Source organism: Osmerus eperlanus, chromosome 22 (assembly GCF_963692335.1).
Source record: "Osmerus eperlanus chromosome 22, fOsmEpe2.1, whole genome shotgun sequence".
Taxonomy (NCBI): domain Eukaryota; kingdom Metazoa; phylum Chordata; class Actinopteri; order Osmeriformes; family Osmeridae; genus Osmerus; species Osmerus eperlanus.
Window position 1 is genome coordinate 4,081,671 of NC_085039.1, and position 72,089 is coordinate 4,153,759.

The 72,089-nt window shown below is 41.8% G+C and overlaps 1 protein-coding gene across 1 annotated transcript; it reads left to right on the plus strand.

Annotated features, from left to right (window-relative positions):
* Positions 1-31,116: 31,116 nt before the first annotated feature.
* srd5a2a (steroid-5-alpha-reductase, alpha polypeptide 2a) lies at positions 31,117-42,040 on the plus strand. The gene is made up of 5 exons (XM_062448319.1): positions 31,117-31,492; positions 35,624-35,787; positions 36,021-36,122; positions 39,688-39,838; positions 39,990-42,040. Exons 1-5 carry the CDS (start codon positions 31,215-31,217, stop codon positions 40,054-40,056), a joined length of 762 nt encoding a protein of 253 aa, XP_062304303.1. The 5' UTR covers positions 31,117-31,214; the 3' UTR covers positions 40,057-42,040.
* The last annotated feature ends 30,049 nt before the right edge of the window (positions 42,041-72,089 follow it).

The following is a 72,089-nucleotide window of genomic DNA, read 5'->3' on the forward strand; positions in this document are numbered from 1 at the left end:
TTTAAAAATCGGCCCTGGCATTTTTGGCCCAGGCGGCCCACACCCAGTGTCGACCCCCCCCCAATATGATTGATATTGTATTGCCATTATTGTTATTATTACTATTTTGCTTAATATTGGCTTAGCAACTTAACAGTTTACTGTTCATTTTAACTATTGTAACATTCATATTTTGTCGCTTTGGACAAAAGTGTCAATATACAATAACCACAACCCTTCCCAAAAGCTACAATAAAGCTGAGAGTAGTATATGCCCTGGAAAAGAGCACCAATACAAGAGCAACAGTGTACTCACTCACTTTTTATTGACGATTTGGAGGCCATATAGTACACAATGTCCATACTCAAGTGCAAATAACAGTGGAAAGCTGCATGGCCTTTTAACAACACAATTTTTTGGGCATTCAAAATGTTTTTTTGAGCTTTATGTAAAATAAACATAGCCGTTTTCCAATTGGTAAAACCTTGTCTAGTGAAGGTGATGTGTTTATCATTACTGGCTCCAAATTGTCGACAGGGGAAGCAGAAACTTGCTCAGCCAAGCATGTAGCTTGGCTGAGTTCTCTAACCAAGTTTGAGAGCGATGCCTAGGACCTAGGCTGAAAATGCGCATGGGGTATGTTTGCAAAACAGGCTGCATTGGATTGCTGTAATTCAAACCATGCTCGCCTTCACACACAGGTAATGTTGGTACCGAGAGACAGGGAAGTGCTTCCACTAGGACCAGCACACTCTGCCTGCTCTGGAGTATGAGTTTAATATCCCTTGTCGTTTGGGGATCAGAAATCGATGCATGATAAAAGGTTTTTCTTTGTAGGTACAAACACGCATGCAAAGAACAATCGATGGCTAACGAAGCTAAAAGACTACTGTTAACGTCTTTAACCCATGTATCTTCTATGAAAACAAATAAAGATTACAACTGAAACAGAAGTATGAAATTCCAGGGTCTAACATTAAACACCAATGCTACACTTTACTATTCGTCAAAAGCCCTCCACAAAAGACCGATATACAATAACTTCGAGAACAAGTGAGTGAGTGGCAAGAGATTCGAGGTTGATTTCACTTTTATCGGTAAACGTGGATGCGGAGCTCTAACCTACGTTGTCCATTATCAACCAGACAATCACTGGGGAATCTTTTAAAAAGATTGGTTGAAAAAAAAGCATATTACTGAAAGCACTAACAGACTTTTTCATAGCTTCAACATGTAACAATTTTCGCTTCATTTGGGGGGGGGGGGGGGGGCAGAAATCTGGGGGGGGGGGGGCGCAGCCCATCCCAGCCCCCCCCTGGATAAGGCCCTGCGTAGATGTGCTCTATTGTATTGTAAAAACGTTCCATCTCGGGAATGTTTTTCACAGCGTCATTAAGCACCAAGTTCAAAATGGACATAGGTCGCTAGCAGCTATCTCTCTTATTCTGGCTTGTACCCCTGAATAAAGACCACTCATGTTGGCTGCTCCGTCATAGCCCTGCCCACGGCATTTCAACAAGTCAAGTGAATGGCTGGTTATGCTGTCCAGCACCTTATTTGCTAATTCGCAAGCAGATGTATCCGCCGTCTCCACAAACCCCCAAAAAGACTCCATTACTTTTATGTCCACGGCTTTATCCATAGCATCTCTAACTATTGTCACATATCTGCACACTTGGCTGAGTTGGTCACGCTTTGCCAGATCCTGCGTAGTGTCCATAACTACAGAAAAGAATGGTGCTTTATTTATATCAGCTACGATGTCCTGTTGGACTCGCTGAGACAAAATGTAAATAAGTTTGTTCTGGATGGCGGGGCTAAGGTACATTAACAATGCGCTCCAGCACCTGTCTCCAAAAGAGTGCTGCATTTCTAACATCCCTCTCCAACTGCGCATCTATGGTGCCATTAAGTTTCCATTGCTCAAAGACAACACATGCTGTGATTCGTGACGTTCTATTTTTTCTGCTAAATGCCTCCAGTCTCTAACCCCCTTCACCCACGTGTTGTTATAATGAGGTGAACTGTGATCCCCAAACAGCCAGCACGGTTCACAGTAGGCACAATCCAATTTTGTTGAGTAGCAAAGCCAACCACGGGGCAGTTTGATACCGGCCTTTGTTGTGATGTGATAAAATGACTCTGAAAAGCAACGATTGAATTGATTCCCAGGGAAAGGACCTTTAGGTTTGCAAGAGCCAGTAGTAAGTATATATCTTTTTAATGAAGCGTCCAAGATATTTTCATCAAAACTCCCCCTGTCTGTGGGGTAACAAGACAGTCCTCCTGCTCTTGCTCTGGTCTGATCCTGTTCTGCACTGACTGGCATCTCCTCAACATGGTCCTACTGATCACTGGCAACTCCTGCTTCGGTTTGACGATCACTGACCACAACTGACTCACTGCAATCCTCTCTGTCCAACTCATTAGGCCTGCAACACGAAATTGCTAGTGAATACTGTGGAAGAAATTGCGATTTCCGGTGTGCTTACATTATTCACTAATCAATATAACTAGTCATTGGATACTAGTTACAGGGCTCCAGACTAACATTTTCCCTTGGTTGCACTGGTGCGCCTAACTTTTTTTATTTAGGTGCACCAGCACAAAATTTAGGTGCACCCAGATTTTTCTTTGCGTCGCCACAATTTCAAGGTCACCTTTTTATCACGCTCCATATACATTCATATATATTATGTAAATGACCTTAAACAAGAATAAGGTGTAGGTAAATATTGGTTTTATTTGACGCACAATTAAACTGTATATAAAAATATTTTAAGTGCTTCACTGAGCTGCCAAACTAAAACATTGCAAGCAAAATAAAACATTTTAAAATAGAAAGTGCTACTGTTTAAAAGTGCTTCCCTGAACTGAGACCTAACATTTCATGGCTCAAAGTCTTATAGCGGGTCCCCCCTTGCTGTCGCATGCCCTTCAGATGGCCAACACCTGATAACTTGAACTTAATTCTGCTCACTATTCATTTTCCCCCATTGTAAAAAGCAGTAAAGTATATATTTTGATTAGCTGCTACTGGTTATCAGAAGAATAAGGATATTCTGTAAATATTTATATAAATATTTTACATGTTTGTCAACTAGGAAAAGACTATCGAAGTAACAGTAAAAACTAAAATAATCATTACATCAGTGTTTCATTTTATTTGTAACTAGTTAATCTACACATACACTGAAAAGTTGTTTTGCAGTATGTTAAAGATACGCAATTGATCAACTTTATACAAAAAGCAATACTTTTTTGCAGTTCATTTTGTTATGTGAGAGGAATCCAGTGGGCTTGAACAAGTGCATCGAAATCTGGCTGAACGTCTGAGGTGGATATGCGAAGGACAGCTGACAGGTGATGATCCGAGTGTGCAATATAACTAGCAAACCATCAGCCCGCGCCCACTGAATCAGTCAAGTTCTTATTATGTCCGCGTTAGTTTTTTTCTTGAGTCCCTTAGTGCCGATTCAAATTGTAATCCTTCAACACAGCGACCTGTTCTCCAAAACTAAGAACACAGCTTTGACTTTGACCTCAGTAAACAGATACTTAGAAGTCCATGTCTTGTTAAAAACTCTACATTCTGTATCAACCTTTCGTTTTTCATTTTCGAGGGCTAACCACCAAACTCTCCTGTCGGTGAGGTTGCGCAAGCGCACATATGTAAATTGCCTGATCACTAGTGTTTCAGGACTACATATTTACAACCGCTCAACACATGTATTTATTTTTAATTTTTGATTTACCTCACGCGGGCCGGATTGGAACAGCCTGTGGGCCGGTTGTGGCCCGCGGGCCGTACAATGCCCAGGTCTGCCATAACTGATTCTCTGGTGCTCAGGTCGTAATTTCAATCACACAACACGGAGCAGTGTAGGCCTACAGGAATATCTGTACCACAGCCAATCAGAGGCAAAGACCCGCCCCATCTCTGTCTCTGATTAGTTTAGACCACGATATGATCCAACCATGAGTGCGAGTTCCGTCAAAGAAGAAACAAATGCTTCGTTCCTGGAGAGGCAGCGGATGCGAGGAGGTTAGGTGCACCGGTGCGACCTAGTAAACATTTTAGTCGCACCCGTACAAATTTTGGTCGCACTCTAGAGCCTTGAGTTAGTATGTTCTCATGTAAGCTTGCTATTAATAAGAGTAGATTGTGTCTATGTGTCAGGGTTAATAGATGTTCATGATCAGGAGAAAGTACTGGGTAAACGTCCTTTGTCATGACTACAAGGAGAGCGCCAACTATGATCTCTCTAGTCTGAGTGGTCATGTGTTGGGAGCTGTGAATCTCTTCCTCTGAGACTGTTGTAACGTCATTACTGCCTGACTGTCACTATCTATGTTTACATTCCTGTGCCCTATGAAAGATGGTCCTCTGGCTTTCAGAGCTGAGAGAGACATGATTGAGACCTAAGCCTGGTGTTGTGTGGTCATTTATTGTCAGAGGTCTGGTTTTCTCTCCCAATCTGCAGATTGATAATACTTATTAAAATCCAGAACTCAACTGAACTTAGTCACTCCGTTTATGAAGAGACGGACAAAACACTTTCTTCATCAATTGGCGTTGTCGAGCAGCAGGATTGCAGAACCAGATCCAGGAGAGACCCACGGCAGCACCAGTATAAATCAGAACCTGTGGTGCACAAAACTAAATGGTAAGGGGATCCTTTTCCAAAACCCCATTCACGGACTGCTTTATGCTTGGTGCGCCTGCTGTCCCTCTGCGATGCTGGTAACGTAAACAATTTAAGAACCTTTTATTGTGACGTTCAGTTGGGAGCCTGGTCTTAGCAGACCAGAGTCTGCTAGGCCTCAACAGGAGGAAGATAATATTAGAGTTTTGGTTTAGTAAATTTGGGTCATTAATTGACTTGCTATTTTTACTTTGTCTTGGTCAGAGTTGGCAAACTCTGATAGCGTACAAGAACTCTGGTCGTGTGAAGTATTGAAAAAGTATGTAAAACAATCTGTGTTCTTGATATGAGGCAAAGGATCTGTTAAGAGAATACGTCCCATACTCTTGATCTGGGGGAAAGGATCTGATAACAGAGAGTATGGTTTTACAGATGCAGACCAGGGGTGAACCAAACAAGGAAAGGTATGTGTTTTTTTTTTTTAAATGCACGTTTACAGCTGAAAACTTTAGTTGAACAGAGATCTTATGTTGGTTTGAATTGTATTAAGTTGAATTGTAACTGTATTAAGTTTTGTGTTGGGCTTTTCTCTTTTGAACAGAGATCTTAGTGGAACTTTAATTTTGGTTTGAATTGTAACTGTATTAAGTTTTGTGTTGGGCTTTTCTCTTTTGAACAGAGATCTTAGTGGAACTTTAATTTTGGTTTGAATTGTAACTGTATTAAGTTTTGTGTTGGGCTTTTCTCTTTTGAACAGAGATCTTATTGGGACTTTTATTTTGGTTTGAATTGTAACTGTATTAAGTTTTGTTTTGGGCTTTTCTTAAGACCAAGCACAGTAGGTGGGCGGTCATAATGTATCAGGGTCACAGGCTTTATGCGAGAGACCAACTTTTAAGGGTAAAGTGGTTTTAAACAAGTTAGGGATACTTTGACAATGTAAAGGGGCAGTTAGGCTTTTAACTGACAAGCTTGGCATTTAATTATCAGCGAGGGACACAATCAAATACTAAGGGAAAGATATAGACTGGCAGTTTATGAATTAACTCGTCCCTTTTAAGCACGAATTGTGGTTATTTTGTTACTTATGAGGTAACGGAGTTGAGGAAATTATTGTATGCGCGTTCCCAAAGAGTTGGGTCTTTGTAGACGCGTCCCATGATCGAGCGCCGGAGGGCGAGGATAGTTTGGCTTGAAAAAGGCCATATTTGTAGTTCACTACCACATGATATTGTAGTTCTTTTATTCAATATTGTGACCGTTTTACAGTGCTATGAGATTGTGAGACTGTTTTATAGTGCCATGTGATTTTGTGACTATATTCTAAAGTGCTGTGTGATTCTTGCTGCAGTAAATCATAAGAGTTGGCTACATAGCCTACCGTTATGAGATTTGTTACAGATACTTTGTATTCAGATACTTTGTAATTCAGTATGGGTAATCTAGCTTCCAGTACAGGAGCGATAGAGACGTTGTTAGTCCAGCCCGATATATGATTTGATTTACATGGAATTCAAGCAGTGTCAAGCATTGAGAGATGGCATGCGTGGATTAATCATGACCCGAGACATTGTTTTCCGCTGGAGTGAACGTTTGATGTAAAAAAAAAATATATATATATATAGGATAGTTTAAAAGCGTTTTTGAAAGACAAGGAAACAAGTCGGACGTGTAAACAATTTGTCAGCTGGCCAATGTTTATGATATGGTTAACTGAAGCTACGAGACGACGTGGCATTGTCTATCTTGAGAAAATACAATCAAATGAAGCTAATTCTGATAGAGAAGCAAGAAATGACCCGGAGCGTCTTGAGACAGAGAAAAGATGATCAGACTGAACAAAGTCATAAAGTGAGGGAACTCAAGACATTGCTCGAACATGTTAACATGAAGTTGCTTGAACAGACTAACAGTGCCAAAACTAATTGTGAGAAGTCAGTAGTTGTGAAACAGGCTGAAGGTAGCGCTAATTCTCAAGGGAAACGAGAGTCTACCAAAGATTTGTAGCCTATTTACCTACGATGAAGATGATGTTGTTGCTATAGCTGTGGCTATGCAGAGGAGAGCCAGAGACAGGGAAAATGCATTATTAGGGGAAGCAGCGGGTCAGGTGCAGCCAGAACAGAACCTACAAGAGAAGGTTTATATCACAGCAAAACATGATGGGTGAGGTTAATCAGGAAGGCCTGTCAGTTGAACCCCCAGGTATCAATGAAGCCTATGTGTGCATATCCAGGTCCTGATGTATGACAGCCTATGTACCTTTATCGCCCATGGTCAGTGACTGAGCTGAGGGAGCTAGGAAAGGGATTTCCTGACATGAGAGGACTCAGCAACATTTCTAAGAGATTTGCAAATAGCTATCAATGCCAACATACCTACTCTTATTGATTTGAATCAAGGCTTAGAGGGTGAACTCCAGACCGGTATGTTGAGAAAACTTAAAGCATAGGTTTCTGATGGTGTTTAATGGCAGTAATACTGGAGGGGTGTTGCTTGACTGGAGCAAAGTGTATGATCGCAAACAGAAAAGATGAGGATCCTACAGATGATCTGGAAAGACTTACTAGGATTTTTTTTTGTTGAAAAAAAAACATTCTGGTTTTACAGCAGCTGCATCCCCATGCCACTTTATCATGTGTTCATATGTGGATTGCTTCCTGAACTCCAGGTAGAAGTTAAGAAACAGGTTCTAAATTGGGAGAATAAAAACTGTTGATATGATTATGGATTATGTCAAACATAATTGTACATTGATGCAGGAGAATGCAGGAAAGAAAGTTGAGAAATTAATGACATTGCAAATGAATGTCTTACGGATAATAATATGTACATTTTTTTCTAAAAAAAAAATAGGTTCAAATCCTTGAGGTTAGAGTCCTCTAAAAATAATAATAATAATAATCAAGAATACGGGAGGCAGAGAGCTTCTCTTTTTCAAGTAAGACCCAGAGCTACTAGGTTAGCCAGTTCAACAGTATACAGTACCCAAATCAATGAGATGATAGTGGTAGTTTCTGGGGTTCCTCAACTGTCAGTTAGCTCTTATGGGTTCCACAACTGTCAGTTAGCTCTTATGGGTGGATAGATGGATCTTTGAAAGATGAACATGTATTTCTTTCAACTATGTAAAAGTAAGTAACAAGTAAATCTGTTGGAAAGGAATTTGTTGTGCAAACTGAACCGAAATGAAATGCACTACTGACTTTTTCTTATCTATTACTTAGGATAAAGAACACTTGGCCTAGCAATCCCATACACATCCCCCAGCAGTGGAATGCAGAGATTTTAGCGACCGCAGATGTGGCCTTGCTAGAAGCTGGGCCTGAGCTACTGTGGTCCACACACGCTTATCATATTGGGCGCATTAAGAATGCTACCCCAGTTGTTATCATTGTTTGTAGTACGACTCTTGAGAACCGTACCTCAGTATGCTAGTAATAGAGAAGTAGGGAAAGGTATTGTCCCAGTTATTGAGGAGTCATAGGTAGACTTAAGGTCAATTTGATCCTTTAAGGCTAATAAAATACTTGGAAGTTTATTATGGGTTTATAAGCAGGTAATGCCTGTGTTATACATCCTGTTGTGCCTAACCCTGTTACGATACTTAACAAGTAACCCTGTTACTTTCTAGCTCTGTGAATGACTATTGTTTGCTTTCTTTTCTGTTCCCATTGCAGAAGAGAGCCAGTATCTGTTTGCATTCACGTTTCGCCAGGTCCACTATACATTTCAGTTCTACCACAGGGGTACACCGAATCACCTACGTTGTTTAGTCAAGCATTACGAGAGGACTTCCAGGATGTCACCTTAGCAGCCGGCTCTACTCTGGTGCAGTATATTAATGACCTTTTTGATATGTTCTAAGAATCTTGCCTCCTGCCAACAGGACACGATTGCTGTGCTACAGGCACTGGCTGAGAAGGGCCACAAGGCCTCAAAGGCAAAACTGCAGTTATGGTCTTAGGAGGTCAAGTATCTGGGCCATACACTCAAAGGTACAGAGCATCTATTGACGCCTGATATAGTGGAGGCCATCCGATGGATACCGAAGCCTAGAACACCAAAACAACTCAAGTCTTTTTCTAGGTTCAGCCGGGTATTGTCGTTAGTAGATCCTTGATTATGCTGTGTTGGTTAGACCTCTCCTTGATTTAAGGAAGGAGACTGATACTAATTTGTTGTGGAAAACTGAAGCTGATAAATCATTTGTATCTCTCAAGCAGGCCTGGGCCCAGGCGCCAGCTCTCGGTCTGCCAGACTACACCAGGGTGTACTGACCCAGCAGTATGGTAATCTTAAGAGGCCTATTGCCTATGTGAGTTCTTCTTTAGATACTGTGGCAGCAGGTTTCCCCCCGTGCTTACGAGCAGTCTGTGCTGCGGCAACATGTGTGGAAGCAACTTCAGATATAGTGCTGGGGTCGCCCTTGGCAGTGATGGTTCCTCATGCAGTAAGTGCTTTTCTGTTACGCACCAAAACTCAACACCTGTCAGCCACTAGAGCTACAAAGTATGAACTGTAATTGTTGACTCAAAGTAACATTACAATCCATAGATGCTCCCCATTGAATCCAGCTTCATTGTTGCCCACCCCTGATGATGGAGAACCACATGACTGTGAGATGGTTGTCGATAAAGTGCTAACACCCAGACCTGATGTGTTTGACAAACCTATGGATAATGCTGAACTTGTGTTGTACGTAGATGGATCTTTGTCCCGAGCATGGGATGGCTCTCTAAACTCCGGATATGCGGTCTGCACGGACAGTGAGACATTCAAATCTGGTAAACTGTCTCCACAATGCACTGCACAGCAGGCAGAGTTTTGCTTTGACAAGGGCATGTTGTTTGTCAGAAGGCAAGGTCGTAAATATTCACACTGACTCAAGGTATGGATTTGGAGTTACTTACGATTTTGGTGCCATATGGCGAGAGAGAGGTTTCATTAACTCCTCAGGTGGAGCAATCAAGAATGGAAAGATGATTGATAATTTGTTGTCTGCAATACTACTACAGAGAAAGCTAGCTATTGTTACTAAGTGTGAGGCTCATACTAACAATACAGATGATGTTTCAAGAGGAAATGCTAGAGCTGATTTAGCAGCAAAGGCTGCGGCCAACTCCTCTGATGTGTCCCAGGTCTCTATTTGTTTGTGTCTCAGCAACCGGAAACACGCACTCCCTCTCTTCATGTTGTGGCGGACCTTCGAGCCGCTGCTGATAACACTGAGAGGGATGATTGGTTATCTGTTGGCTGTGTGAAAGATTCCATGTGCATTGTTCCCTTGGTTGGCTCGCATGGCGCACGGATGTGCCCATACGAGCAAGGGGGGTATGGTCTCAATAGTAAATACAGATTGGTTTGCACCTGTTTTTTTCCACAAAGGCTTAGCAACATTGTGCTCAGTGTCATATTTACCAGCAGCATAATCCCGAAAAGGGACCAAAGAGAAGAGACGCAGCCCACCCACCACCAAGTGGTCCTTTTATTAATTTACAAAATGATTTTATGCAGATGAACAAGTGTTGTAATTTTGAGTATGTACTTGTAATTGTTGACATGATCTCGAAATGGGTAGAAGCCTACCCATGTCGGAAAGTTGATGCTACCACAATAGCCAAGATTCTTATTATTAGAGATGTGATCTGTAGATATGGGATCCTCACAAGACTGTCCAGTGATAGAGGTTCACATTTCACGGGTCAAATTGTTCAGGAACTTTGTAAAGCGCTCCAGATCAACCAGCATTTTCACTGTCCCTACCACCCACAGTCTGCAGGGGCAGTGGAGAGGCAAAATGGAACTTTGAAAAACAAACTAGCCAATATATGTGAAGAGACTGGCCTAAAATGGCCTGATGCACTCCCACTAGCTCATATGGCCATGAGCCCAGAGGAGGAATGGACTTTCCCCACACAAGATAGTTTTAGGGAGACCAATGAAATTTCCTGTCTCTCCCCCACTATCATTGAAACAGATGGATATCCACCAGATGGATGATACAATGTTAAACTTTTGTTTTGTCCTAACTAGAGCAACCAGCGTTGTGCATTCACAGGTGAAAGCTGCCCGCTGGGGAGCTATGTCATCCCTATCAACCGGGAGACTATGTGAAAGTGCACAAACGGAGGACTGCCCTCTCACCGAGATGGACCGGTCCATACCTGGTTTTCTCTTGGTGACTCACACAGCTGTAAAAGTGGAAGGTCGTCCGACATGGATTCATGCAAAGGAGTGCAAAATGGCCCCTCCACCGAACAACACGGTGGAGGGTCCCAACGGAGAGCCAGGGGCCGGTGGAGGAGCAGGTGCACCTCCAAATGGTGCCTGCTCCAACTTGTCATTTGTCTCATCCCCACTGGGTTACTCCTCCAGGAGTACACCAAGGGGGGTGGAGACCCGTTTGCAGCGGCTGATCCGGGAGCAGGCTCCAGTCCAGCGGACCGATTTGAGCCAAAACCAGGATCCCGCCATCCAGCACTCCAATCCAGGGGCGCCGAGAAGGAGGTCCCAAAGAGCACCCACCCGGAGGTGTTGAAGACGTCGAAAGGTGAGTCACATGAGGAGAAAGCCAGAGGGGCTGCTGTTGCTACCATGCCTCTCTTCCCCATGTGTGATTCATGAAGCAGATGACAGCACCCAGATGGGAAACCAGAGAGAGGAGCCTGGAGAGGGGAAGACACTTTCAGTCTTCCTCCGGCCTCTACATGAAGCAGATGACAGCACCCAGAATGGGGACGAGAGGATACTGTGGTGGAGGCCCTCGGTTGTTTCAAGGAAACCGAGGCCGCTGCCGGAGCTACGATGAGAGATGAGATCCAGACATACTGACGCACACACCTGACAGACATTTACTGATACTGGACGCACAAGTCCACAGACATCGCGTACATGAGCCACACGAGAGTCACTATTGCACGCTCCCAATTATACTGATGTGAACATTGAGATTCATCATAAAGCACACATGAAGAACAATCTGTACAACAACACCTTACCGTGGACGGGAAAAAATGACTGGACGCAGCATTAGAGGGGACAGACCTTGCAGGGTTTGTGGTTAGAGTCCCAAGCATTCTGGAGGTTATCCAGGGATATCTGTCCCTCTGTCAATGGCTGATATGTGTAAGGTCAAGAAGTGGCCTTGTGTAGGGTTGGATGTAACAAATGTGACTGTTCTGTCGAACAAGTCAGTCATCTCTTGAATATGCCCCACCTGCATTGTTTTGTGTATGGCATAGTGGTACAGTGAGAGTGAAAAAATACATGCAAGGATACGGTTTCTATGTATGCTCACACTCTACTGGATGATTTGTAAGTTCAATTGTATCTGAGTTCAATGTTACTTGTCCTGTATACCATTTGGGCGGGTGACATAAATTCCTGATGTTGCTGACTATGCTATTCCTACACTTTTAGCATACTACAGAATATGTAGTATATGGTTTATTAAATGTTTAAATAATTATGGGAAGGTATTTGGGAAAATACATGTAACCACACTGTGGTATGTATGCTAACAGCCTGTTGCATGATTTGCCTGTTGCAGATGGACCTGTAAGTATAAGGGCATCACCATTTTGGGTTCCTCGTGCAGCTAACAATGGCACCATGTGGGTAAGAGTGCTTATTATTTCCTGCCGGCCGACTGGTCAGGAACGTGTTACCTTGGGTTTATTGTAGGAGCCCTCAGATCTGTAGATGGGTTTCCCCTGCACCCCTTTCCCAAACATTGGTGGCACTGCCACAAGAGAAGTATTATTAATGCAGATGCTAAGAAGCTGGGATCACATCACGTGGATTTACATTTCATTTACATTTATCATTTAGCAGACGCTTTTATCCAAAGCGACTTCCAAGAGAGAGCTTTACAAAGTGCATAGGTCACTGATCATAACAACAAGATAGCCACAAAAACATTGCGAGTAGCCATTCAATAGTACACAGTCACTTTTCAAGTTTTTCAGCTGCCATTCTCCCTGTGTATGGTGTTATCACTGCCTTTAGAGATATTAGGAGCTTAGCAGTAGGGTTGGAGTCCATTGGTAATGAGACAGCCGACGCCTTAACTGCAGTTGCTTCTGAGATGAAGGCCATGAGGCAGATGTGTTGAGCTCACGAGAGCATGACCAGTGGGTATGTCCAGCAGAGAAATATGCCTATGTTTCTAGAACTATTGATAAACTGTCATTATGCTGTTTGCTTAAGAAGTAAATAGCTAGAAGCTGGTTCTTTTGTGGGGTCTTAGGAAATGCCTTTGTTACTAGGATGAATCAGAGGTCACAATATCGCCAAAGTGTATAATGCCATGCAACTTTGAACAAGGAAAATAGAAGGAGCGTTAAGGTCATTTCTGGGAGCCCTATCTTGAGAACTAAGCAAAAAGCTATTCACTTCATTGACTTTGTACCTTTTCACCTGTGATTGGGTACTACCTAATATTTCTTCAAATCCTATAATCATGTATGCTGTGCTGAGTAGTTACAGATACTGTATTGTTTGATTGTTAAAGTTTTTAAATGGTATGAAACTTGTGAAATGTAAGGCACTACAGCAGGCCCCAGATAAACAGTTGATGAATTGTTGTTGTGTTGACGTTAAACGTCAAAAGGGGGGGACTGTGGAAGAAATTGCGATTTCCGGTGTGCTTACATTATTCACTAATCAATATAACTAGTCATTGGATACTAGTTAGTATGTTCTCATGTAAGCTTGCTATTAATAAGAGTAGATTGTGTCTATGTGTCAGGGTTAATAGATGTTCGTGATCAGGAGAAAGTACTGGATAAACGTCCTTTGTCATGACTACAAGGAGAGCGCCAACTATGATCTCTCTAGTCTGAGTGGTCATGTGTTGGGAGCTGTGAATCTCTTCCTCTGAGACTGTTGTAACGTCATTACTGCCTGACTGTCATTATCTATGTTTACATTCCTGTGCCCTATAAAAGATGGTCCTCCGGCTTTCAGAGCTGAGAGAGACATGATTGAGACCTAAGCCTGGTGTTGTGTGGTCATTTATTGTCAGAGGTCTGGTTTTCTCTCCCAATCTGCAGATTGATAATACTTATTAAAATCCAGAACTCAACTGAACTTAGTCACTCCGTTTATGAAGAGACGGACAAAACACTTTCTTCATCAATACCAAGATAGCAAACGTCTTGCCGATGTCGGCTAGATATGCTATCTTACGTTTAGTCTATCTAGCTTTAGCTATTTTCCGACTACATCGTCCTGCACATAGTTACAATATTACAATATCTAACCTGGCTGCTGCCTTAGCCTAGGCCTATATGTGCATTTTATGACGTTTAATAGCCATGTCTAAATGCATTCAATTAGGCTATACCAGACAGTAAACGTTATGTAATTAGTCTACCCTGGTGGCTGAGTTTCACACTCATTGCTGTTGCCGGACTGGGGGTCAGACGTAGCGTCCTCTTCAACACGCTTCGCCACAAATCCAAATGAGGATAGTTTTGACAGCTTTGCCACCCTTACATTTTGCTCTTTTCGTTCCTGCCGCTTTCTGGAGCCACTTTTACCCTTCCAAAAAATAAGTATATTAAAGTATACTATAAAATAAAATATGGATAGTACACTTTTAGTTCACTTTTGATATACTTTTAAGTATGCTTTGAAAATAGTTCATTTTTTATATACTTTTAAGGAGTATACTTAGAAAATAGTTCACTTTTGATATACTTTTAAGTATGCTTTGAAAATTGTTCACTTTTGATACTTTTAAGAAGTATGCTTAGAAACAGAAAATTGTATAAATTTCTTCTGGAGTAGGATGTACGTTTTCTATTATTATACAGCAAAAACAGTCAAAATAATTTTAAAGTACATTACAGGTTACATTTTTTAGATCCATCTCATTCTAATTATTCATGTCTATGAACATCTATTATGCATTGCACATTGAATCTTTTTTGGTACTGAAGCTGTAACCTTAATTACTGCCAAAACATTCTGAAGCCCTATTCTCTTATACTAATAATTATCAATTGGAGTATTAATGGAAAAAACGAAAAAGCTACTTGAGAAAGAAGCAGACAAAAGGGTTGCATTATGCATTTGAAGGTTATACTATCAAACTGACAGAAATAACGACGTGAAAAAATGAAGATAGCATGGCTCATTGCATCATGGTCAATTCCCATGATGCAAGGCGGTAAATAGTGTTAAAATTTGCTGATAAGTTTGACGTTTGTTCGAAATACAAATGTAACTTCGTGAATTTCGTTTTTAAAATGTGTCTGCTTAGAATGTAGTGTTTTGTTGCGTGGTAATTGTCATTGTTGTGCTGGTTTACCATTGTAACCATGAGTTAAATGACTGTTACGACTGTTATAAGCCCCTCCCTGAGTCCCCCCTCCCTGAGTCACCACCTTACCGCGGTGGAGGGGTTTGCGTGTCCTAATGATCCTGGAAGCTATGTTGTCGGGGGCTTTATGCCCCTGGTAGGATCACCCAAGGCAAACAGGTTCCAGGCGAAGGATCAGACAAAGCGTGGCTCAAAAACTACCATGAAGAAAACGAACAATGGTTCTCAGTTGCCCCTGCCCGGAAGCGGGTCACCGGGGCCCCCCCCTGGAGCCAGGCCCGGGGGTGGGGCTCGATGGCGAGCGCCTGGTGGCCGGGCCTTTTCCCATGGGGCCCGGTCGGGCACACCCCCTTCCAGTGGGCTCACCATCCGCAGGAGGGGTCATGGGGGTCGGGTGCAGTGCGAGACGGGCGGCGGCCGAAGGCGGGGGCCTTGGCGGTCCGATCCTCGGCTGCAGAAGCTAGCTCTAGGGACGTGGAACGTCACCTCGCTGGCGGGAAAGGAGCCGGAGCTGGTGCGCGAGGTAGAGAAGTTCCGGCTAGATATAGTCGGCCTCGCCTCGACGCACAGCATCGGCTCCGGAACCAGTCTCCTTGAGAGGGGCTGGACTCTCTTCCACTCTGGAGTTGCCCTCGGTGAGAGGCGTCGAGCTGGGGTGGGAATACTTGTTTCCCCTCGGTTCGGCGCCTGTACATTGGGGTTCACCCCGGTGGACGAGAGGGTAGCCTCCCTCCGCCTTCGGGTGGGGGGACGGGTCCTCACTGTTGTTTGTGCTTATGCACCAAATGGCAGTGCAGAGTACCCACCCTTTTTGGAGTCTCTGGGAGGGGTGCTGGAAAGCGCTCCTCCCGGAGATTCCCTCGTCCTCCTGGGGGACTTCAATGCTCATGTGGGCAATGACAGTGAGACCTGGAGGGGCGTGATTGGGAGGAACGGCCCCCCCAATCTGAACCCGAGCGGTGTTTTGTTGTTGGACTTCTGTGCTAGACACGGCTTGTCCATAACGAACACCATGTTCAAGCATAAGGGTGTTCATATGTGCACTTGGCACCAGGACACCCGAGGTCTCAGTTCGATGATAGACTTTGTAGTCGTGTCGTTGGATCTGAGGCCGAATGTCTTGGACACTCGGGTGAGGAGAGGGGCGGAGCTTTCAACTGATCACCACCTGGTGGTGAGTTGGCTACGATGGTGGGGGAAGACGCCGGTCAGGCCTGGCAGGCCCAAACGTAATGTGAGGGTCTGCTGGGAACGGCTGGCAGAATTCCCTGTCAGAAGGAGCTTCAACTCCCACCTCCGGGAGAGCTTCGACCATGTCTCGGGGGAGGCCGGGGACATTGAGTCTGAATGGGCCATGTTCCGGGCCTCCATTGTTGAGGCGGCTGACCGGAGCTGCGGACGCAAGGCGGTCGGTGCATGTCGCGGCGGTAACCCTCGGACTCGGTGGTGGACGCCGGAGGTGAGGGAAGCCGTCAAGCTGAAGAAGGAGGCCTATCGGACTTTGTTGGCTGGTAGGACTCCAGAGGCAGCTGATGTGTACCGGCAGGCCAAGCGGAATGCGGCTTTGGCGGTTGCGGAGGCAAAAACCCGGGCGTGGGAGGAGTTCGGCGAGGCCATGGAGAATGACTTCCGAACGGCTTCGAAAAGGTTCTGGACCACCATCCGGCGACTCAGGAGGGGGAAGCAGTGCACTGTCAACGCTGTATATGGTGGGGATGGTGCGCTGCTGACCTCGATGGGGGACGTCCTGGATCGGTGGAAGGAATACTTTGAAGACCTCCTTAATCCCACCAACACGTGTTCCGACGTGGAGGCAGAGTCTGGGGACATTGGGGGGGGCCCTTCTATGTCTGGGGCTGAGGTCGCCGAGGTGGTTGAAAAGCTCCGCGGTGGCAAGGCCCCTGGGGTGGATGAGGTCCGCCCGGAGTTCCTTAAGGCTCTGGATGTTGTAGGGCTGTCTTGGTTGGCACGACTCTGCAACATCGCGTGGACATCAGGGACAGTGCCTCTGGACTGGCAGACCGGGGTGGTGGTTCCCCTCTTTAAAAAGGGGGACCGGAGGGTGTGCTCCAACTTTAGGGGGATCACACTCCTCAGCCTCCCTGGGAAAGTCTATTCAGGGGTGCTGGAGAGGAGGGTCCGTCGGATTGTCGAACCTTGGATTCAGGAGGAGCAATGTGGTTTTCGTCCTGGCCGTGGAACTGTGGACCAGCTCTATACCCTCGGCAGGGTTCTGGAGGGTGCATGGGAGTTCGCCCAACCAGTCTACACATGTTTTGTGGATTTGGAAAAGGCGTTCGACCGTGTCCCTCGGGGGCTCATGTGGGGGGTGCTCCGGGAGTACGGGGTACCGGACTCCCTGATCGGGGCTGTTCGGTCCCTGTACGACCGGTGCCAGAGTTTGGTCCGCATTGCCGGTAGTAAGTCGAACTTGTTCCCGGTGAGGGTTGGACTCCGCCAGGGCTGCCCTTTGTCACCGATTCTGTTCATAACTTATATGGACAGAATTTCTAGGTGCAGCCAGGGCGTTGACGGGGTCCGGTTTGGGGACCTCAGGATCGGGTTGCTGCTTTTTGCGGATGATGTGGTCCTGTTGGCTTCATCCGGCCGTGACCTCCAGCTCTCACTGGAGCGGTTCGCAACCGAATGCGAAGCGGCTGGGATGGGAATCAGCACCTCCAAATCTGAGGCCATGGTTATCGACCGGAAAAAGGTGGAGTGCAATCTCCGGGTCGGGGAGGAGATCTTGTCCCAAGCGGAGGAGTTCAAGTATCTCGGGGTCTTGTTCACGAGTGAGGGAAGGATGGAGCGCGAGATCGACAGGCGGATCGGTGCGGCGTCCGCAGTGATGCGGGCTCTGCATCGGTCCGTTGTGGTGAAGAAGGAGCTGAGTCGAAAGGCGAAGCTCTCTATTTACCAGTCGATCTACGTTCCTACCCTCACCTATGGTCACGAACTGTGGGTAGTGACCGAAAGAACGAGATCGCGAATACAAGCGGCCGAAATGAGTTTTCTCCGCAGGGTGTCCGGGCTCTCCCTTAGAGATATGGTGAGAAGCTCGGTCATCCGGGAGGGGCTCAGAGTAGAACCGCTGCTCCTCCCTGCTTAGGTTGCTGCCCCCGCGACCCGACCCCCGGACAAGCGGAAGATGATGGATGGATGGATGGACGTTTTATGGATGGATTCGTGCAATGTTAATGCTTACGTAGTAGATAGCTTCTTTCAGCTAAGACTCTGCAGTGTAACTTTGCGAGGGCCCCTGTTATCGCCAAGTGACGCAAGATCTGAGGCGTTTGAGGGGCTCCTTAACATTTTAATATTTTAGTAAGTCATACTGAAATTACATTTATGAAGTTTACTTCTTGAAGTACTTAAATTAATTGAAGTGCACTTGAAAGTATTGCAAAGTATACTTTGAGGCTCTTTAGGAAGTATACTTCATGAACTGAAAGTGCACTACACAGGTTACTTTAGAGTATTCCAAGGTATACTTCTAAGTAATTTAGGAAGTATACTCTATGAACTGAAAGTGCACTACACAGGTTATTTTAGAGTATTCAAAAGTAAACCTTGAAATACACTATAAGTTTCCTTTAAAGTGTAACAAATGACCTAAAAAGTGGGCCAATTCAGTTTACTTAGTACAAAAATAGTATATAAATAAGTACACTGCTAGTATACTTTAAGTAACATGATAATAGTATACTTTTTATACTAAGTATACTTACAAAATAAACTTGAAGTGTACTTCTTTTTTGTAAGAGTTGTTTCATTCAGCAAAAGGCAAATGAGGAAAAATGAATTATTTGATGTTGTTAAGACTGACTGTTGTTAAAATGTTTATTGGGCAGGTGATAGCGCATAATTATGAATAACTGACACAATAATTGAGAAATGTTTGCGAATTGATGGGACTGGATCATATGTAGGCTACTACTTACGGTGTTTAGAGCGGAGCAAGGGGCCCGGTCAGGTTGTCTCACTTTTACGATGAGATCGAGGACGGGCCCCCTTTCGCCACGGGCCCGAGTGCAGCTGCACTCCCTATAGTACGCCACTGGTCAGAGACTTGTGTTCCCAGCTTAACGCACAGCTTCCTGTCAGACAAGAAGTCTGTGATCCACCTGCAGGTGGACTCGGGCACGTTCAGCTGGGAGAGCTTGTCCTGAAGCAGGGCGGGGATGATGGTGTTGAAGGCAGAGCTGAAATCCACAATTTCAGCAATCCGCAATTTCAGCTGGCTCTGTAGGCAAACTGCATGGGGTCCAGGAAAGGGTCTGTGATGGCTTTGAGGTGTGCCAGCATCAGGCACTCAAAAGACTTCATTACCACAGAGGTCAGGGCGACGGGTCTGTAGTCATTAAGTCCTGTTGGCCTTGGCTTTTTGGGCACAGGGATGATGGTGGAGGACTTGAGACAGGCTGGTACATGGCATGTCTCCAGGGAGGTGTTAAATATGTTGGTAAACACTGGAGACAGCTGGTCAGCGCATTGCTTGAGGGTGGCAGGAGAGACAGAGTCCGGCCCAGCTGCTTTGTGGGGGTTCTGCCTCTTGAAAAGTCTGTTAACTTCACCCTCCTGAATGGAGAGAGTCGTCACTGTGGGGGGGAGGGGGTAGGCCTAAGCCTCTTCAGTCATGTGTTTTCAAAACAAAATCCAGGCGGATTAGGAGGGTTAGGGTTACCAGGGTTGTTCAAGCTTCTATTACTCAACACCAGTAGGACTTACAGGGGTCCTGACAACAGGGGAAAGAACTTCAGAGTGTCCCCTTTCAAAGAGACCACAATCATGCATGTACTCCAAATGGTTCAAGAACAGCTTTCAATTTACTTTGGGTATGCTGTTCAGGCGTTTTCAGGCAAATTTAACAGAATTCTTAAGAGGTTATAAACATGTTGATAGCAACAGAGTACTATAGTCTTTTATGACTTTACAATACAGTCATCTCAATCAATGTTGATTCAGCAACAGCTAACAAAGCACAAAGCTTTGTCCCTGTTTGAAGCAAGAACATTTCCTACAGGGTATTTACCAAACATAAATAATGTGTATTAGAATGTAACAATCCACATTGGAGTGCATGTTGTTTTTTTTGTTTTTTTTCCATAACATGTAGGACACCCATCCAGAAAGTAAACAAGATAATAATAGTAACAATAACAACAATAATAATACTAAATATAGCTGCAAGCAGCAATGGCGGATTCCTCCAAACATTGCGAACCATTGAAAAATGTATATTCTTCACAAATTGTCACTGTATAGAAAAATCCATGCTGCAGACTTAGGTAGTTACTCTTGGCCTTTACTATCAATGGGCCTCATTCACCTTCCTAAGTTATTTCTTACATTTGTTCTTAAGAAAGTTCCTAAGAAAAGTCTACGTGTGATTCATGACGTGTTCCTAAACAGCAGAATTGTTCGCAAGTTTGATCTTAGAATGATGAATTGCTCCTATTTAGCATAGGTAAACGCCCCGTGGGCCGTGTGCACACTCAGAGAAATGTCAAAAAGACGTGGTAAAGACGGTCGAGGCCTCGACAAAAGACAGAAAAACTTTAGTAATTCTGAAGTGGAGGTACAGCTGAAAGAAGTTAGCGACAAACTATACATATTTAGTAGCGTCAGCGGCGGATACAAAGCAGTAAATAAAACCGATGCATGGAATACAATTACTCATGCAGTGAACGCTGTATCTGGAGAAGGGCACAGAACTGATGAAGTGAAAAATTAATGATTTAACTTTAATCTTAATTCTTAAGCAAAAAAGCCTAGAAATCAGATGACTGTTACAAATATCCATGAGGACTGCTCTTGGTAGCCTAAAGCGTTCCAACAGGTAGCCTACTCGTCGCTCTCTGCAAATAAATCAGTATGGTCAAGGAAGATGTGTTCCCTCCTCAGGGAAAGATCTGCAAAATTTTGCAGCAGCAATAAATACGCCATTGTGTGGTGTAGTCCTAGTGTGCGGAATAAGCCTACTTTGGGCCTATAAATACAGTGATAAGTCACTTATTATTGGATGGCAACGTTCCCTGTTAACATAATTGATTTGAATTGAAGGCAAAGCAAGACTAGTTTACAGTTTCTTTTACAATCACTATGACAATCTTTTCAATACATCTAACACGTTTCCTTAACTCTTAATGCACCAACACACCTACCACACACAATTGGCAAAACTCTTAATTTCACGCTCAAAATCACACATTGTAAACTAAACTCAAACACAAATTTTCATAACACAAAAATACACTAAACAATACACCATGTCTACCAAAACACTAACACACGTTCTCTTTCAACAGGAACATTTAATCAATCATAGCACATGTCATAAAAAAACACTAACATCAGATGCAGTTGCAACAGGACATTACTGCAAGAAAAATGCAATATAGCTGCCATTTACAATATTTCATCAGTTACCCTAGGCCCTTCTCTGAGCACCACCACACATTCTAACTCCTCTCCCTTGCCCTTGTCCCACTCCTCTCCCTTGTCCTGGTACTTGTCTTCCTCTCCCTCGTGCAGGCATTACATATTCTTTCTTTCTTCGTGTTTCTCTGTATTGTTCTTTTTCCACATAAGATCAGCCCAAAGAGGTCCTCTTACTGTATACAACTGAGTGTTTCCGAGTTGGGAATCAGCTGTGATTTACAGTATTTGCATAACTTCAACCAGCTGTTTCTCAGTAGCAATGGAATAAAATACAGGGGATATGTTTGTATTTCAATTTACAATATGAACAGCTGTTCACTTTGACTTTAGCCAATAAGTTGGGTTTTGAACATGATGTTATCTGTTCCGACATACAGTGTGAAAGCATTGGTAAATTTGGCAGTAAAAATCGATTGTTTTGGTCTTGGTTGAGCTCGTGTGTAAAAGAAGTTCAGGCATTTAACATTTGTGTTTATTCGATGCAATTTGTGTCAAAGCAACAAGAAATGTGTTAATGGTATAGCCAATACATACGGATGTTGTGCTAACTGTGTCAAGAGTTTAGGAAACTTGTTAAAAGTATTGAAAAAATGGTCATAGCGATTGTAAAATACTGTATTTATATAGGCCTAGCACAATTCATGCACAATGGAAATTCAAAGTGCTTTACAAATGAGCAGAAGTGTAAGTGTATTCATTAAAACAAACAAAAAGAATATGTAAAATAATGAAAAATATTAGTTGGAAAATTATAAAGGAGAGAAATATTCTATTTTAAATTAGAACGGACGAAAACGGTATAACTACTTATTTTACATGTCAGCTCTCAATTGTACGTAAGAGTGCTCTTGGGTATGCGTAAATTCTGTTCTTACCTAAGAACAAATCCCAAATAAAAAACATTGGTGAATGCCAGAAACTTCGTGAAAACTGTGTAAGTGGGGTTTGAGAACAAATTTGTTCATAATAACATTTGGTGAATGAGGCCCATTGTTTCAGGATTTTGAGAACTTTTTACCATTGCATACAAAATCGGAAATGCAATACCATCAAGATCCACAAGGGCCTTAGTTTCAAGCCAAGGAATGAGTGGGGGCTTGGTCAGCCCACAATCTCCTGAAATGTTGTGTGTGCGTCTCGCCAAGCTCGCGCGTGTCAAGGGAAAGGCTGAGTGTGTGAGAATGTGGAGCGCGCGCTGAGGAGCAGAGGGAGACATTACATTGGAAATCTCCCTAGCAATTAGCCAAGCATGCATGTTTCAAATATTCACTAAAAATCTACTTTTCATCTTACAGTCAACATTTTTTCAGATTTGTGTAATAAACATTCTCAAGTGTCTTCATATGAACTTGTGATTGTGATCAGAGTATCAGATTTTGACTGGCGGCTGTGTAAAGCATTATTTTAGCGTTAGCGATAAATTCGATTTGCTTTATATCAATCATTTTTGGATATATGAAGTTGCCTTTGCACATGGTAACATGTTGTAGTGTCTTCCTCGTGACATACCAAGTTTGGTGTTGATATCTCAAAGATTTGCTGAGATTTGCCCCAACTTCCTGTTTGGTTGCTTTGTTGCCGATTTTGATTGGCTGTAACGGACAAACGGTTTTGAAAATCAAATATATAAATAATACCTGAGTGAGGGTTGCTCTGACGATTATGTATGCCAATTCTGGGGAAGATTGGAAAACTTTGTAGGAGGAGTAGGCTTTCAAAGTTTTTTGGAGGATAAAACCGGAAATGGCAGAAAATCTATATAACCGGAAAATGACGTCATAGGGTGTGTTGAACTCGTCTTGATCCAGGGAATCCAATGGTACCTCATTTTTGAAAATCAGTCATACGGTTCAAAAGTTGCATGTGTAAACACAAGTCCAACTTTGACCCATTGGTGGCGCTAGAGTGGTCTAATGGGAGACATGAAACTTGGTGTAAGTATAGAAGGGACTGTCCTTAATGAGTGTGCCAAATTTCACAAAAAGCTATCGTATGGTTCTAGGGGCTGCCATTGACTCCCATGGGACTAGAATAATAATAATAAAACTAACAATAACAATAGGTTTCCTCCTCACGGAGGAATCCTAATAATTAAATTAATAAGGAAGAAAAACACACTAACACATTAACATAAGCTCATCATTGCTGAAGTCTTGTACTACACACTATAGTTCATATGGATGAACATCACAACTGTAAATGTTAGAGGGCTGCTGGGTGGTGCTAAGCGGGCACAGTCTTAAGTTTACCCAAATATGTCAGCACTGGATCCCAGACAGAGAATAATTTGAATAATTAATAACTGTATTTTATTTTCTCTAACTGTATTAACTGCATTAGGTCATTAAACCACAGGGACACAGGTGGATTTTTAGATTTCAAATGTAATAAAATTCTCCTGCCTGCAAGCAGTGTTGTAAAAGCAATGATGTTTTTATATCTTTTCCTTATTGTAGAATATCTTCTGTCTGTAGTATCAAATATGGCCATTACTGCGTTGGGTTGTAGGTCAATATTAAGAGCCTCTGACTGTTTTAAAGGGGCGATTGACTGTTTTTTTTTGTTGGTATTTCACACTGTTCCTTAAGGTCTCCGAATAGGGTATGTAACATTGGTTGAGCTGACAATGCCCCGGGTGCTGTTCTATGCCCCCTGATACATCCTCTGAAATTTTCCCGGGAAAAAACGCTAGGTTTTCTCCTTTTATGGTATGCTCATGAATATATAGATGAGCTGCGCGCTGATTGGTTGGTTTACAACGAGTGAAGCTGCGGAGCAAAGACGCAACACGGCCACAGCACTCACTGAAACAACGAAGGCGGAGACTTGAAATAAAAACGTACAAATAAATCTATTGTGTCTACACAACACTGTTTTCAACAGATTGAGTAGATATCATTTCAAATGATTATGTTAGTTGTTTCCACTTCTGTGGTCGAAGCAAACAGGATCGCCTTAGGTGGGTAACGTTAGCAGTACAGCTTAGCAAACAAACTATCGTGATTCAACTCAGCTTCAGTTAGCTCTAGCTCTTGCTGAAAAATAGATCTGGACAAACATGCTTGAATTGTAGATTTACATGACAACACAGGTTATTTATTTGAATGAAACACAGTCAGGAACATGAAATAACGTTAGCCCCATTGCCAATAGACTAGGCTAAATCATCACACATTCTACCTATGCTCTTGCGTCAGCAAGCTAAACTAGTTTACATGCCTACAGTCTATGTTTTCGCTATCTAGCATTCCTTGCAAATCAGCGTTAATAAAAAGCAGATGAGCTAGAGTCTAGCTAACATTGACTAGACAGGCATGGCTGATGTTTGTCTATACCGTAGCGTAGAAGATCCCTGTGCAGTTTGACCCTCGACACATTTGCGCGAACCATTTCACCAAGGACGGGTTTGAAAACCTGGGACAATGTAAAGCAGGATTTGCTATGAAGCTGTTGCTAAAAAGAGGTGCGTTCCGACCTTATGTTCATCACAACAGCAAGCTGTAGTATGATTTTGTCGGTAACAGTTATTAGCAATGCTAACGTATCCTGTATCTAGCACCTGCCTTTCTCCAGTTCTTCCAAATAGATAATCTAGACAGGCGTTAGCAATAGGCTAGACTGCTATTCGTTTTCTGGCTATTTTTCGGAAGCTTTCCTTCTAATGCAGACTACAGCTAGTCTAGCTAGAATCATTTGCTAAGTAAGGTATGTTGATGTGTTTAGAAACAGCATTCTACCTATGCTAGATACAGGAGACGTTAGCATTGCTAATAGGCTAACTGTTAGCGACAATATCATACTTACAGCTTGCGTTTGTGATGAGCATACGGTTGGAACAGCACCTCTTTTCAGCAACAGCGGCTTAGCAAATCTTTCTTTAAATTGTCCAAGGTTTTCATTCAAAACTGTCTTTGGTGAAATGGTTCGAGCAAATGAATAAATGAGTGTCGAACTTCACAGGGATCTTCTCATAGACAAACATCAGCCATGCCCGTCGAGTGTTTGGTTCCGTGGGAAGACTATGGCTGTGTCTACTACCGCGCACTTTACTAAGTGCACTGCAGTGCACTGCAATACAGTGCTGTCTCAAATGGAACACTTAACCCTCGTGCTGCCTTCGGGTCACATGACCCAAAGGTTCATAACGAACCATCGTTGTGTTTACCCAATTTTACCCAATACAAAAACAAATACAAATAATTTTCTTTTAACCATTCCAATGTGGGGGGTCTGAGACAGTCGCAATACGACGGTGGGTCACAATGACTGATGGGTCAGAATGACCCGAAGATAACACAAGGGTTAAGTTAACCACTTAGCGGGAAGTGACGGACGCAAGTTTGCAGTACGTCATCCGGGTACTTTCAGTGCACTGAATTCTGCTGGTTCTGTCAGTGTAAGCGCCCTAAGCACTGAAAGTCAGTGCTCGAAGTGCACAAGTGCGCGGTAGTAGACACAGCCCATGACTGTCAGCATTCTCTGTAGCGTCACTGTGTCCAATCCCGACCGGTTTTTAGCTAACATTCTGATAAAATGCCACTTCAAATATTGATAAAAATGTATCACGCTTTCAGCTGATTTACTGACTACACGTTAAGCTTTAACTTTTTACCTTTCAAGCTAAATATTGTACAAAAAATTAGAGTTAGCTTAGCCTTTACTAGAGCCGGTAAAATGACGCTGGCGCCGGTAAATTAGCCATGCGCTACCCTTGTCCAAACCCGACCACACTTCTAAACACTAGCCGCTGCTGTTTTTCCAGGGATATTAACTTGATCCAGAGTCACCAAACTGACCATCAATGCTGTCAACATATCCTGGGATGTAGTTATGTCCTCCACAATAAGAGATCACGCTTCAACATCTCCAAACTATGCGATAAAATCTCAATTTGACTGTATACCACCACCTGCTGGATGTTTTGTTGAACTCTTCTCAAAGTTTGCTAGCCCCACATTCCTTCCTCCCCTCGACTACAGATCACGTCACACATGATCGTGTATTTTCATTGGCAAGACAAAGTAGTGTTAAGCTAGCGTTGAAATACACTCATATGCTAACCCATAGTAGCAGTACGATGACAACACAGACACACTTGTCAGAGTAAAGATCGTCGCCCAAGCGTCGCCCGAGTGTCGTCGAGTGGTCTTTCGGCCAAAGTAACTTTCCTATATTATTTAGACATGTAAACGTCCATATATGTTCATGACATTTTACACGTAGATTGTTTGGTATGCCTTAAATAATACTACTTACACTTTGCTGGCGATAGCAAAAGAAAATGCTGGCAAAAAGACCGGAAACTGAGTGTCCAAACCCCGTTCGGGTTCCCCGTTCGGGAAAATCTCCCAGGCCAAGCGCTCCAGTGAGACTACAGTGAAACAATTGGAGAAAATGGAGTGCAGACTTGATGCCACATTTCCGCTGTGGCCTCCAAATGTTGAAAAGCTGATTGATAACCCAGAAGACCTAGCTTTCTTGGCCAGCATGAAGACTGACAGAGTGGCCACATTTGGTGTATTGGACAAAAAGCTGCAGCTCAAGGTGAAGCTGCGAGAGGAGCGTCAAGCTGCCGCAGCAGCCAGACAGTCCCGCTGTGAAAAGGAGCTGGAGGAGGTGACGGCAATGTCCAGCTTGGAGTCGGAGAGTGATGAGGAGTCAGAGGAGGATACTAACACAGTCTATCCACCATCTGAGGGCGAACCATCCCACAAGCATAAGAAGACTGGAACAAACGTCTTCATTCCACATGACATCCTTAGCCGACCAAGTGTCGTGTCACTGGCTACAAGGTTGAAGATGTCACCAATGCAACAGGCTGCCTTCACGCGTGGCCTTGTTGCAGAGTCAGGCGGTGAATGTACACATCCCTCTGCATCTTACGCAACAGCTGACCGAGCAAGACGCCAAGTGCTGGAGACAATCAGTGAGGAACAGCACAAGCAGTGGACACCACCTCAATTGTGCACCCTACACTGGGACAGCAAGTTAACACCGATGCTCAGCAATGTGCGCCAGTTGGAGGAGCGTCTTACAGTGGTGGTTGGAGATGCAGAGCGTCTGAAACTGCTTGGTGTCCCGGCGTATAAGAAGCAGACCAATGAGGCATGTGGAGTGATCATTGCCCGGTTGACATGCAAGTTGCTGCAGGACTGGTGCCGCGCTGACCAGGTTGTCAACATGGCATTTGACACCACTGCGTCAAACACCGGCCATCTCACAGCAGCCTGCATTGCCATACAGCTCTCACTGGGCCGACCACTGCTTTGGTCTGGGTGCCGGCACCACATTGGTGAGGTCCTCCTGAACCAGGTTTTCACAGACCTGAAGGTGGAGTCATCACGCTCGCCAGAGGTTACCTTGTTCACACATCTGAGAGAGAAATGGAACCTGTTACCACAAGAATCCAGCAGCTAATCGTCCCGATACATTCCTGGCAACACCGAGCAACCACTCCTGGGCAATTTATGTGCTGAACTTTTCAGGTGCGCAAAAGAAGTCACTGACCACAAGCGAGGTGACTACCATGAGTTTGTGCAGCTGTGTCTTGTGTTTCTGGATGCAGATGGTGAAGAGCAGACTTCAGTGACCTTCCAATGGCCGGGAGCGCTCCACAAGGCACGATGGATGGCCAAGCTGCTCTATACTCTCAAGCTGGCTTTGATGGAGCTGCACATCGCGTTGCTTCCCCAGGGCACAATCACCACACGGCAGCAGGTGCCGAAGATTCGGGCATTTGCCATTTTCATTACACACATCTATGCAAAGTGGTGGTTGACCTGCGAGAAAGCTGTAGATGCTGCCTGGAATGACCTGACACTCTACCACCACCTGCAGGCATACAAGGCTGTAGTTGAGGGCATTGCAGCATCAGCGATCAAGGCGCTGGAGAGGCATCGCTGGTACCTGACAGGTGAGATGCTACCCTTGGCTCTCTTCAGCAGCAAGGTGCCCAATGATGACAAGCGTGCACTTGCCAGAGCGATCTTGGAGCACAATCCCGCTGATCTCCCCATGCACATCCTTGAGCAGCGCTTTGGCACTGGCTTTGGCAAGCCAAAGTTCCACACCCTCTTGCCAACCACCAGCTTGGCTGAGCTCGCCAATAAGGATTGCTGGTTTGGGATGCACCAGCTGCACATTGATCCAGAATGTATGTCTCTCGATGTGAAGGAATGGGCGACCAACGCTGCGTAAAAAAAAAGTGAGGTCAATGAACGTGCAATGAACGTGGTCAATCACTGTGCCGAGCGTGGCGTCAAGCTCACATCCGACTTCGTCGCAGTGGCAAGGAAGGAGCAGCACCTGCAGAATGTTCTGCAGGCAGTTGAACATGACCGCAACCAACAGCCAAACCTTCGCCGCCGCAAACGCAAGCTAATCCCTGAATAGGACGGTTACTCTTGGGTGGGGAGACATATCTGGGGGGAGACGCACTGGCTAAGTTCAGAGTTCAAGTTCCATTTCCTCTCTCTTTCTTCCTGGTGATGTTGCTCAGTGGAGCAGACTGAGTAATTAAGTTTGAAGTTTAGTTAGTGTCAGCTCTTACCATTAGGCCCTGTTAGTTGCCAGTGAGTTAGCCACTAGAGAGGGTTTGTTCTTTTAAGTGTAATGTAATGTAAATGTAAGTGTGTCAGTATCGCCCCTTGTGCTTAACAATAAAGTCAATTAAACTTTATATGTGTGTCCGACATCCATCACTGCTGCACAAAATTCAGGGTAAGGCCATGTGAACATGTCCCATTGACCTCCATTCATTTTGTCTATAAGACAAATGAATGGAGAATCTGGAAAGTTGAATTCTGAGAAATGCCCAAGTTGCCCAAAGGGCAAACAAACAACTTTTACTTTGATAACCCTATAGAACATGTTACTGTATAAAAGTTCACTGTACTCAACATTTCCAGGTCAACCTTTTGGCAATTAGACAAAATATAGCAAATTTTTTGAAATTTCGCCAAGGTTCATGTGTTAGGTGGCACCCCTAAATCTCAATGGAATTCCTCAAAACTTTGCAAAAGGCATTTTTATGTTAATTGGAACAAAATGCAATGGCAGCCAAATTGATATTTTGAAATTAAAATTTCCCATTCAAATTTGATGCACTCTAGCGCGCAGATAAACTAGTGTCTGAGATCTACGCGACCTCCATTTATTTTCCTGGGCCAGAACACCGGTGGGCTGGTCTGTAGGTACATTACATTTACATTTAGTCATTTAGCAGACGCTCTTATCCAGAGCGACTGAGCAAAGTGCCTTGCCCAAGGACACTACGTCATTTGCCAGAGCCAGGAATCAAACCGGTAACCTTCTGATTACTAGCCCGACTCCCTAACCACTCAGCCACCTGACTCCCAGGAGGTAAATGTTGGGGCGTGACAAAGAGCCAAAAAAGGTGGAGCCCCTTTGGGACGTCACAGTGGCGGATTTTTTTTAAACCTATCGTTTCACAGCAGCAGTTACAAATTGTGAGATTTGCATAGGAAAGAGGCGTCAATGGACTTTGAGGTTCACCGTATGTCTATTTTACACACCAAACTGTCATTTTTCAACTATGACAAGGTAAAATCGGTTTTGCAATCAATCGCCCCTTTAAAGATTGTAGACCAATAGGATGCTAGGGCTGAGCACGACCAAAACATATGGGTTAAGTCAGCAGGAGTGTTTCGACACCTGTCGCAGCTTGCATCTGTGTTAGGGTATATTTTAGCAAGTCTGGCTTTGGAGTAGTGGATGCGATGTAAGATCTTAAACTGTATTATGCTTATTTTGGCACATGAAGTGCTGCCATTCACTCTTAGTAAAGCGCTGTCCCAAATGTCTGCTTCCAAGTCCTCTCCCAGCTCATCCACCCAGTCTGCCTTGATCTTTGCAAGAGTTGTATTTTTAAAAGAAGATATACAGGTATTGATTCTTGAAATAAGTCCTTTAAAGCTGAAGGTAGTTTCTAACATATCATCTAAACCAGAAGGTGAGGCTAAATAGGGAAAGTTAGGATCCTGATGCTGAAGGAAGTGGCGGACTTTAGAAGTATCGAAACAGGCTAGACCGAGGGAGGCCAAATTTATGTGATAAGTCATCAAAGCTAGCGAAAATATTGTTTATATACGTAACTTTAAATTTAGAAATGCCTTGCCTTTGCCAGAGAGTACATTTGGAGTCCATACATTTCACTTTTAATAAAATGGCCGAGGAAAATGGCCTGAATAATGTGTGCTTTGCTATGGGGCCAGTTTCAATTACTCAACTTGTACAGTCAGATTCAAAGTTTTGATAACTACTATGCACTGCTAAAAGCTAGTGGTGGTCAGATGGCTGAGTAGTTAGGGAGTCGGGCTATTAATCAGAAGGTTGTTGGTTTGATTCCCGGCTGTGCCAAATGATGTTGTGTCCTTGGGCAAGGCACTTCACTCTACTTGCCTTGGGGAGAATGTCCCTGTACTTACTGTAAGTCGCTCTGCATAAGAGTGTCTGCTAAATGACTAAATGTAAACAGCTGTATTTTTAAAATGTGAGTTTCCTTTTGGATGGTGCAATTTGAATATCTATCCTCTCTGACTTGGGTCAAAACAAATGATTTTGTGAAATTCACAGGTGGTGACCAGCTAGATAGCCTATGCTCCTTGAACATATTTAGCCAATAAGAAGACTTCTCAAATTTCAGTCCTGCCTATGACCGACATTTTGAGGAGAGGACCTCCCAACACATGTTTTTTTGAACACACTCTTCGATAACCCAGAAGGTGCTCTATCCTAAGCGAAAGCATTCTTCTTGACCTGAGTTTTTTTACTGAAAAAAGTGTAGTAAATAGGAGGGATGGAGTGTAGGGAGAGCTTTCTACAATTTCTCAGCTGGGGATTAATCTTTTGTGCACTGGCATATTTTGTCAGGCAGACCAAGACTCACACTCCTTATGGACGCTATGTGGGCTGTGATGGACCTCCAGGGAGAACATGTCCAGCCAAACTTGCCTGGTTCCTTCAGGAGCTACCTTCTTTCCTGGTGCCTGTGCTCCTAGTCGTAACCACCGACTCCCAGCACAGCCTGGGCAGAAACCTGCTTCTCTGGACCTTCTGTCTGCATTACTTTCAAAGGTACAGAACTTTGTGTTGAAACCATGATTCATCGCTTGAAACAGACATAAATTAGTTCCACATAAGAGAACTCAGTGGGGTTGAAGAGTTATGTAAGTTTTCCTAACTGAAATCTAATATGAAATTCTTAACATGCACAGTTTGCTCAGTTTTTTTTGCAGCTGTTTTTAGTTTCATAACTGTTATCAGAGCATTGTGTGGAACTAAACTAGGCACTGCTTTTTACTAACACTACTGTAAATGAGATGCCATTGTAAGAATGTAGTTAAGGAATTTATCATTGCTCTGTTCCGTTTATTTTTGATCACCATACTATCACATGCAATCAGAGCTTGTGGACCCAATTGTATGACATGGTAGCAGGGGCGGTTTTAGGCACGGGCGGACCGGGCAGCGGCCCGGGGCGGCATTTTTTCATGTCACGTGGGGGGCGCACGAGCATAAAATAAATAAATAAAAATCTCTGCCCGCGAAGCGGTTTTCTCTTTTCTATCATTTCACTGTGTGGGGAATTGGCAAATTGGCGCCCCCTTCAGGCAGCTGCAGGCACCCCTGCTTGCTGAGAAGGTGCCGTGTACAGAAGCAGTGTGAAAAAAGGGGAGAGGGACAGACAGCTCATCTGACTGGGTCTCCCAAATGGAACGGACAATTCATAATATTATAAATATAGGCTTAAAGTTCCTGGACATTTTTGTTTTTTTTAATTGAGTGAAATAGCGAATTGAAAAAAAAATGGGTATAGGCTAACTCTTACGTTTGTTAGCCTTTTTGCTATGATGCTTGCTATGAAACAACAATATTTCGGTTTTAACTCAACAAACACGAGATAAAATGTCACCATAATAGTGTGCTTTGCAACAAAACTGTTACAAGTTCAGTTATTATTTATTTTCATTATTTAGGTTAGGCCCTGTAATTAGCCAACGGAATTTTCAAATCTGTAGGTAGTTTCAAAGACGAACATTTGCTATTTGCTTCAACTATATTTCGTGACAAAGTAAGTAAGTAAGACTTTATTTATATAGCACATTTCATACAAGAATTGTAGCTCAAGGTGCTTTACATAAAATCAATACAAACAATAATACAAGTGATAAACAATTCAAACAAAAATAAAAATCCCAATAAGATCTCTGGTATAAGTATAGCTTAACGTCATAAGTAAAAGTGTTTCTCCCTAAAAGTTATATTAATATAGCATGTAATAACAGACATTTAGCGTGTAAGGGCATGTTTATGTAACCCTCCTATTATGTTTGGTGTCAATTTGACCCCAGGCTGTTTTAGCTGTATAGAACATAATCGGTCTTACCATAACAGCCTTTTGATTTCAATGGGGGGGGGGGGGGGGGGGGGGGGGGGGGCGCGAAGGGCGTCTCGCCCTGGGTGTAATTCAATGTAGAACCGCCACTGCATAGGCAGAAATAACTTAAATAATTCAAACTAGAGAGGGTACAATTTCTGGGGAAATTGTAGGGTGTGCTTGCTTGCGTCGTTTGCAGGTGGGTCCGTCCCCTTAAGTTTTTCTCTTCTAGTGACATTTTTCAAGCATTTAGCCTACTCATTTTGCGTAGCGTTAATTCATTAAGAACCCCCTTTGAAACTACTGTAAAAACGTTGTCACCGGCAGTATTTCAGATGGAATCGCGATTCAAACAGTACCATCTGCTAAGTGAAAATATGCCCCCAAAAACGTAAATAAGCTTGACATCTATTTAGGGAGAATTGGCTAATTCAAAAGAGGTTTGCTACGAGCAAGCTAGTTGCGGTGGCTAGCCAAACTTCACTGAGTGAGGGGATTGTTTGAAAGCGCCGGAAATGAGAACGTTTCTTTTGACATAAAGTTTAGGCTGTGGCACTGAAGCCAGCGACGCACCACACAAGCTTGAGTTTAAATACATTATTTAATGTTACATTACTTACTGTAAATGCAAGTCTTGATTTGCTTAAATGTACATGTATGATGCCGCTAGTACACCACGGCACGATACTCGCTGTGCAAGCACATCTATGCACGTTGTATCCATGCGTCGTTGCTAACGTGTGCTGACGTTGTGACGTAGGCTAGCACTGAGTACCCTTTGTTGACACAAGGCACCTTTTGCCACAAAAACTTAAGTTCAGCCTAAACCGTGCAACGGAACGTAAATCCCAATAAAAGCAACGCAATCGTGACCAAGACGAACATTTTGACACCGATGTTGTCTATGTAGTCCAAATATTGACTGATCCTTAGGGGTGGGAAAATAATAATAATAAGATTCACGAGTTCAGTAATCACACCATCGATTGAATAGATAGCTTTTATTGAAGCTGGGCTGGTAGCAAAGCCAAGCCTAATGCATTGTGGTACAGGCTGGTAGCAGAGCCAAGCCTGAGGCTGGTAGCAGAGCCAAGCCTAATGCAGGGTGTCGCAGGCTGGTAGCAGAGCCGAGCCTTGAGTGGTTGGTGTAGGCTGGTAGCAGAGCCGAGCCTGAGGCGGTTGGTGTAGGCTGGTAGCAGGGCCGAGCCTGGTGCTGATGGAGGCCAGTAGCAGAGCCGGGCCTGGGAGGATGAGAGTGTGATTAGGGGATGCAAGACTGACAAGGGGACCCAGGGGAAGGTGGTCAAAATAGTGTGTGGAAACCAGAGGAAATATTTACTGACGGTGGGTTTTAATGTGCAATGGTCTGTGAAGCCATGTTGTTGTGCCAGCTGTAAATAAAAAGCATTAACTGAACAAACGTGTGATATGTTTAAGAGCTTGCTCTCGTGGCACAAAGCCATAGCAGCGGGGAAAGGCCGGTCACAAAGAATACCTGAGCAGGGATTTAAAGGTGTAACAAAAAGGCATGTGAAGCCCTTTCACAATGTCCTATTGCATCCTGTTACATTTTGCAGTATGCCAGCCAGAATGCTTTTCTGGCTATTCTGACCCACAATCCTTTGCGCAGTGGGTCAATTCTCTACACATAGCCGAGCAGGGTAGGGGGGAGTGGCCCAAATTGCTATCTCTTCATGGGGCTAAAAAATTCTTAGCAGTATGTGTATAGTGCATGGGTGGGGAAACTTGTTCTCATCAAGGGCCATTTCAGTCTTCATAACAACCTTCAAGGGCCACACTGAAGTATTGAAGGGGGGGATGTAGGCGCTCAACTAGCAATATTGATAAATATACAGCTTGACTATGCAGAGGATATGTTGCAATCAACCTGACTGTGACCTGAGGCCTGTTCCATAAAGCAAGTTTACCGAATAAATCAGGCTTATGTCAGTTTGTCTGACTAATTTCGAGTCGATTCGTTTCCATAAAGCCAGTTATGGCTTTATGGAACTTATGGCTATATGGTACTTTGTGATATCAAATGGTTAGGCTGATGCTACATATATCCTCAATCTAAATCATTCCACTATAATTATCATAGCTACATATTAGTGAATAGTAGCCTACAATTACGAAACAAACCGAAATCCATACATCTATCTTCCATTTTCCCGACATAAAAACAATGTTAAAAAGTTAGTCTACTGGATAATGTATTGGTTAATAGTATTTATTTAAAGAAATGTAAAAAAAAAGTCAATTTAGATGTGTTCAAAGGGTGTATGTTTTTTTGTTAAATGAAGTAAAGGTCTATAAAAAAGGACCTCGACCTACGTATCCTATCGTTCATGTCAATTACGGCATGTAATTTTATTTTGATGAGTGGTGTCATAGTACGGGGCTTAAAGAGAACGTTCTTTCGAGAAGAAGTCATGTAGCCGTGAAGATTGCATTTTGCCGTGGTGGATCAATATCATCCATGACTTGTTCCTCCTCTACCTCACTCTAGTGAGTAGTGAGTTTTACTATCATCGATAACGATGTGTACAAAATCCCCAATGATCGTTTTCGTCTTTTAAGCCAGGAGGGTTAGTTAAAATTGTGATTTGGAGCAATCCCCTGATCAACGGCCCAATACTATGAACCGTTGACATTCGCTGATACAGTGTCACTTATAGACGACTTGAAGACGCAGGTTCCCACATGTGGTCCTAGTTTGGAAACTGCTGCTGTCGACTCATTCAAAGATGAATAGTATGGGCATGGGAGTGGAGGGACACTCATTAACTTTTTCTTCATACTGAAAATTGTATTCCTCTCTTTTTAAGGACATTTATCTACTCCTTGCTTAACAAAGGCCGGCCTTCTCCTCTCTACATTGTTGTCTCTGCAATGGTCTTTTGTACAGTTAACGGTTTTCTCCAGGCCCACTACTTGCTCCACTGTGCCACCTATGATGGTGCCTGGTTGACAGACATTCGTATGGGTTTTGGTGAGTGAGAGAAGAATTAGTAAATACAAGAGTACCAGTGTTTGTCTAATCAATTTACTGTGACACAGTAACTTACATTTTACATTACATTTGTTTTTTTCAGTGTGAAGTTAACAACATCGATTTTTTGAAGCATGCATTTCATGGTTTTGACATAACTAGAGTTGAGCTCTGTACTACTGCATTGTTTGGTTTGGAACAACCACTTATTTATATTCTCCCTTTTTCTTCAGGTTTACTTCTTTTTTTCGTAGGTATGGCTATAAACATTCACAGTGACCACATTCTGCGAAACTTGAGAAAGCCAGGAGAAGTTGTTTACAAGATTCCTAAAGGTACCATGAGACTTCTGGAGAAAGAAACTGTTTGCTGGCAGCTGCACACATTACAGGCATTCCGGGTTGCTGGCCAGTCCTAAGAGTTATGGACAGGGGGGTCACTATTGGGCCCGGGGGGGCGGGTTCAATTTAACTTATGAAAGGGGGCAGGGGGTGAGGGCGAGTTACTTATTACCGTGGAGGGGGGAGGGGGTAATGGGTAATGGGCCCTGGGTCATCTGTACAGTTTCACCCCCCCCCTGACGGCAGGCCTGCCAGGTTGGACACTGAATGGGGAAAACATATATCTTGCTGTAGGCAAAGAGCTGTAGGTTTTTTCAGGGACATATGTTTCATTATGCATGAACACTTTTTTTAAACGACAAATCGGTCCCCGCCACTTTTCATTACCTTTTTTCTCAATTGCTTTGGTACAATTCTTAAATGATAATGAATATTTTCAGAACAACATGTGCAAACCTCCAAACCCCTGGGCACTTGTTCACAAAATATTTGAATATCTCATTCTTTTAAACAAATTGCTAATGTTTTATCACATCTATCCTAATGAGTAAGTACAATTGTTTACAATGAGCAATTGTACCCATTAAATATATCTTGCTATATTAATTAAAACTGATTGTTGTTTCTCAATTGAATAGTTGTACTCTCCAAAACATTTACATGTATGCATTTAGCAGACGCTTTTATCCAAAGCGACTTCCAAGAGAGAGCTTTACAAAAGAGCATAGGTCACTGATCATAACAACGAGATAGCCCCAAACATTGCGAGCAGCCAAAACATAAAGCATACATTGTGAAAAACCAAATAAGTGCCAAAGGGAAGAACCATAAGAGCATGCAGTTAAACAAGTTACAATTAAACAACATGAAACTCAAAAAGTGCAAGAGTGTACCTGTAGAAAAACAATCAACAGTAAAATATTTCACAGCGAGTACAAGAATTTAAAACCGTTACAACTAACCAACAAGAGCAACAAGTCTCTCAATACAAGTCATTGTGATCCTGGAGGAAACTAACATCAGGTCCAGCCAAGCATTCCTAAGTTCTGTTGTACTCCCGGAACAAGTGCGTCTTGATCCTTTTCTTGAAGGTGGGGAGACAGTCAGTGTCCCTGATGGAGGTGGGGAGTTGATTCCACCATTGGGGGCCAGACAGGAGAAGAGCTTGTGTTGGGACCATGTCTGAATTATTTCATTGTGTTTAGTCATCACATGCACAACATTATGCAATAGTCCATTCTGTTGGCTAAATCTGCCAAGCATATATACCATGAACATCATTACAGTCATTTAGATTTTTTGGGGATGTTCGCAGAAATTGGTAAATCACCTGTCAGGTGAAACTTGAACAAATAGGGAAGGAAAATATCAGGCGTGATGAAAATCTGTGGTCAGACAGACAGGAGCCACAAGTCATCCAGTGAGGTGAAGTATTTAGTGTATTTTGCTTTACTGTGTTACAGTGTGTTACTGGACATACAGTTCAGTATTTTCCTTGTTTATTTATGCATTACATTGCGTTTTGTCCATTATTACTGTAACTGGTGTAAGAGTTAATTTACGTAAATAAAAATACAATAACAATTTCCGTGGAAATGTGAGTGAAATGTGTAATGTACTGTCAAACCTTGTACTGTTGAAATAAGCATTGAGTTTGATGCAAAATAGATTCAGATAGCTAGACAAAAATAACATTCTAGTACAGTTAAACATCCAGTGTCAATGAAACATAAATAGGACAAAACTGAAATGTGGATATAAGGAACATTACAATGGTCCATTACCATACTGATAAAACATCTAAACATTGTAGCCACCATTGTTTACACAATACCAAAGAAACTTCATTTTCAGGGCTTTCACTTTTTATGAGACACTTTTTATGAGTTACTGAGTTTGTTTTGAAGCATGAGTCAAATGTTTTGGGTGAGTTATGACCTTTAGCAAGTGAGCTTTCGTGTTGAGCTGTACCATAGAAGCTATTATAACAATAACCTAGAGCTTTGAGAATGTTATTACTGTTTCAAGAAATGAACCAAAGCAATTGAGAAAAACTGTATGCTGACATGATTTCCTATTTCATATATGTTCATGTATTGCAAAGACTGGTCAGGAAACTTTGTTTAATTTTGTAACAATTAGTCATTAGTTTCAATAAAGTATTAACCCAAAACATTTATCAATGGTAAAAGATGCAAGGAAATCAATCATCACTTTCAGCACCTTTTCTCTCTAATTAGGGGGCAACTATTGGAATTGTTCGTTTTTTTATTATTATGCTTAGGACTAGGAGTCTATGGCAGCCCATAGAACCGATTGGTGAGAAGTTTTGAAATTTGGCACACTGATTGGGAACGGCCTCCTGATTATTGTCACCAAGTTTCATGTCGACCACTGAAGCACTATAGCGCCACCAGGAGGTCAAAGTTGGATTTGTGTTTACGCCCATAACTTTTGAACTGTAAGACCGTTTTTCTTAAGTCATTAGATTCCTTAGATGTAGGCGATTCGACTGAACCCTATGGCGTCATTGTCGTCATGAAGGTTTTCCCGTCAATTGTATTTTCTGAAAAGCCAACTTTTTCGAACTCCTCCTAGGCCGTTGCTATGATTTTCATGAAAATTGTAACAGATCATCTTCAGACCATGCCGACAAAAAATCTTTAGAATTTTATCGATAAGTCAAACTGTTCACGAATAACGCGCAAACATTTTTGACAAAGAGCACGCCAAAGCGGACGTGAGGCCTTGTCTCTGCGACGGTTTAACGTACAGAGACGAAACTTTGGAAATGTCATCACGAGCATATCATCTAATCATTTTCCTACCACAATCACTGTAATATGTCAAAATATGACTGAATTACAGCTGTGTATACTTGCTCGCCACGGGAGAAACGGCTTGCTTTTTTTTATAAAGTAACCGAACACAGAATAGCTCACTGGGATAAGACAGGCTCCTTTGAAACGCAAGGTGGTAGGATCGAATCCAGCCAGTCATCAAGCATGTCGTGATACCGGATTATCTGCTTAGCGAAGCCAGGTACGCCACAGTAGCTGTCTAGCTACTGTGGCGTCCAGTGTAATCATAATGATAACGATAACGTTTAATTCTCAGGGGATTTATACTCAAGAAGAGTCTGATTTATTGTGCTTTGTAGATATACGCTGCTACATGTAGCCAGCGCATCGGATTTCTTGCATCATAAATTCTGAACGGTTTGACCCCAAATCACAAGATCGGACTCTTTTGATTCTTTGCGTCACGCAAAGTTGTAAAATATTACGCTTTCCCACGTTGGCCATTTTGGACGTCGGCCATTTCGAATGTTGTCTTAAAATGAAATATTTACAGAACGCATCAGCTTATCGCCGTGAAGGTAATCAAAAGTTTCCCGGTAGCGCCACCACGTTGCCAAAAAGTATAATGCAATTTCAAAAAAGCGAATATTTTATAAAAAGTTTTGCTTTGCTTGTTTAGCTACTGAATTTCCATATCGAATGCTGCTTGGCCCCTTCATTGCTGCTTGCAGCTATATTTATCCTTGTTTTTCTCCTAGGTGGAATGTTTGAGTATGTATCTGGTGCAAACTTCTTTGGAGAGATAGTGGAGTGGGTTGGGTACGCCATTGCGACATGGTCCATATCTACATTCTCATTTGCCCTTTTCACTCTATGCGCCATTGGACCGCGAGCTTATCATCATCACAGGTAGTTCTCTCAGAATCCATAGATATCTGTGTAGGTCTTATAATTAATTTTAACATTATATATATGTGAATAACTCAGTTTAATGCAGTAGTTTGGGTGCATGTCTGCTGATGTATGTCATTAAGCAGTGGTATTCTTTACTCCATTACAGGTATTACAAAGAAAAGTTTGATGAGTATCCCAAGACAAGGAGAGCAGTGATACCTTTCTTACTATGAAGAGGAAAAACTGCCTTCAAAAGCAAAGCTGAGAGCACTGATGCAGCCTCATATTTTTGCAAAATATTTTTTTCGAGTCCCCTTATCTTGTTATTGTAGGAAATTGAAACCTGTTGCATGTGACCTTTGCACTCTGCTTTGGTTTGGTTTTTATAGTAAACATGGAATTCTATACCACAATCCACTTCACCATCGTAAGGTTTCATGGTTGTTTAATGAAATAGTGAATAATAGATGTGGGGTATATAATTATGGAAGCAAATCGTGACCAAAATTTTAATTAAAATGCATTTGCAGAAATGCTTTTTCATTTTCAGAATGTGGCAGCATCATTTGACTCATGGCGCTCCCTCAAATTGTGCAAACACTGTTAGAATTAGCTGAGCAGGTAGAATCTAATAATATATCTGAGTCTGATGCCTGTGACCGAGTAGAACAAGTCATAGAGAGCTTGGTTGCATACTCTGCCGTCACAGATTTACACATTAATGAGGTTGCCAAAGTAAACCTCTGTTCAGTCCTGGAATGGCTGGATGCTGTGGAGCCTCAAATGGGACGAGGACGACCAACCATCAACATCCCGTTTTTTTCAATTTGAGGGAGCGCCATGATCTGTGATGCGTCCTCTAAAGACCCTGCAATTCAATCAATTTCCCGGCACATTTGAAATGTAATGCAATGCAGATGTGCACACCGCCCCCTACCGAACAAGATGGGTAGCTCGGTCAGCAGGGAGCTGAAGATGAGCAGCTACTGACGTCACTCCGCTGCGCCGCTCAGATTGCTTTTTCGTTTTCGAATTATGGGCAGTACTTTGCGGGCAGACTGTTTTCTTTTTGATTATGGCATAAAATGTGCAGTCTTGAAGAAGAAAATGCAAATAGAATGATTGATTACTAATTTTATTTATGAGTCCAATAATGCTAGCCTGGCTCTGCCCTCCTACGTACTTCCGCTCAATTTTATTTTTGCTTCTGTACATAGGTCTGGCCATGAGGTACGTAAGTCAGATTTTTCCGATTGATTTTCTACCGGCGAATCAGCGAACAGAGGGAGTGGCTGAGAACGATGACGTTGATGTCGTGCTCTAGTTTGTGTTGTAGTTCCGTAATGGCGGCGGAGAAAGAATGCCTTGCAAAGCCATTCGGTCCGTTGTGGCAACGCTGCCGAATATCCAACAGCTAAAGCCGGAGCAAGAACAAGTTTTGCTGAGTTTTGTTGGTGGCTATAATGTTGTGGCCCTCCTCCCCATGGGGTTCGGGAAAAGTTTGATTTTCCAGCTACGGCAGCCAGCTCTGTTACAGTAGTGGTGAAGGAATTGGCTAAGGCGAACGCTAGCGATTGGTTATGGCAGATCAGAGTGGCTCTGGGAAGATCCAATAGTTTTAAACTTCAACAGAGTACCCGCCTACAAGGAAGTCAACGCTTCAATCAATGGAGCGAGGCCAGACTCTCTGTACAAATGCAATGTACGAGAGTCTGGTTAGGACCAGGCTACAATAATGCAGCCACATTCTTAAAATGAAAAAGCATTTCTGCAAATGCATTTTAATTTTCAAATTTTACATTTCAAATTGAATTTTGGTATCTATTTGTTGGGGCATATTCTGAAAATTAAATCTCAAATGTCTATTTCTTTTTTATTTTAATTAAGTGAAAGATTGAGCACTCTTGAAGAAAATTTAAATGCAAATAGGATGATTGATTACTAATTTCATTTATGAGTCAAATAATGCAGCCACATTCTTAAAATGAAAAAGCATTTCTGCAAATGCATTTTAATTAAAATTTTGGTCACGATTTGCTTCCATATATAATAGATAGGGTGTGGTAGACAGCGCTTGACATAAAACATTTTGCTCACCAGCCACTGTGGCTAGTGGTTTTCCAAAGTTACTAGCCACTCAGTAATTTCATTAGCCACAATTTTGTTGTTGGGAAACGTTTTATTTGATTAAAGTTGACTACGGTTTGCTACAATTTACTTGAATAACTAGTTTTACAATCCTGTAGTTTTAGATTACATAAAATGTAGTAGGCCTACAAAATATATGAACTAAACTAAACTGAATATATGAACTAAACTAAACTGAAAAAAACCCCAAAAAACTCCTTTGTCAACTTAAATATTTATAAACAACATCATTAATCAATTCCGATTCCCAAATGTCCAACAAACAAATGTTTATCTTATATTGTATGTTTGTGTATATGTGAAAGTGAGAATGAACGTTGAAATGCGTGTGTCTCACGGTCAATGCGTGAGGCTTGAAAACCCTGCAATGAGTTTATTATTTTAGATGTGTTTTGAGAAGACTAGCAACAGGGTTGCAAACTTTTCAAAAAACCTTGGAGTGAGATTTGGTGGGGCTGTCACAGTTTTACAGTGAACCCGGCTCCACCCGTGCAGGGTTTAGATCTCGGCACAAGGCAACACAGAAGACTAGTAGAGGCTGACGTCCAAAAATATATTTTATTATTTAGTAAAAACAAGTATCTCCAGCCCCCCTCAGCCTGATTAGCAACCGGTGCGTCGAAACCCTCCCTCTCCCGTTCCACCCCGCGACAGGGCCAACCAAAATGTTGCTGCGCAACCCAACCCAGCCCCGAAACAAGATTTCACGGGTGTTCCGTGTTCGCACGTCGTTTCACTCTGTGTATTTGCGCCTCGTCCATTACTCGTTACAACGTTAGCAGAACTACTTGGTCGTTTCCTTCTCGGCGTGAGGAATACAATGTGTGGCGTGGGAGCGTGTGAATTGGTTGAAATGCGTGAGAGTTGGCAGCCCTGCTACATAAAAAAATATATATATTGAGATATATAGATGTCCACCCGCCAAAGTGGCTAGTAAGACTGACTGCTTTACCCGCCACAGCCGAATTCTACCCGCATTTGGCGGGTGGGCGGGTGCTAATGTCATGCCCTGGTGGTATATATTACACATATAACATGGTTTGAGCTGCAGTTCCATTTGACATTGGAAATCCCGACTCTGAACATCACACCTGAGTTGTCCAAGTTGATTGCTTTCCAAAAGTCCCAGTCGAATACCTGTCATAAAATAAAAGACGAGAGTCAAGAGCTAGCCGGAGGCTACACGCTACTGCAAGCAATTGTTAGCGACACCAGTTGATAAAAATGCATTACGCTGTACTTCATGCATACTTACACCATAGCAACATTTCCACAAACACAAGTGGCTTAAAGTTCAATACCGCCGATGTTTGCCAGGGGCTGGCTCTAAAAAAACTCTGGCTCCGATGACTCCCCTTCAAAAATCGCCAACTTCTCTCATGAAATAGTAAGTCAAAATAAATTGTTCACAATTCATCATGGTGCCATAAGCTAGATTCCCTTCTACTTATCAGTGTCCTGGTGGTACATCTGAAAATAATTTGATAATTAAGTAGATATTAGGCCTCAAAGATCGGTATATTTGGGGGCGTGGCTGAATTGATTGACATGTCCAGTCTGGAGTGATTGACAGCCCGTTTGGACAACGGGGGTCTTCTCGATGGAAGCTAACAATGTTTGCAGCGACTTTGCGCAGTCTACTAGCCAGGGGCATAGAGGCAAGTAGAGGAGAAAGGCTGTTAGCGAGGTGGCTTCTCAATGGGCCTCATTCACCAAATGTTCTTAAGAACAAATTTGCTCTTAAACCCCACTTACGCATTTTTCACGAAGATTCTGCCATTCACCAATGTTTTCTTATTTGGGATTTGTTCTTAGGTACGCACAATTGAGAGCTGACATGTTTGCGCAAAATGTTATACGGTTTTCGTCCGTTCTAATTTAAAATTGAATATGTTGTCTCCTTTATAATCTTTCAGCTAATATTTTTATTATTTTACACATAATTAAATGTCTGTTTGTTTTAATAAATACACACTACATTTACACTTCTGCTCATTTGTAAAGCACTTTGAATTGCCATGGTGTATGAATTGTGCTAGGCCTATTTAAATTAACTAGCCTTGCTTTGCCTTCAATTCACATCAACTATGTTCACTTATTATTGCCATCCAATAATAAGTGACTTATCATGGTATTTATAGGCCCAAAGTAGTCTTATTCCGCACACTAAGACAACATCACACAATGGCGTGTTTATTTCTGATGCAAAATTTTGCAGATCGTCCCCTGAGGAGGGAACGCATCTTCCGTGACCATACCGATTTATTTATTTGGGACGCTTTAGGCTACCAAGATCAGTCCTCATGGATATTTTGTAACAGTCAACTGTCTTTTAGGCTATGTTTTGAAATATGTTTTTTTGCTTCAGAATTCAGATTAAAGTTAAACCATTTCATTTCACTTCATCAGTTCTGCGCACTTCTCCAGGTACAGCGTTCACTGCATGAGTAATTGCATTCCATGCATTGGTTTTATTTACTGCTTTGTATCCACAGCTGACGCTATTAAATATGATGTGTTGTTTGTCGCTAACTTCTTGCAGCTGTACCTCCACTTCAGAATTATTAAAGTTTTTCTGTCTTTTGTCGAGGCCTCCACCGTCTTTACCACGTTGTTTTGACATTTCTCTTAGTGTGCACACGACCCTGCCATATCATGCCCTTTTATGGGAATTAACGGGGCGTTTACCTATGCTAAATAGGAGCAACGGGGCACGAGCTTTCAACTTACGAAATATTGGGATTCATCATTCTAAGAACACACCTGCGAACAATTCTGCTGTTTAAGAACACGTCATGAATCACACGTAGATTTATCTTAGGAACTTTCTTAAGAACAAATATAAGAAATAACTTAGGAAGATATTGGTGAATGAGGCCAAATGGCGTTCCATTTGACACTTCTGACTAGCTCCCAGCCCTACAAGACACCTACACTGTAAAAAAAAAAAAGCTTGCGAAAACGTAAAATTCACTGGCAACCTTATGCATAAAAATTTTAGTGTTTTCCCAACGAGGTTTTATGCATTGGCCAAACTACAAAAATGCTGTTGTCTTTACGAACAATTGTTCGTTCTACCAATGTGCACAACTTAAAATTCATCATTCTGCCAATGTAAGATTGTTTGTTGTTAGTTATGCCACTGCATACTTCTCTTCTATTTAAAAAAAAAAATAACATAATTATTCATAAGTATGCAGTGGCATAACTACATCTCTGACGTTGATAACAAACCCAATGTTTAAAAATCGGTTAAATTGACCAAGTTATGGTTATTTAAAAAGTACATGTAGCACCAACACAATGTTATGGGTGAGCGAGTTGACTGTAGCAAGATGGCCGCCATGTGCGGACGTTCGACTCCGTTGGCCGGCAACGCGGACGAGACATCTAGCCTTTATATATATATATATCTATGGTCAGAGCTGACTCGAGTTTCTTCATTTCTGAAGACAAAGCTTTTTCTTCAGAGACAAGACACGGTTTGAGCATTTGGGGCCAATCTCCATGAAAATCTTTTGCAGTGTTTCCAAGGTGTACTTAACCCTTGTGTTATCTTCGGGTCATTCTGACCCATCAGTCATTGTGACCCACCGTCGTATTACGACAACTTTACCGCATACAAAAACAAAGTGAAGCATTTTCTTTTAACCGTTGGGCTGTCTCAGACCCCCCACATTGCGAAGGTTAAAAGAAAATTATTTTTATTTGTTTTTGTATTGGGTAAAATTGTCTAAATACAACGATGGTTCGTTATGAACCTTTGGGTCATGTGACCCGAAGGCAGCACAAGGGTTAAGGCCCTCCGGATAAGAAATGTTAAGTGCATAAAGGAGGCCGAGAAGGTAGGCCAAAGCAGAGGGAGTATCCGGAAGGTCCTTAACGACGATAGATTCCTCTAGTATTAGTGCAATATTTTGGATCTTGGGGGATGAGGCTTCAGCCACACAGTCCTCAAGGACATACAGGACTCCCACGGTGACTCCCTTGGCAGCCATGTCACCTGGATCAGTTTCCTGTTTGAGGACATAAAGAAATATGATTTTCAATTCAAACTCATGTCATATCACACAAACACACACTACATGTCTTGTAGGGAGCCAGGCATCCCCTCTACATCTCAAATTGGATTGTCATGTCCAATATGAAGTCGTCTGTCATTTTATCTTTGTTCTTGAAGGACAATTCCGGTGTATACTGATCCATAGCCCCGTAGTTCAAGCCTATATGGTGCTGTCCATGGGAAAAATAATGAGAGAATTTGGCACAACCTAAAGCGAGTTACGAAGAGGGAGGTAAAGCTGACTGAATGGGGTAAAGAACCTTCCCTTTCTGTGCCCCATTTGGTCAGCTTTACTTCTCTGTCCATAACTTTATCCATGTTGTGTCAAATTTTCCAATTCTTTTTCTTATGGACAGTATGCAATTACTTCAGACAACAGGGATATGAATGACGTTGGCTCCTCACTCTAGTCACAAAGAACAAGGCTCTGGGATTCAACATCTCACTATACAATTGGAGCTTCCTAAACAAACGATCACAGGTTAGAGTAGGAAATGTGACATCCACTATCCCTCAGCACAAGTGCTCCCCAGGGCTATGTGATGAACCCCCTGCAGAGCAACAATCACACCTCCATCATCAAATTTGCTGCTGCATTTGCTAATATCTGCCGACAACAACCTGTATATCAAAGCAGCATCTTCCACATGGTATTATCTGAAACCCCTGTCAAAAGCTTTTATATAAGACAGGCGATTAACTCAAGCAGTCCAAGGGCGAAACAGAAATAAACTGTCCGATTTTTTTACTTTTCAATTATCAAATGTTTAACTTCAATTACAGTATCTACATTTTACAATTGTATCTCTATGCTTGTAAAATCAAAGTTCTATTAATGACCATTAATACTTACAAGACACTGCTTGAAAAGTAGATTAGGATATTCACGTAGGAACACAGGAAGTCCTTTCATGGCTGCTTCCTTGCGGTGTCTGACGATGTCGGTGGTCTCAAAGAAAAAAAATAGAAAGATAGCTCTAATAACAGCAAGACTAGTTGTAATTAAACAGATTAAATGTCATCATACTGGGCAATAGTATTATTTGGTACTGTAGTGTACTGTGCATCCACCTCATCATCAAGCTTTCTCAGTATCTCCTTCAGGTCCTTGCCAAACTCAGTTTTTCAGGTGCGGTACAAACTCAGCAGTAGGGGCGCATACTTTTCTACTGCAGGTCTGAATGTTCCAAGTAAATCTTTATTTGTAATACGGAAAAACTCCTCACAAATCTGTAAAATGCAGGAAAAAACAAATATGTACAGAGGAATAGTAAGTAAATTGGGAGAATTTGTAACCTGTAAAAAAAATTCTATAGCCATTATATTGCATGTACAGCCACTCCTACCTGGTCTTTAAAGAACAAAGTGGGCCATCTATCTTTCAACTCTGCCACCATGGGCTGTTTGTCGACAACCTCCTTTCGCCTCATTGAGAAGGTCACATCCATTTTTGCTTTGATAAGAGACTCATCTACTCTTGCCTTCTTGGATGCCTCCACTAGAAGCTGTCTCTGTTCCTCCAGTGAGGCTTCATCTTGGTCATTTGCACGGTCTGGACAATGGTTGATTTCACCACGTTTAGGCCTCTTCAAGACAAACTGGGTTGTCTCTCCATCTCCCCTTCGTTTGCTATTCAGAAGAACCTCAGTGCAACCAGCATCCCGCAGCTTTGCTCTGTAATTGTTGAACTTGTTCCTGATGGAGACAAGCCATCCGCCATAACCCTTCCCATCATTCCCATCACCTCCTTCAGGCAAGGGTACTTTGAAATCAATGCAACAGCAATTGATTCAACCTCATGAGGCTCAGGATAAGCCCTTATACTAAAACTTGCTTGAGTAATTTTGTTCAGAATATCACTTGACATGTCCCTGGGCACCTCACCTATGCCTTTTTTGGTTTTTGCATATTCCTCATTGGCCTTTTTCAACCTCAGTTCAACGTCATGAGACAGAGGAGGAATAGGAAATGGAGATGGCCACACTGAAGCACTGCGCATGTTCCCAGAAGTTGAGGGTGATTGGCTAGGTGAAGGGTTGGTAGAAGGGCTAGGTGAAGGGCAAGGTGAAAAGACAGGTGACAAGCCAGATGAAGGCCCCCCGGAGATCCTAAACTTGCCGTTTAGGATCAGAGTCAACCAGTGCATCTGGGTCATTCTACAGATTCTGTGCCTTTTGTGATTGAGGAGGATGAAACAATGAACATTAAAATCTTAAGCTTTTTTTTAATTTGATGTGACAAAGTAATGTGTGTACTTGATAGAAAATACCTTTTCCCATCTCAATGTAGAGTATTAAGTTATTATTCTGTATTATTTTCTCAAACAAGTCCCAATTTAACCCTTGTGTTATCTTCGGGTCATTCTGACCCATCAGTCATTGTGACCCACCGTCGTATTGCGACAACTTTACTGCATACAAAAACAAAGTGAAGCATTTTCTTTTAACTGTCGGGCTGTCTCAGACCCCCCACATTGGAATGGTTAAAAGAAAATTATTTTTATTTGTTTTTGTATTGGGTAAAATTGGGTAAACACAACAATGGTTCGTTATGAACCTTTGGGTCATGTGACCCGAAGGCAGCACGAGGGTTAATTCAACCCCGTCACAGTCATTTTGTTATTCAACTATTCATTTTTCCAATAAGCTTGAGATCATCTTCTGGCATAATCTCACAGTTTAGTGAGATTATGCCACATGATAGTGAGACCCTTGTAAATAATGGCATATTGTAATTTAAGAGAAAATCAAGAAAAACTGACCAGCACCATCCTTTCCAGTTTACGATGAAGACATTTCTAATCTAACTCCACATTTTCGCAAGAAATGTGCAAGAATGCTGCGTAATTCCTGACAAAATTGAAATAGCCTTATTTACCCTGATTTAATACACACAATAAAAACACTATTGATGTTATATTTTGTGTATTTAATAAAAAAATGTAAAAAAATAATCTCGTAACAGGAATGAATGCACCGCAACAGGGTTGAAAATCATGTAACAGGGTTGAGTGAAAAGCATCACGTGTCATATGTTTTATCTTTTGAGATCACTAACATGTTGCAATTTTTTTTAACATTTTTAAACATACTGTCAACATAGCTTTTAAAATCTAAAGAATCTAGATGAAAGCTAGACAGAGTAAAACACATTAATGAACTAAAAACAGTAACAACATTTCATTGATTTCATAAAAATATCCATCTGATAATGGCAGGAGTCTGTTTGAACATTGAGCAAACATCTTAACATTGATAACCTATATAGGTCACATGTTGCCATTTTTTTACATTTTAAACTACTGTCAACATAGCTTTTAAAGTTTAAACAATCAAGATGAAATCTAGACAGATTAAAACACATTAATAAACTAACAACAGTTACAACATTTCATTGATTTCATAGAAATATCCAGAGTAATGGCAGGAATGTCTGTGTTGTTTGAATTTTTGAACATTAAGCAAACATCTTAACATTAATGACCTATAGGTAAGCCTACAGTTTGTTCACCATTTTTACTGAGAGAGCCTAGCCCACACTTCCTTCTCTATTTCCATGTGCCTAGAAGTCACCGGTTTAGGGGGATCAATGTGTTCCAAGATGTCCTCAAATGGATACCACAGGATATCTTCAAGAAGTGGCCAGAAGTACCTATTTGGTCCAGCACAGCACATGCATTTGACCTGCACATGGGATTCATCTGTGGCTAGAATTATTCCGGGATAGAAATCGTCATCATATTTGGCCACGCACCATTTCCCGCATATGTCTGGATTTGACCAATCAACCTCCCTCTGTGACACGACTGATGTAACTTCAGGGGTAAATGTAAAATGTTGTGTATTGGAACACTGGCATTCCAGTTTCTTGTTGTGGACTGTGCACATACAGCTTACATCACGGTAGGCAATTTGCCTTGCAGCCACACAAACAACTTGGTGGATCCGCATTGTGGATGGAACTACTGGCAAATTGGCTGGCATACCTTGGACGGCTTTCTCGATGGCCTCGTCTTCAATGAAGTAAAGCTTGATGGCAGTGTTGTTCTCCTCTAAGACCCTGTTCAGAGTATGAGCATTTGGGATGTCACATCCTTGACTTATCAGCCTGTCTGCGGTTCTTTTTAGGGTTGCACCAACACCATCTGGTGCTCCCTTCCCATGCCCTGCTTCAAAGAAATTCCAAGACCCTGCCCTCAAGCCCCTCTTGGCCAGTTCTGTGCTGAACAGAAAGAAATTGCCTTTTTGCCTGTACTGGGTACAAGGGCCATCGCTGAAGAAGTGTACTGTTGATATGTTGGGGTGGGTATGTTGCAGGTCATCAAGCACAGGACTGAGGTGTGCCCAGATAGCAGGAGGAGCCTTATTCCTTGATGGAGAAATGGTGGTGAAGCAAGTTGGTTGCTGATTCTGTCCAACGTAGAGGACACCTGTGTGGAGGACGGCCTGTTCATGAGATGAACCAAAGTGAACAGACTGTATCTCTGTCCCATATCTGCAGGTGAAGTTTTCTGAAAAATCAATATGGATAAGGCACTCATCTGCAGACATGTTTTTCTTGAGTTCGCGACAGTAAGCATACTGCTGTTTAATGTTGAAAATATGTTTCCGAAACCTGAAGAGGAGCGTATGAAACAACTGTACTAGTTGTTCCTGCGTCATGTTTACCTCATCCTTCACAGTGACTTTTACTGTTTGACCTTCCTCATTTTTTCTTTGCTTTTCTTTGACCATCCACTGGAGAAATACAACATTTTCATCAGCAGCATACAAGCTTGACATTGGAACTGTTTGGTTCTTGCATTGTTCACATTCACCGTACATGCACTGCTTATTCAAGGAACTACAACACACACTTTCAACTAAATCTTCAAGCACTGACAATTCAATAAGCTTAATTTGTTTGAGCTTCTCTGCGACAAAGGTCAGGTTTTCGTGAAGCTTACACATACAAGTGTCCCGATCAGCAAGGAAAGGGTAAACCACCCAGAAAGGCCGGAGGCGGCTGAACATGGAGTATGACATTTTTTCTGTGTTCTCTGCAAGAAACTTCCTATGCAGATTTTTCAACGTGTCAAGGAGGAACCTCTTCTGCATCTTCTGTTTGTTCTTTGTTTTAGTTTGCTTTTTGCCAGTGGTCATTCTACTGATATCATCACGTGTGAAGAAATCCCTCACCCTCTTCTTGATGTCCACAAAGTTTGAGATTTTCTTTCTTTGAAATGTAGATACACTGCCTGTGAGCTTCCAGCGTTTCTTTGAAAAACCCAAAGCAGACTCTGAAAATGATTGCAGTCTATACTTCTTAATAATGTTACCTGCCACTACTCTGGATATAATTTGCTTCTCTCGTTCAGTTTTTGCATTTTTATAATGCTCCTTTATTTGAGCAACGAGTGCTGTGTGATGCAGTGCAGATCTTCTGACATCACTTGGTACAGCTGTGGATTTTGACAAAGTCTTCTTTTCTAAACGCTGGAGCCTTTTTTTGTACTTTTCTTTGGCCCTCCTTTCTTCATCAAGACATTTCTGTAAATCAGCTACCTGCTTTCTCAATTAGTCTTTTGTCTTTCTTGATTTTTTCTTCCCCTTCACAGTCTAAAACAAACAAATAGACAATTCAATTTTATTTATTGTATCAAATCATAACAAGGTAAGTTCATAAGCAGTATAAATAAATGTTAAGGCAGTTTTGAAGAAATAGTGTACAAAGTTACCAGAAATCATATTTGTTTGCACTCCTAGTCTCTCTCTCTCTCTCTCAATCTTTTTCCTAACCTTGTGGGCTCATGTGACATCACCACGTCTCTATCAGGACTTTGTGGAGGGGTGGCAATAGTATTAACAGCCATTTCCCTTTGCTTTTGCCGCTCCTTCGCTTTTCTCCATCCCTTTCTCCTCATCTTTTGACCTCTCTTATCTAGATCTCCTATTCCTTTCTTCTTTCCTGCTAAAACATCTTTTGTCCATCTCATGCGTTCACTCCTGAGGTACTTTTCCCTTCGTTCTGGATCAGCATTTCTTCTTGCCCTGTACTCTCTTTGCCTTTCTGCTGCTGTTTTTGCCATTGTTGAATCTGAAATTGTAGGTCAAGGTCAAGTCAATGACCAGTTTACTCTCCAAAACTAATTACTGTATCCTTTTAATCACTATGTTGTAAAATGAACGTGAACTTGCAGATAATACTCCTAAATATGTCAATGTATATAGGAGAGAGAACAAATTAATTGTCACTTTTTTTAAGTTATTATTTTCAAATATTCCTCGTACTTTTAGTTGATACTGTAAAACCGTAAACAACAAACATTCAACAAGAAAATATGATTGGTATTAAGCAATATACATTAAATATTGCTAAGATTTAACAGCTATTCAACCCTGTAACAGCCATTCAACCCCGTAACATTGAAAAATGTGATGGGGTTGAATGTGACAAGGTTGAAGATTTTGTGCTAATCTGTTGCTAATTCGGGATGCTAGCAGCTAGCAGTGTGCCACATGGCCTTATTCAACAAACTACATTGTTATACTTCATAGCTATAAAAACAATTCTTGGTAAAATCTTAACTATGAATTCCCCCCCCCCCCAACAGAGTTGAATACCTGAGATTGACAAAGCCCATATGTGCTTAAAAACATGAAATATTTATAAAAAGTGAGAGAGCAGCTTACCACTTGTCACACCAGGCTTCTCTGAAGACTTGTATGATGTCACTTCCTCATAAATGATGTCCACAGATCAAACCATTATTTAATTGTGAGTGGGGGTATTGTTGCGTTACGGGGTTGAAAGAAATACAAGGACAGGGGTAAAAGCCTGAATTTCTCAGAAAATAAAATGTCTTATGCTGAGAAAATGGATTATGCATAATAAGGGGGCATATACAATTAATTTAACAACAAAAAAAACATTATTATTTAACACTGTGTACTCAAAATGAGTCACGCCATTTGCATGATGGTCAATAGGGACAGGCGAAATTCTTAATACTCCTAAGAAAAGCAAACATATAAGTATTGAAATTCATCTCTGTTTAAAATCATATTCTCTACTCCATATTAAAAACATGTAAAACTTTGAAATGTTGTAATTTAAGAGTAGTTTGATAAATGTTCTGACAAGTTATAACACTAGTACATCTTGGGACACTGACAATACTGAAATGTCACCGAATCTGTAGAATGACCCATCTACAGACTGTGGCTCTTCGGTAAGTTTGACACGTCGTGCCTCATTAGCAGATATAATAACACGAAGTAGCAATGCCTGCGGAAAAGAGCTGCTCAGGTTAGTAAAGAAAGTTATCATAATATCTTTAACTTTTAACATTCAAGCAATGTAAATATCACTTACCATTTTCTCTTAACTTAAGTGTGTCCTAGGGGTCACCCAGAGCTTTCCTCCGACGGAACAGACTGCCAAGGGATAGTAATGATTCAGGTCATCGATTTCAACAATAACCACTTCACTATAGTCACTGTACTCAACTTGAAAAGACCTATAATGTTCAAAGTACCATGCTGTGAGCTTTTTTGACAAGAATGATATCTTGTCAGCATTGGCTATAATGCTCACAATCATGAAAAACTCTGGTTGGCCATAGCACTGCCCTGCTGAGACAACCATACCTTCAGCATATTCCGTTCCAAACAGCTGTGAGCTAGTGAGACAGACTGTGTTACTGTAGGGATATTTTCTTGACACAGCAGATTTCTGTGAACTGTTCAAAGATCCAATCTGAACAGTGCTAATTTTCTCAATGTAAAGGTCAGACTGAAAGAGACTTTGTCCATCTAAGTAGTATGCCATAAACTGCTGATGCTTTGTACCTAAAGAGAGCTCCAGATTCTTTGTATTATGCAAATCACGTGCAATTCTTTTGAACACACTGTGTTTGGACTCGAACCTCATGGTCCACAGATCCACTAAGGGACCAAAACAGCGAATAAGGTGCGGATAATGCAAAATAAAATGATGTTTTGGTTTTAAGGAAAAATTAGAAAATGTGTCTCTGAGAAGTAAGTGGTGATCTTTGAGCTTGAATGAGAGGTAGCATAATGTTTCCTCTGTAAATTTGTCAGATACAACAATTTGGACAATCTCTTTTAGATCCATCAATATCTCCCATGATGGATCATTCTCTGCAACATAACCACCCACCATGAGGGGAAGCAGTCTCAAGAATGCCCAATTCTCATGGCCATTTCCCCCAATGGAACCCTTTTTAATGGCTGCTTTCCTAACAACCTTAGGTTTGTTGACTTTATCTGAGTGCTTGTACGGAAACAACCTGATGATGTGATTGAGCTTGGCCAGTGTGAAGTATCCTTTAGAAATTAGATCTGAAAGGCACAATGCCAATTCTACTGGAATAACCCCTTCAAAAAAATTGTGCAATATATCCGGGGGGAATCCTGTCACAGGATGGAATGAAGTCAGGTGCTTACTTAGAACACAATCACGTTTCACCCCATTTACACTCTTCAGAGTTGGGTTTTGTTTGAGCTCATCCACAAACTTATCATGCTGATTGACAGTTCTCAAAAGGAATTCTCTTGGTCTGGGAGTCCCTATTTCACCACGACTAATCAAACAAAAACGACAAAATTTGTCTACAATGAAACTTTCTTGGAACCCCGCTAGACTATGCGCTCCAAGATTATCTGCACACACACAGAATAGTTTTACTCCAACAGAGGTCTTTAAAGCATCAACATGAATTCCATTTTCCTCAATAAGCTTTAGATCCTTAATGAGTGGCTCTAAGAACCTCTCATAACCAAATTCTTTCACATCATGACTATTTCCTAATGCAGCCAACAGAATGACTGTCAGACCGCCCCTAAATGTTGCAGGTAAATTTAGGATGACCCAATACACTGCAACTATCTTGTGGATATTCCGCAAAGTTCCCAAAGGATTGGCGACCTCAAACTCATCAATGTACAGGGCTATACTGATTTCTACACCTCCATCAGTGCTACCTCTACTCTGCCTAAAGTACTGGCCATCCTGGAAAGACCTATAAACACCAGCAAAGCGTTCTTGTCTGAAAACTAATGCCCTTAAAAAATCAGGACATCTCAACAGGCTTTCAAGCCCTAATGGCAATGGTACATAGACAAAAGTGTTTGTACTACCTTGCCTATACAGGTACTCCACTGGCTCGATCAAAGAACATTTTTGCTTAAAATAACAGATCCTTCTGTAGTCAGTAAAAAGACAGCCTTTTACAGATGTCCCAGTCACTAATGGACTGGATGTAAATACAGAATCAACGATATCCTGAACTAGATTGTTTTCTGTTGAAATGTTATTCTTTTCCAGAACTTCTGCAACTGACCGGAAAGCAAGAAATTTTGAGCATAGGAATATATCATGGATTTCCTCAACTATTTTTTGAATTGCACTACGTGTGACATGTAGAACCGTCTGCATAGAGAGGAAAAGACTTTGTGTTCAACTTGTTCAAAATCCAGATGATCTACTCTATCTTCCTCAAACATAAAACTTGAGTCATCTTGAAATGAAGTTGAAGCTACACTTTTATCAGCGATGCCAACTTCAGCGCAAACAGGTTGAATGACTGTCCTAAAATCTTTCACTGTATATTGTTTGTGCTTTCCACTTTTATGTGAGCTGAATGTTGAGTATGTGTTTGTTTTGAACTCACAACCTAGAAACGGACATTGAATAGTTTATTGAATTTTAAGGTGATTTCCTAGATGTTTAAAAAAATCCTTGTGAGAACATATTTCTTGAAAATCGCAACATTCACATCTAAACGTAAAAGACTGTTGACCAATATGTGCAGCTTTACGATGATTTCTGGAAAGATGTGACTTTAGAGCACCTTGAGTTTTGAAGACACACACACAGTCAGAGTAGACACACGGCCAATGGTGACGTCTCTTGTGGCAAAGTTGGTGATGTCTGACAAGGCCGTCTTGGTCAGCAGAAAAACGACAAATCTTGCACTGCATGGAGATTCAATCCTCACACCTGAAACATAAACATGACATTTTAATTATTTATATATATATATGGACAACACAATAGAGAATAGTCTGTTTACATTAATTAGGCTGATGCTTGTGTGCTCATTCAAACAAATACATTTAACTCAATGTGCTACGACCTACAACTTCAAGGACAGAGCTGGTGGTCTGATCACGTGCTAAGTGCATGATGCCTGTTTAGTGCTAAGGCGAACACGAGAAACGGTGTCAATACCACTGGATAGTGTGTGTAGCCTATCTATGGGCCATTAAAATGCGTAAAAAGGGCTTGTTGTATGGATAATGAGAGCACATTGGGCACCTACATCTAATAGAAAGTAGTGACCTATGCACTTTGTAAAGCTCTCTCTTGAAAGTCGCTTTGGATAAAAGCGTCTGCTAAATGAATAAATGTAAATGTATTAATCGAAAAGCAGGCTTGACTAGGCTAGTAAAAAAAAAAAAGACACGTGTGCAACTAGCCTAGCTAAACACCGCTTTGTGTTTCATTAAACAACTTGCGATTGGAGAGTTGTGACACTACGATAATAAGAAATTAAGTGAACCAATAAATTATGTAGTTGGTTGCATGGCTGAAACTTTTGAACACATTTGTTTAATAACTGTACGTTATTTGGATAAAGCCCAACCGTCATTGAGATGCTAGCACTAGTCTAGCTAACTGACTTAGCAAAAGCAGTTTCTAACAAAAACACTTCAGTTGAGATGTATTTCATGAAACCTAACAAGGTTATTCAAAAATCACCTGATAACTAGAATGCAATATAAAAAATCGAAGTAACTTACATTTCCAAGCTCAAACGCCACGATGTCTTCAATTGAAGTGAGTCTTGCAGATTGAAGACCGTTGTGCGTTGACAACGTCTAACGAACCCCTTCAAATGTCTATGGGAAACCCCGTGTGTGTCAATCATTAGGCGTCACAGCTTGGGAACTACAGATTCCAAGTTCAGTTTACTCACAAATGCATGTTTGGTGACATTTGTGAGTCAAACTGTTGGTGTTATGTGCTTTTCTTTATTCTTGTATAGTCATTACATTTGTTCATGGTAATGATTCAGGAAATCATATTAACTGGATAGAGCTCATTTCTATTTTTTACAGTGTACCACACACGATGCCTCAGGAAAGCTGATTCTAAGAGACTGTTACCACCCATCTTTCAGTGTTTTTACCTCGTTGCCTTCTGGCAGGCGATACCGAAGCATTCGGTCTCGCATACGCAGACTAGACAACAGTTTCTTTCCAAGGGCCATCAGGCTTCTGAATGGACACTGATATGGACATAGCCACTTTACACACTCACTTCAGCTACTGGTTGCAGAAATATTGCACTAATTGTACCCCACTTGTCTCTAGGTTAGTATAGGTTTATAAGGTTGGTATAGGTTATTACGTGTATTACAGGTTTAGTATACTGTACTGTATTTATTTTGTATATTTAGGAGGTTTATTATATTTTAGCTTATCATAGATGTAATCTATTTTAAACTGAATACTTATGTTATGCCAGGTTGCTTTGCGTTGTCTTGTCCAAGAATTTCAGTGTCCAGTCTCTTACCTTGTGTTGTTCTGTGTATCTGACAATAAAAGACTTTAACTTGAACTAGGAGGTTGGATATCCTGACTTGAGTGTCAAATGGAATGCACCAATAAGCACGATGCGCAACTGAATCACACCACTAGAGGGCACTAATGCCTATCTTTTACACTGCAAACTTGTTATAGAAGTGCAACTCCTAGATACTCCTACAATACTGTACATTGGGCCTCATTCACTATCACAACTGTAAAAGTAATTTGCGCACAAAATGAATGCTAATTACCCTTGGAATCATGACACATGGGCACAGACCAATTGTGTTAATTACCCAGAATCATTCTAAATTGACAGGTGCGTGCATGCATGCTATTTTTATATTGTCATACTGCCACGCCTCCATTTATCCATACGGAAATATATTTGCCTAAAGGTGTATCATGGAGAAAGCGGTGAAGTGGTTGGAACAATGAATTGCCCCAAAATCAAAATAATTGGGCCAAGTCAATAAAAAACAAAACTGTTAACTTACATGTTGACATTCTCATAAACTTTCTTGTAAGCTTGGACTGGGACACAGTTTTTATAGATTAATATTTTAATCAAGACACATTAAGAATTTGAGGATAAAAGGGTGTCAGTTCCAAGTTTATGTAATACTTTTGGCAAATGCATTAGTAAATTAGCAGTTTAAAAAATTGTCCATTAAAGCTTTTTTTAATTAATGCAGTTTTAATATGCTAGGCATTTAGTTAAAAGGTGTTCATATTTAAGACAACCGGGCCTTCATTATTTATGTGTTTGAGTGGTCTGAGTTCTACATTTGTTTGCAGAGTACAAACATTCTCAGATAAAAAAGAATTGATAGAACATGGATGCATGGGTGCATAAAACATCCGTATGCATGGTTTACGCACAAATGTACATACGGACTGTTTGTCCGTTTGGACTGTTTGACTGATGTAAGTGCACTGCAATACAGTGCACTTACATCTATAGTGCACTCCGTCGCTGAGTAGTGCTGTCTCAAATGGAACACTTAAGTTAACCACTTGGCGGGAAGTGACGGACGCAATCTGATTGTGAAACCCGCGAATCTAAGGCGAATCTGCTCGCGAGTCATTTCGTCCGCCATTATTTTAGAAATTAAATGAAAAGCTGCCGAAAGGGCTCCTCCTCTTCCGCTACGTAGCCAATATGGCGCCCGTTTAGGGCGAGTAGTGTCCATTGTTGTACACTGCATTTTTTGACCGTTTGCAGTGCGTCATCCGGGTACTTTCAGTGCACTGAATTCTGCTGGTTCTGTCAGTGTAAGCGCCCTAAGCACTGAAAGTCAGTGCTCGAAGTGCACAAGTGTGCGGTAGTAGACACAGCCCCAGTATCTCTACCTGTACTTTTACTCTGTGTTTAATTGTTATATTGTAATTACTGTAATTATTATGTTTTGCTTATTCCATGTGTAACTTGTTCTCAACTAGTTTACCTGGCTAAATAAAGGTGAAATAAAAATAAAATAAATTTGTACGTACATAGAAAACAATGAATAGTTAAATTATTACTGAACAACAGAAAATATCACTAAGATTCACATATTGCAAACGCTTTCATACAAATAAAATAGAGTAAGAATGTGGATGCACCTGACCACAATTTGTCATGCCAGAGCAAAGGCTCTGAATACTTATGTACATGAGACATTTTAATCTTAGATTTTAATTTGTTATTTTTCTAAGAACATATTTTCACTTTGTCATTACGGGTAATTGAGTGTAGGTTTAGCTACACAATAAAATGTGCTAAAAGTGAAGGGGTCTGACTACATTATGAAGCCACTATACACATACACACAGCTTATGTTAAGAGCACACCGTTGTAGCGGGGTTTGCTCGTTTAAGATTAGCAATACTTAATTTATAATAAAGTATGTAGTTCTTGGGGCACCACCTCTTATTGTTAAAGGGATAGAGGAAACCTTATTGAATAATATTTAAATAATAGCCTTCGTAATAATCAGTCTAATCTTAAAGTTGTGAATTCTATGAAAGTAGAGCAGATCAGATAACGTGAGTGATACGCGAATATTATACACAATGATTTATTTAGGAGAATGTAATTATAATGAACAAATACCAGATAAGTTATGGGTTAGTCAGAATAGTACAGTGGCTGGATGCAAATGAGGGCGAGCAACACAATGGCTGTGTAGAGCGTGTAAAGGGGGAAGGGAGAGAGAGAGAGGGGTAGAGGGGGACAGGTAGGCCTTTGTGGTAACAATGGACGAGCAAGGGCAACTGACTTAGCGAGGGTTAAGCTAACTCATTTGTAAAATACAATCAAACATCAACAATTTAATCACAACATGCCAATATGTCACAGGTAAGAAATATTGCAAATCGTAGTTACTTTTGTCGGTTTGAAGAAAGGTAGAGTCAATGGTTTCGTTATCGTCCAACGAAAATAGAACAACGGAATCTTTGGCCAAAGTTCCGGGCGCTCAGTGAATTTGCAGGTTGAGAGGAATAGTTTAGAAATGTAGCTAGCACTTCAGTTTAATCCTACGAACAAGCGGGGGTGATTGTACGTTTGGGGGTTTTATACTCCAAAGGAAAAGGGGGGGTCCCCGTGAAGGTGACCTCTTTCATTGGTCAGTTTTCCCCCACCTGGGCGTCGTCCTGAGATCTGCCTAGGTGTGAAGTGGCTGATAACTTTTCAGAGTTCAGCTATTTCAAATGTCCATGTATTGCTTATACTTCAGAATATAACAATACAACATTCGTAAATGGTTTTGTTAGTATGGTACAATCATTTTGATATCCAGATTGGCTGACTTAACTATACTTGAAGGGAAGTTATAATCAAACCTCAATTAAACAACGTTCTAAGTAAATGGGAAAAACACACATTATAACACATCAACTACTGTCATTGAAATAGTGTCCATGAGCCATGTAGTCCTTGAGAATATGTTTGTAAATCCTTTAACCCTCGTGCTGCCTTCGGGTCACATGACCCAAAGGTTCATAACGAACCATCGTTGTGTTTACCCAATTTTACCCAATACAAAAACAAATAAAAATACTTTTCTTTTAACCATCGCAATGTGGGGGGTCTGAGACAGCCCGACGGTTAAAAGAAAATGCTTCACTTTGTTTTTGTATGCGGTAAAGTTGTCGCAATACGACGGTGGGTCACAATGACTGATGGGTCAGAACGACCCGAGGAGAACACAAGGGTTAAGAAAGTTATTCCTTGTAAATCCTTTGTTCTGATACTGTGGGCCGTGTGGCCTCTGTATCTGACCCCATGCTGGGTCAGAAGCTTTGAAGCTTCTCCTCTGGGAGAAGGACAAAGGGGGAAGACCCTTTCCTTGTCGGGGGTAGGAGAAGGTGTGATGGTACCGTGCTTTGTCTGTGGACTGTGCTACATATCCCCCTGCTGGCAACGTCCGATGATTCGACGTCGTCGGGCTGTTGGCACGTAAGAAGAGCAGAGAACAGACAAACACGACAGTACGATAGCACTTCTACTGGACACATTGGCATGAGTGGACTCTAAACAATGTAGGAATCAATGGGGCTAACTTGGGTCCTATTACTAAGTTTCTCTGGGCTAAGGTTTTATGCCTAAAAATGAAAGGAAATAAAAGGAAAAAGGAAAGGGAAAGAAAGGAGAAAGATTAAAATAAAATGATAGGAGTGGGAGTGGGCTTTGACTTCCTGGAGTCATAAACCTCATTTGTCAGGGACCAGGGTAGTTTGGTTATGAGGCGTTGTAGCCTATTATTTTGACAGTACCTCAAGGTCATTCATGTTGGGTTTTCTGGTAACAGATTAAAACATTTGATAGATTGGTGGAGCCATATTTGTCTCATGATAGTATTTTCCTATTATTTTTGGTTTAAAGGAACATTCATTCTTGAACTTTGAGGCATTTTGGCTAAGGCACCTGTTGTGCACTTGTTTCGTCAGCAGTTTGACAGGGTCAGGTTGCTGGTATAAGGCCAGGCCAGGCCTCTGTGCATGGCCTGTTGTCCCCGCGAGTAGTGATGGTTTCTTCCGGGGGTTTTGCCAGCTTGTTGCAGCTGGGGTGCTTCTTCTGGGATGCTTGGTGGCCATAGTAGGTCTTCCTACTTTCTGCACTCTCATCCAGTTGGCATCATATGACTTCTTTTGGACCTGTGATGCTTCTCGTCGCAGGTGGGTTTCTGATGGCACCCGACGGTCATGGCGTTGTGTTGATTTTGTTTGAGTCTTGTGTCTTGATGGGTGAGTGGCGTAGCTCTGGGGCGGTCTGGAGCGGCCATCTAGCTCATGGATTCGGTCCTCTTCTGAGAGATGTGGATCAGACGTGGAATCTCCCCCCCCTTCCACTGTGAAGACTGTGTTTTGGACTTCAGGGTGAGGCAGTGGATAGGGCTTCTCGACGTTGGTCCACATCTGGTTTCGTTTGAAGTCAATGAGGGGTTCCAGTCTGTTGAGTAGATCGTGTCCAATCAGCAGCTTTTCGGTCTCAAGCGGTGAGACATGGATGGGGTGGATTAGGGACATTTCCCCAAACGTTAGCTTCAAGTACAGCGTCTCTGTGACTGGAGCTTTGTTTTGGGTGAAGCTTGTGATGTTGAATTCACTATCTTCACTTTTAATCCATCTTCTGTTTGACCTGGCTATTCCTTTTAGCTGAGCGGCCAAGGTGGGTGCAATCAGGCAGATTTCTGCACCCGTGTCCAGCAATCCTTCGCAGGGCACTTCATCTTCAAGTGTGATGGGGACATAGCTTCGGTTAGCTCTTCCTTTTCTGGAAAGCTCACCCAGAAATGTGTGTAACTGTGGGGCTTGTTTGTGTGTTGTTGTTTCCGGAGGTCGTCTTCTTGTGGGTTTGTGGTGTTTTCGGGTCCTGTTCCCTTTCTTCCATCCAATGGGGAGCATTTGAGGTGTGTTTTCCGTGTTGGGGCCTTCTAGTCATGCTGGGTCTGACGGACGTCGTCCAGGGCTGTTGTGTTCGTTTTTGTACGGTGTGGGTCTTGTTGAGTGGTTTCTTGCGTGATAGGAGTGTTGTTTGTATTCATAGTTGTTGTCGGGTTGTCTGTTGTAATTGTTATGATATTGTTCGGGTCTTGTTGAGTGGTCTCGTGCATTATAGGAGGGTTGCTTGCAGGCGGGTCTGGGTTCGTAGGGTCTCTGGAGTTCTCTTCCTTCTAGTTGTAGGTGTGAGTCTGATTCCACCGCATGGACATTTGAGTCTTGGGATCGATTGTTGTTCGCCCATGATTTATATGCCATGTCCCTCAGCTGCAGAGCCGTCATGGTTTCCTGGTTCGCGAAGGTCGTCATGAAGGGTTTTATGGATTGGGAGAGGTTGTTGATGAACACTGACTTGAACATGGGAGTTTCTTCTCCTCCGGGTTGGTTTTCTGTTGCGAAATAGGCTTTCCGGAGCCTCTCATAGAATGTCTTTGGGTTTTCGTTGGCCTTTTGTTTTGTGTGCAGGGCGATAGTGCAGCAGGAGCCTTTACTTTCTGAGTGCCAAGCCTTGAGGGTCCGGCAAGCCATGTCATAGCTGTGGCGTTCTCCAGCAGGTTGCCTGTCAAGCAGGGCTCTGATTGAGCTGGAAGAGGTGTTCTTCAACAGGTACAGCTTGTCCGCGTCTGTAGCTGTAGGCAGGCGTTCGAGATTAGAGTTCAGTTGTTCTAGATACATCTCAATGCTCTGAGTGGGATTGTCTGGATCGAACTTCTCTATGTTCCTGCTAATTTTCAATAGCAGATCTAGTGACACTGCTGGTGGCAGGTCATGCATTTCCCATGCATTTTGTGGATAGGCTGAACGTGAGGGTTCATCATGGTCATCCCATCTGTTTGGGGCTGTGGTCTGACCGCGACGTTCAGGTTGGAATTGTAGCTCCATTTTCTGGTCATACAGTCTTCTGCTCTGCTGTTCCACATCTTCTGTTCTCCTCATCCTTCGTGGATTCGTGTCAGCTTGGTACAGAGATTGGCTGGGAGGGGATGTATCCCTATATGGTCTTCTTGTTTCGTATTCTGAGTGGAGCGGTGCTTCAGGTGATTGCAGCTGTCTTGGGTTTTGGTTTCTTGAATGCCGATCTACTTCTCTGTCGTCTCTTCCCCACCTTCGGTTGGTGTCGGGGTCTTCTGTGGACTGGATTGTGGCGTTCGCCTTGTTCAGCTTACGAATGGTAGATAGCAGTTCATTTCTTGTTTCCTGTAACTCCTCCTTCATTGTCTCCCTGTCAGCTGTGATGTGTGAGAGATCTTGGTCCAGGTGTTTGAATTTTGTGTAGAGAGTGTGCCATTCTTCTTTTTGGTGGTCGTAGTCTGCTACTTTTTCATTAGCTTCATCCAACATCTTAATAGTGTTTTCCATGAGGGCGGTTGAGTCCTTTTTGCTTTTCTGAACCCCCTGCATTTCTTCTTTTAGGTCTCCCAGTTCCGTAGCGAGTTCCTTGTTCTCCTGTTGAAGTGTTTCCCGGATATCTCGTTCAGTTTCTTTCGCCTTGAGGGCATCCCTGAGGGTTGTTTTCTGTTCCATTAGCTGTTGTCTAGCTCTGTCCAGTTCTCCAGTCAGGTCACTGGTTTCTTGTTCCATTAGCTCCCGTCGGTCCTGTTCCTTTTCCTTTTCTTTGAGGGCATCTTTGAGGGTTATTTCCTTTTCCATTAGTTGTGTCTTAGCTATTTCCAGTTCTCTTTGTGCCATTTGCTCCCGTCGGTCCTGTTCCTTTTCTTTTTCTTTGAGGGCATCTTTGAGGGTTATTTCCTGTTGTATTAGCTGTGTTTCCTGTTCCGTTAGCTGTGCTTTAGCTCTATCTAGTTCAACAGCCAGGTCGCTGGTTTCCTGTTCCAATCGTTTCCTGTGCTCTTGTTCTCTTTGTGCCGCCTTGAGAGCATCCTCTCGATCCTGGAGAGCCTGTGTCCATTGTGTGTTGACTTTTGTTATTGATAACCTGAGTAGTGCAGCATAGTTGAGACCGAGGCTGGATAGGCATTTGACAATTTGGGATTTGCTCAATATTTGGCCTACATTTTCTATGACCACTTCTTGAGTTTTCCTGGTGATCATATCGGAATTTAGATCGGTCAGCGTTTCCACATATCTTGGGTTTTCTTTTTCGGATAGGTGGACAATCAGTTTCTCAGCTTCCGTGAGGTGAGACATGTTTGGTTCGGCTACTGGAAGTTATTAACACAATGCTATTGTGATAATTGTTGATAGGCACTTTAGTTTTGTAGTGGTTCTCTTTTTGGCAGCAATATATATACTTTTCTTTTCCTTTTTTTTTTTTTGTTTACCAACTTAATATTAAAATTAAAATCAGAAGTTAATATTCAAAGATTAACAATCAAAAACTGAGATTAATATTCAGAAATTAAAATCAATATTAAAGTCACCATCCAGGATCAAAGATTCAGAAAATAAATAAAATTGTTTACCAAATTAATATTAAGGTTAAAATCAGAAGTTAATATTCAAAGATTAACAATCAAAAACTGAGATTAATATCCAGAAATTAAAATTAATATTAAAGTCACCACCCAGGATCAAAGATTAAAAAAAATTGTTTATCAAATCAATACTAAAATTAAAATCAGAAGTTAATATTCAAAGATTAACAATCAAAACTGAGATTAATATTCAGAAATTAAAATTAATATTAAAGTCACCTTCCAGGATCAAAGATTCAAACAAATTATTTATTCTTTTAGGCCTATATTAAATCTTAATTTCAGTAATCTTGTTATAGTATCTATAAACGATTAGAGAATTTAGATTGAGTAGCTGTTGATTTGTTTTAGCCTAAACCGGACTGAGAAAGTACAATGTATTTAAATACTATAGCACATTAAGTTAGCCGGTTTAGCTTGTAGAATCAAACAGATAATGAACTAAATTGTTGCTGCATCTATAATGTAGCTTTAAATTGGGCAAGGGTTTTACATTCACCTCGAATTGAATGCGAAACAGTGAAGCTTCTTTTCGAAAAGCTAGTTTATCAATTTCGGAATTGTTTAACAATATTGTGGCAGTACAGGCTGCGTTGTTCGGCTACTTCCAAACAAAAGTCCTTTTGGACTGATCGCAGATAGAGTGGGCAAACTAAAAATAATACACTTTACGTTTAATTATTATTTAGCGATTGTTGTTAAAGTTGTATATTGATGAGGGATAAATAGGATTACAGTTCAGTATGGTCAACAACGCCGATATTCTGACAACTTCCACTTTTAAGTGCGCGGAATGAAAATCAAATTACAGGTCTTTGTTCACGAAAGGTAACTATTTCCGGTTAAGCAACAATAAAGGTCCTTAAATAAGCAGCTTCTCCTGTCTCAATAATTATTTTACTGTTACTTTACTGATTCTAGAGGTTGAGTGTTTACATTAATGTTGAATTACATGCAAAACAAAGTGAAGCTTTTTCCGAAAAGCTAAGTTAATCAATTTACCAATTGTTTAACAAGGTAGAAGCATATAGCTTAATGTAGAGAGCTGCGTAGTCTCCTTCAAAATCAAAGTCCTTTTGGACTGATCAATGTCTGTTATCTACCTCTAACTAGACAATGGCAACTTATCAGTTGCTTGGTTGATTTACTCAACCCAAATGGCCAACACTACTATAATACACCTTTCCGAAGCGTGTATGGTACCAAAATAGTAGTGTTGTGACTCTATAAAAAGGATCTTATGCCTTCATGTAGAAGCGCTGCCTTTGTTTCACAAGATGAAATGAGACGGGTCGCAGTGTCACTGCGCACGCGCGTACCTCCGCTCAAGTCTAGCTTTTCCGAAGCTAGTTAGTTACACACAAATAGCCAATTGTTCACGACAAAGCCAATTCAATGAGTACACAGCACAGTATTCAAACAGTGTTTAAAACCGTAGCTATCTGGGGGAATAGTTAAATACAACGGAGCGTTAATTTAACCAAAAGGGTGGGAGGGTGGTTTTCAGACGGAAAATGTATCTCCGTTATAGATCGCTCATTTCAATCTGTTTCAAAGCCTATCACGGGGCTCCAATATGTAGCGGGGTTTGCTCGTTTAAGATTAGCAATACTTAATTTATAATAAAGTATGTAGTTCTTGGGGCACCACCTCTTATTGTTAAAGGGATAGAGGAAACCTTATTGAATAATATTTAAATAATAGCCTTCGTAATAATCAGTCTAATCTTAAAGTTGTGAATTCTATGAAAGTAGAGCAGATCAGATAACGTGAGTGATACGCGAATATTATACACAATGATTTATTTAGGAGAATGTAATTATAATGAACAAATACCAGATAAGTTATGGGTTAGTCAGAATAGTACAGTGGCTGGATGCAAATGAGGGCGAGCAACACAATGGCTGTGTAGAGCGTGTAAAGGGGGAAGGGAGAGAGAGAGAGGGGTAGAGGGGGACAGGTAGGCCTTTGTGGTAACAATGGACGAGCAAGGGCAACTGACTTAGCGAGGGTTAAGCTAACTCATTTGTAAAATACAATCAAACATCAACAATTTAATCACAACATGCCAATATGTCACAGGTAAGAAATATTGCAAATCGTAGTTACTTTTGTCGGTTTGAAGAAAGGTAGAGTCAATGGTTTCGTTATCGTCCAACGAAAATAGAACAACGGAATCTTTGGCCAAAGTTCCGGGCGCTCAGTGAATTTGCAGGTTGAGAGGAATAGTTTAGAAATGTAGCTAGCACTTCAGTTTAATCCTACGAACAAGCGGGGGTGATTGTACGTTTGGGGGTTTTATACTCCCAAGGAAAAGGGGGGGTCCCCGTGAAGGTGACCTCTTTCATTGGTCAGTTTTCCCCCACCTGGGCGTCGTCCTGAGATCTGCCTAGGTGTGAAGTGGCTGATAACTTTTCAGAGTTCAGCTATTTCAAATGTCCATGTATTGCTTATACTTCAGAATATAACAATACAACATTCGTAAATGGTTTTGTTAGTATGGTACAATCATTTTGATATCCAGATTGGCTGACTTAACTATACTTGAAGGGAAGTTATAATCAAACCTCAATTAAACAACGTTCTAAGTAAATGGGAAAAACACACATTATAACACATCAACTACTGTCATTGAAATAGTGTCCATGAGCCATGTAGTCCTTGAGAATATGTTTGTAAATCCTTTAAGAAAGTTATTCCTTGTAAATCCTTTGTTCTGATACTGTGGGCCGTGTGGCCTCTGTATCTGACCCCATGCTGGGTCAGAAGCTTTGAAGCTTCTCCTCTGGGAGAAGGACAAAGGGGGAAGACCCTTTCCTTGTCGGGGGTAGGAGAAGGTGTGATGGTACCGTGCTTTGTCTGTGGACTGTGCTACACCGTTATGTAAAAAACCTGAGTCTTGACTAAAAGTGCCACCCCTTTAATTGAAGGAACACAAGCAGCACAACAACAAAAAACTCCACTTAATTAGAGAGTTTCCCCCATTTCCAAATATAATCCCTGATATAAATACCCCAAATATTAACACATGAAACAGATGTCCACTGATACGGCAGGTTCCCTTCACAGTCACTCATTATCAGCCTTATCTTTCACCGCCATTTCAGAGCGAACAGCACTTCTTATAGTCCTCTGCATGAGCCACGTTCCTATATGGATGCTTAGAAACGCCCCTCCTGCCACCCACAGCCAGTTCTTCCTCAACCAGCTCTGAGTCTTCATCGTTTTGTCCACTAAATTGTTGATGTTGAACTTCCTTGAGGAGGAAACACAGAAATCAGAAACACCAAATTACTATTAACCAACAGACCTAGTTTGCTATGTCTGCTTTGATTAAATTTGGCAGAGATTATGCAGGCTACATCATCAACATGCCTTAACCCTTGTGTTCTCCTCGGGTCGTTCTGACCCATCAGTCATTGTGACCCACCGTCGTATTGCGACAACTTTACCGCATACAAAAACAAAGTGAAGCATTTTCTTTTAACCGTCGGGCTGTCTCAGACCCCCCACATTGCGAAGGTTAAAAGAAAAGTATTTTTATTTGGTTTTGTATTGGGTAAAATTGGGTAAACACAACGATGGTTCGTTATGAACCTTTGGGTCATGTGACCCGAAGGCAGCACGAGGGTTAACAGGACAACCACAATGAAAAAAGTAAACTAAATAGAAAAATCTTAAACCCTATTAGATAAACGTGAAGGAACATACACACCTCTTTTGTCCACACACTACTTTGTCTTTGAAGGAGTTGGTAGTGGGGCAACAAAAGCCACTATGCCTGGCTCAGGAGTATAATTGTCTTTGTCCTTTCGAAGCAAAGGGTTAGACTTGACAGTGTACCAACCCCAGTGAATGAGTCCAAGGCTTGTGCCCATTACAATCAGGACTTTGTAACTATTCCAGATTTCTCGTACACCCATGACTTTAAACTATTTGGCGGGACAAATAAGCAAAGGAAGAATAAGTATCAGTAACAGATTCAAGCATTAAATTAATCAAAGCAAGCAAATCCTAAACTAGGTTACACAGGTTTTTTGTGTAACAAGTTACACAGTAGCCTAAAGAAAAAGCAATTCAGAAATGTAGCTGAAGTTTGTTATAGGTAAGAATAGGCAGCTCATTCCTACATGTTATAATGTTAGATAACCGTTAGCTGACCATACTATCACTATTGCCATTCTAATGTGAGAAGTCGGATTTACTAGCTTACAGTACTACTTACACGTCTAAATAACCCACAGGAGATTGAATAATGTTGACTAAGCAAAGTCTCAACGTATTGACTACAACCATTCATTGTTCTCCTTGTCTAACCAAGTACAGTTGCATAAACGTTGTTTGCTATCAAGTAGCTACAGTAGTTGCATCGCTCGCTAGTTCGGTCCCTAGAACAGCTCGCCAGTTTGCTGCATAGCTACTTGGCTTTCAATGCAGATATTGCTTCTGACAACATTCGTGGACGTTCAATTAGCTATGTGAATTGAATGACAGTTAGTATAGACTCATAACAACCTCACCTTCAAAAGATTCTCATGCATCTACCATGTTGGGGTCCTTCAGTTGAGTTGAACGCGCCTGTACATTAACTAGCTAGTCTGTAATATTTGGACTGATGGTATGACAGGGCTTTAGCGCATTCTATTTTAAGGTGTTAACACTATAAATGTATTTGTGATATATGAAGCAACGTGAATGTAACCATTCGAGTATTTTATAGGCAATATGTTAGACGCCTAAAGGATGAACATTAGTCATTTTTGCATGCATAAAGTTACAGAAAGAAAAGAAGAAGATAAGAAGAACATTTGTGTTCTATACATGTTTTGTGAAGTATGGACTTTAAATAAGAAACCTTATCATTACGCATATTGATGCACCAAAATGTTTTTTATCCAACCTGTTTTTAAGGTTCTTTTAGTGCTTTTAGTGCTAGTGCTTTTAGTGCTTTTCACCAATAGGGGGCGGCATTAGACTGTACCTTAGACTGGGCCATGCGTGTATGAGAGAGAGAGAAAGAGAGAACTTGCATGTGCACGTTATCCAAAATGCATAATTTGCTCAAAATATACACAGCTATACAGCAGATGTGCTCTACATTTCAAATACGTGTGAAACTGTGGAATCTTGATCATCATCTTAGAACGTGAAAGTTAGGGATGAGAAATTGTATGGCCTGTCTGCACACTCAGCAGTTGAACAGTAACACTCTTGTGACAGCGTTTAGAGATAAGGCTTGGTGCGGCTCGAACCGCTTCTGACATAGACCAGATCCTAGTTGGGGATTAGTTAGGAATGAATGAGGCTTCTGCCTGCCTACACTTGGCCGAGGGTGAGTGAAGAGAAGCAGTCATTGAGTGGAAGCCTCCCCACTCTTGGGTTTGATTCAAGATTACTCTCCATTCAAATATATATTTTTTTCTGGTTGACTCAGTTCAAGAACAGTTCAATTTGTGGGCCTAACTTTCGTGCAAGAACATTGCAATAGCCACCGAAAAAGGTGAAAATAACATCTGATGTCTGATAATAAATCTAGGAGTTTGATGAGAAACATTGGCTTCAGTGCATGTTGTTTTGTGCATGGTGGCACAAAATACACCTAATAAAAGAAAGGAACTGGACCTATATTGGAAATGAACTCTAGGAGACCATTTCTTATAGTATACACTACTTTCTATGAGAAACAAGCGGAGCTGGTTCATGAAGGAGGACGTGCGACATAGCGCGTCACTAGCAACGCGTCATTTTATGCGCAGGGCACTCCCTCCTAATAGGGCGGGGTATATAAGGGGTTCCCGGCATATGCATCGCTAGTGCGACATAGACTTCAGTCTTCCTGCTGCCTCCGCCTCCCCGGCCTCCACCCTTGGTTCTGTTTTCTGTTTCCTGTTTCAGGGGGAATGCGTCGCTGCTCTCTGCTCGGAGGTCGAGACGGTGTCTCGTTGGATGCGGCAGGGAGCCGATGCGAGCAGAACCACAATGCCTAATAAAATGTACAATTGTGTTTTGTATAGTGTGAAATAAAGTATCGTAAAGTCATACTGAGTCCTCCTGCCTGAACCAGCAACTAAACCGCCTTGCCACATTTACAACACAGTTTCTTTTAAAGCGGTCCTTTTAAACTGTTTTGGGTGTGACACAATTAGCCTATGTGTTCTTGCCCTTTGATAAGCCATTTAACTAAATCCATCTTCCTCAATGGGTTTGTGTGTGTGTGTGTGTGTGTGCGTGTTTGTGTGTGCGTGAACGCAAGAGAAAGCAGACGTGTGTGTGTTTGTGCATTTGGATGCGTGAAGCCAACACAAGCTTTTGAGATATCTAAACGGATACATCTTTAAGGTGTGAGACAGACTTGATGGATGACAACGTCTGAATAGGTTTATTGTGCATAATTGTGAACCAGTTCTGTAACAGTATCTTGATTTACAATCACAGTGGAAAAGTTTCCAGTGGAGCAAAGCTGTTTTAGGCTGCTATTGTCAATATTCAACCTGATTTATTCAGATACAAATCCCAGACATCCTTTTTCAAATGCAATTTCTTACACTGTTGCAGCTGTGGTCACGCAAGAGTACCTGGAGGGAGTTAAAGGGTGGGCAGACCATTTCTTGACTGGACTGTCCTCATATCGGTCTGGCCAATGTCAACGTGCAAGGTTTCAGCAGGGTTTGTGTGTGGGTGTAAGAGTGTCAATGGGGTAGGATGGAAATCTGTACCAAAACCATTTTCCTGATTTTGGACCAACAGTATCTGTTGTCATAGATAAATATCACGATGACTGTCAATATCAACGCATCCTGTGTTATGTGTTGTAATAGAGTAAAGCCTGTTCAGCAAAATTCCCAGTGGTTTCCAGTTTCTAATATTAGTATTAATCCAAATAACTCATGGCATGGAGATTGTGAGGTAGGAGAATGTTGTCAGTGTTGTTAGGTGCTTATAAGGTAGGAATTAAAAACGGTTCAGTAATGGTTAGGAATTTTGCATCAGTATGTCAGTTATAAATGAATAAAGATCTTCTTCCTAAACTTCCTCACATT

Coding starts and splice junctions, on each gene's coding strand:
- srd5a2a (XM_062448319.1), top strand. CDS start 31,215: ATGGAGTGTAGGGAGAGCTTTCTACAATTTCTCAGCTGGGGATTAATC. Junction 31,493..35,623: donor TGTCTGCATTACTTTCAAAG/GTACAGAACTTT, acceptor TCTCTTTTTAAG/GACATTTATCTACTCCTTGC. Junction 39,839..39,989: donor CGAGCTTATCATCATCACAG/GTAGTTCTCTCA, acceptor ACTCCATTACAG/GTATTACAAAGAAAAGTTTG.